This window comes from Marmota monax, unplaced genomic scaffold, assembly GCF_021218885.2.
Source record: "Marmota monax isolate L192 unplaced genomic scaffold, Marmota_monax_Labrador192_F-V1.1 WCK01_AAM20220418_F8-fsc00279, whole genome shotgun sequence".
Taxonomy (NCBI): Eukaryota; Metazoa; Chordata; class Mammalia; order Rodentia; family Sciuridae; genus Marmota; species Marmota monax.
In genome coordinates, this window is record NW_026693587.1 from 1,210,736 (window position 1) to 1,282,824 (window position 72,089).

Consider the following 72,089-nt stretch of genomic DNA (forward strand, 5'->3'; position numbering starts at 1 on the left):
GTGTAATATATGCCAGGCACATAAAGAGAATAATGAGCAATTCAGAACTCAATGTCTAACTAAAGCAGCATTTGAATACTAGAATAAAAAAGACATCCATTATCATGACACAGCCAGGGCATTCTCTCATGGAACATCTTTGAAAAACATCTTACAATATTTTCACAAGAAAAGGAATCAGTCCAAAAAATATGCTAGAAATATGGATAAGTAAATAGCAGAAAAATGCAACTCATTCTGCATCTGGGTCACAGTGGGATTGTGAAAGCTCATTCCTTCCCTTGGCACTCATTCATCCCAGGACTTTACTACTAGCTCTGTCACTGCACTGCCAGGCAGCCATGAAATGGGAGCCAACTCAGGGCAAGGATACTTGAGAAATCTGAGTCATATAAAACTTAATGAAGAATGTCTATTACATGAATTATTCTCAACAAGTGGTATATTTAACACATAAATTTCACCTTATAAATTTTACTCCAAATAAGTAAAATTAATGAAGTATCATTTCTAGTTCAATGATAGACACACAGCAGCTGTTAATAAACATCAGGTTATTTTTCCTACATATTTATCTATGATTTGAGATTCAGCAAACAAGAGGCCTGCATCAAAGAACTGCTAAATCAAAAGAACATCTGTGAACTTCTAAGGGTGTTAATTTTCATCACAAATAGTAGTCAAATTCCTCTTTTGGCTCTAAACTGGACTAGAGCCATGCCCTAATACTAATCTAGGTTTTCTCTTCCTCTAAGATACCACAGAAAAGGTTTAAAAACCCAAAAATTACCAATTCATTTAGCCTTATATTTTAGAGCACATACACTAAAGTCTGAAGAAATATCTGAAAAATTTTTATTTTCCTGATAAAATACTCCCTCTCTTTTCACACTCCAAAATGTGCACATTAAACTACAAATACCTATTTTTCTATATATAGACATATATAAATACATATAGGTATTCCATACTTATAACACATGACAAAAATGTGACATAGATAACCATCTGAATAATTTAGAATCTGATGTTAATTTCATTACAGTTATTATTATGGCATATATCTAGATTCTACTTTTGTTATTCAAGCCTCTTACCTTACTTTAAAAGAAAGAAAAATGTCCTATTGGTCTGGGAAGATTTAGGAGACTTGGTTTGTGTCTTATCACTATCCTTTGCAATTCTTTAGAGATGACCATATGTTCCACATTTTTTAAAGCATATGCATTTTAATTTATAATTTAAAAATACATTTAGATTTTAAAAACAGAATTATGTATTAGCTATTTCCCCAAAAGAATTCACATTCAGAACTTTAGAGTAAAAGAGTTGCAAGAGGATGGAACAAGTTGTCAATTTTCTTGCATTGTTTGAAAAATAATAAAAAAGTTTCAAAGGATATAAAAAATTGAATAGCACTATTAACTGCCCCAGTCTGGCTGGGCACAAAATCACGAGCCACCACACACCTGTAGATTCAAACAGCAACTCTTTATTCCCGAACTCACACCAGCCGTCTACAATCACGTTCTGGGGAAATCCATGTTCTCTGCCCAAATCCACCTCCACTGGGCTTCTGTCTCCCAAAAAAATACTGTCTGAATCCCGTGAGAATTCAAGGGGAACTCAGGCAGCAGGATACGCCCTATTCCCAGCAGGAATAACCTTAAACCTGGAACGCCCTAAACCCGGATTATCCTAAACCGGGAACACCCTAAACCCGGATCCGCCCTGGTCCTTGAGCAAGGTCACCTTAGATGCAATGTCACTACAAAATGTCCTTTTTCCAGGAGTCCTTCCACTAAGCAACATGGGGTACGCTGGCAAGGAAATTGTCATACCTACTTGGCTAATGGCTCCCAGCAATTAACCAACTTTATTTCTTCAATATCAGTAGATCATTCCACCCAAAATATGAAGAACCTACATTCTTTTCAACTGCACATGGAAATTTATTGAAATCAAACATATTTTAGTTCATAAATCTGGCATAAAGTCACTTGATGGGACTGAAATCATACAGAGTATGCCTGATGATGACAAGCATAGTAGAAAATATCTGAATTTAAATTACATGGAGAAAATGAAAAACATAACTTTAACAGGTAATACACAAAGAAATGGAAAAATATGAAGAGTATTATACCTACAAAAGAAATTGAATCTATAGTTAAAAGTCTTCCATAAGAAAAATTCAAGCCTCACACTGATTTACCAGTGAATTCTATCAAACATTTAAGTAATATTTCAGAAATTCTTCCAGACAATAAAAAAGAGGAGACAGTTTGCAGTTCAATTTATGAATTCAGTATAATATTGAAAAATATCTGTCAAGGACAATGACAATAAAATAACAGGTAAACATTTCTCGTGAATATAGATCCAAAAATTCTAAACAAATATAAGCATGATAATTCAGTGATGAACAATAAGAAATGATACATAACAAGCTTATTCACTAAATGCAAATTGGGTTTAGAATTTCAAAAATAAATCAATGTAATTCACCACATTACCTGAATGAAAGTAAAAATGTATATGATAATTTTGAGTCTCAAAAAGATTCATTCTCTAGTTATGACCTTTAAAAAAGTGGCAGCAAATTAACAAGAAAAGTTCTTAAATTTATTAAATGTACCTCCTGAACATCTACAAGTAATATAGTTATTGGTGAAACATTCGATGCCTGTCCATGCATTTAAGAACAAGACAAGCTTTCTGTTGCCATTTTTTAGTCAGCAATGTGTCTGGAGGCCTCACTGGTGCATTAAGTCTAGAAAAGGAAATAGAAGGTAAAGATTGAAAGGAACAACAAAAAATTGACTTTATACATTCGTCTGCATAGGAAATTTTCTTTTAAAAAACATAATATTAGAATCAATAAGGAAATTTAGCAAAGTAGCTGAATTTAAAATCAGTATATGTAAATAATGCATTGAAGTTCCATATACTAGAGACGAAAATAAAAAAATTCTAAATAAAATTTTAAATGAAAATGTTAAATATCATTTAAAAATCCCACTATTATGATATGAATTTATGACTAAATATTGTGAAAGACATCTGCAACCATTGACTTAATGATCACAAATTTACCTGAGAAAAATTTTTAAAAATCCAAATAAATGGGAAGTATAGAGCAAATGAAAAGTCCTACAGATTTCCGGTAAGAGTCTAAATTTGTATAGGAAAACACTTTCACGATAGTGCATTTGCTGGTATATAGATGATGTTCACACTTATATATTTATATATATATATATATATATATATAAATATATATAAATGTTCATTCATAGTAGCACACTTTCAATACCCCCAAACAACAAACAATACAATTACCCACCTAAAGTAGAATAGTTAATAGTTTTATCCAGTGGTATGTATGAAGTATTATGGAGTATAATATACAATGAGTTTAATCCGTAAGTATGATGTTGGTTTATCATTAAAAATAATCCAATTATTGATTTAATATATGTAACTATTTATTATACAGCAACAACCAAGATGATAACCTCTGATACATACAACAACATGGAATAATCTCACAGATACATATTGAGTAAAAGAGTTTAGAAAATTCAATTCAATTTGGAATAGCATATTTACAAGGAAGAGAAATGTGGGAGTCTTTGAGGGCGAGCAGGAAATGTTCTGAATATTTCTCTACTACTGGTTATATAGGTGAATACACATGGAAAATTCATCAAGTTCTACACCTAAAATTTACGTACTTTAATAGGTAAAGATTATTCATCATTTTTTAAAAATCCTGAGGGTGAGGCAGTAGAAGTAAACAATTTATCTATTTGCTCAGTGATGGCATGTCCCAAAGACCATCTCAGTGTGCTTTCACCTGGTATTGATAATAATATTTCAGTTCTAGATTATTCCTTATATGAGAATAGAGCATCCAATCCCAAGACCTGTTTTTCATTATAGCCTCTGTCTCTACTCACTGCTTTCCCTGTGATACACATGCAGCACAAACATAAAAGGCAAACATGAATGATAAGCATTATAACATAACCAGAAAACAGCACATTTTTTAAAAAGATAGTATTTTCTTTCCCTTTCTAACAATACATGCTAATGTTGAGATTAATATGAAGATTTTACATCATATTGTTCCTTTCTTTCCATAGCAAAGTTATGTCTATAATATGTGTTGTAGTATGCTTCCTCGGGGTGCTATGAATTTCTTCTAAAATACAAGTCAAAGAAGATGATAGAACTACATTGACAATGGACAAATAGCAAAAGTTTGAACAGTGTTTAGCTTCCATTAAAGGCGAGTAACACAAATTTGGGAGAAAATATTTGATTTTTCACCTTGTTTCAAAATAAATACGGTTCAAGAAACAATAGCTAAAATACATAATTAAAATATATCTCCCTGGAGTTCAGGAATGGTGCAAGTCAAATTCGTTTATATAATTCAACCGTTTTAAATAAATTGCGAATCAGAGACTGATATTCTAAAGTCAGTACTAATGGTATGTTTCTATTATAATTACTTCTGGGCTATATAGCATAAACAGTGTCTTTTTTGCTTGGATCTGGCGCAAAGAAAGGTTGCATATAAAATAGATAGGCAATTAGCATTAAAAGCAGCTGAACCTGAAGAATAAGAGAGGCCCTTGTATTACCCAATCAGAAAGAAATGGCCTAATTCCAATATGAGTCTTAAATTGTGATTCACAGAGACAGACACAAAATTACTAGCATTGATTCGTGATTAAACTGCTGCTCACATGAGCAACTGCATGAAGTATATTTCTTGGATGAGTAGCAGCAGGAATATATTCATTTTATGATAGGAAATTATTTTCCTCAGCAGTGACTGGAGAGGTCAGCTAACCAAACATAAATTCAAATGGCTGGTGGACAGAGTGGTAATGCCTGTAATCCCAGTGGCTTGGGAGGCTGAGACAGGAGAATTTTGAGTTCAAAGCCAGCCTCAGCCACAGTGAGGCACTAAGCAACTCAGTGAGACTCTGTCTCTAAATAAAATACAAAATAGGGATGGGGATGTGGCTCAGTGGTCAATTGCCCCTGAGAGTTCAATCCCCTGATACCACCCCCCCAAAAAATTCAAATGACTGATAAAGCACTTGAGAAGCTTAAAATTGTGCTAAAGAAGAAGAAAGGGCTATTCCCAAGGGTGACACTATCTACTAGCATGACTCTATGATGATGGATCAATTTTTAAAACTGCAATGACCCACTCTTAAAAATTAATTAAAAAGGAGACTGTGAAAGATATGTGGCAAAAGGATCTTATAACAATCACAATAACATGTCTAAATTACCCACATAATTCCTCTATATCTCTAGTTTACATTGACTAAGTTGTGTATGTGTGTGGGGGTGGGTGGGTGTGTCTTCAAGTGAAAGATAATATGGAGAGGTGCTTCCTCTGTTATGACCCATCTCCATACTTTTTCTCCTATTGAGATCCTTTTAAGATAAATATCATTTATTTTAAAAATAAATCAAGTCTTATTTTACAAATAAATTTAATCCCCAAAAAACAGTCTGGGAAATTGTTGCTGTATCTCAAATGAAGAAAAGGGTAATATACTTCCTCAGGATAACAATAATTGTTCTTAAACTTCTTGAAAAGGAATTTTTACGTTGACAAATACATCTATGGTTCTTCATTTGCAATGATCAAAACATCCTACCTCTACCAGAATTTATGGAGATAGCAAATGCCTTTAGAGTGTTTTCAAAAGGTATAGCCTTTCTAGCCAGCTACAATTCGAAGGCAGAAAGAGTGGGAACCTTCTCAGCAGATGGGATGGCATAATGTGGCTGGGACTAGGGATTTGCATGAATATGAATTACAAATAGCACAGATAACATGGTGTTCAAAAGCTGTTAAGAATCTTGAATGTCAAAGTCATTTAGCTGACATTTAGAGGGACATAATTACCTTAAGAACATGGAAATGGGTTGGTCTAAATTGCATGGGCAGAGAATCACAGGACACACAATGGCATTGCTTTGGCAATAATTGTGACAAGCGGGCAAGGCCAAGTAAGCCAAGAATGGCACACATTAATGCAGTGACATTTTTTCAATGTGTGCTGCCCTTTCAGCAATATGCATATGAGGCCTAAATAACCTCTGACCCATTATAAAAAAAATAACAAGAGAAAGGAAGAAAAAACTACCATAAGCTCTATCACCAGCAGTCTTAAAAAAATAAAATAAAATGAGTGCTTTTACATTATGCAGAATTATATTTTTCAAACATTTAAACTTCACTTAGCAATTTTAGACCCCCCAAATTCATCATGTGTAGAGTGACTTGCAACTTACTGAATGGTACCTAGAGTATTCATTGAGAAGAATAACAGTTCCTGACTTCGAAATATGATACTGTTGACTAAATCTCCTCTATGTGTAACATAAATAATTAACCTAAAAATCATATATGTAATTAGAAAGAAATGTTTTCCATCAATTTCTCATTTATTAAAATGTATGAGCTATATATTTGAAATGTGAGGCTCTGTGAGAGTCTTAGGAAGTATACCAGACATTGTACACAAAGTAAGAGGTCAGACTGTGTCTCCCTCAGGAGATAATTTACCATACATGGGGAGGACATAAAATAAGAGCATATTTTATGCCCTAATTTTTACCATTGATGCTATCTATGCCTTCACTATCAAGGGTGATATAAAAGGACACGGCAAGAAAGTAATGCTCCATTAACATTTCATCAGATAATCACAGATCATTTCGGAAATATTGATTAAAATTCAACACTGGTGATGCAATGAACACTTTAATATCTACCCACTAAAAGGAAATTTTCGAACCCTAATTAATATTTCATTTTCAAAACTGAATGAGATCCTTGATTCCTTTACTAGATCAATATCCCAAGGCTGTAATAACATTTCAAGCCCCAGCAAGTAGACTTCAATTTACACTTCTATTTACCTCCACTCTGATGCCAGTCCTGATGGGCCCAGACTCACTGATCACCATTTCCTCCTATTTTCAATAGCACCTGTGGTCTATTCTGCACCATTTAACACTTATTTACTCTTGTATTGTTTGCTGCTCTCTCATATATATACATCAATAATTTCTCCTTAGTGGAAATACATAAATTATTTATGGGAGGATTAATAACATATTCAGGATATAATAGTTACAGATAGAACTTGTTGATAGCTTATAAAGATACTGATTGCTGTGTGGTAATGAAAACAAGCTTCAATTGCTTCTTATATTTAGGGACTATACTAAAATCTGGACTAAAACAAAACACTAGCAGTTCCTTCTATAAAAGAGATCATGGACTATGCAGTCAGAAGCATAGATAGATGGATACATAGTTAGAAAGTAAAGTAATTGACAGACACAAATGATGAAGACCAGTAAAATGAAGTTTAGCAAGTGAAGTGGAAGATCCAAGAGGCATCACTTCACAATGAAGTCTATTTATTAAGTGTAAAATATTTCAAGGTCAAATCTCAAGAATCTTTCAAGATCATGCAAAATAACATTGATGTAACATTTGAAAGAATGACAAAAATAAAACCATGTTAGCTGATCTCTAATTTTATTTACTGAGTTAACAAAATAGTGAATTCACTATAAAATAATTTTACAGTATTCTGATCAAAAGAATTTGATTCATTTTGAAATACGATGATCCAAATCAAAACAGGTTCATTTGTTTAACGAATAAACTTTGAGCATGTACTTTGAGCCAGACAAGATAAAAGTGTTTGAGGGAAAACAAGCAAGAATTTCAAGTGTGTCCTTGGGACACTTGCACTGTTTTTCTTTGATTGTGCTTATTTTGGCTCAGTATAAATCTAAAATTCAAATTATAAAAGTTGCATTTTCCTTACATTTGTAATAATGTAAACATATAGTAGAAAATTAGAAAACAGATAAAAGTATCAATAACAATAAAACTATCTCTTTAATACTTAATTTTTATTTTTTTCCTAGATATCTTTTTATTTAAATGTAAATAACAATGCCCAGCACTTTCAGGGAATCAATATATATTTGCCCGAAGGAAAAAACATGTCAACATTTTAAAATCTGAGGTCTCCCTGTATATAAATTTATGTCATGTTTTCTATAGCTTGATGTTTAAAATTGTTTCCCATAAATCTTCACAAACATGATTATTAAGGTCTTCATATCTTCCAAATTCATTCAACAAATAATTATTCAGGATTTGCTGTGTTCATGACACTATTTTAAATGCCTATGATACAGCAGGGAACCAGGAAGATGAGATCCCTTACCCTCAGGGAACTTGCAATGGCTCTATGACTTTTTCATAATTAATTCATTTATTTACTCTTTTTGAACACAGATTTATTACATATCACTAGCATAAGGAAGTGTGGTAAAAGTCTTCTATAATTATGTAATTAAACACCTGCATTATTGCCTAATGATAGAGTTCTTGAAATAAGTCATATGTATGTACAGTTTGATGTTTCAGATATATTTTGCAAAAATCACTCTAAAGGTGAATTCAATATCCACATGCCCACCTGCTGTGTAAGAATGATCACAGCATTATACACTGAGGGCTTTATATCTTTTTTAAAAGCCTTTATAAATTTAGTAGACAAAATGTAACATCTCAAATTGTCTTTATTGATTACAAGATTGCATAGATTTTCATAAATTCACTGGTAATTTCTATTTCTTTATTTAAACTCTCTGTAAAAAGCATGTACCTATTACTCCATTGATGAAATCTGTAATGAATTGGTAAGTGAATTTGTGTGCTTTTTGTCTGTAAAGTTTATAAATATTTCTTTTTGATTTATAATGGAAAAGGACTTTCCTATTTATGTCAAATATTCACCTTTGTTCTATAGATTTATTTTACAACTTTATCCACTATTTTTTCTTATTAACATCACATACAACAAACATCTAACTTGATTTTCTCTCATATTGTCACCATTTACAGCAGCAGCAGTGTCATGAACATACTTCTTAATATCCACTAGGGGTGTGTGTGTGTGTGTGTGTGTGTGCCATAACTCACTGCAGTAAGTAGAACTTCTAAAACAATATAATAGTACTAATAACCAGTCAGCTTATCTCACTTTTATTTAAATAAAAATTACTGAATAATTGCAGTTTGAACTATAATATTAGCTACTGGCTTATACATTTTTTACAGAGCTTAAGAAAAGGTTTTCTGTTTTTAGTTCATCAGTATTTCATTTTTTTATCAGAAATGGGTATTATATTTCTTTAAATGTCTTTAAGCATTTATTAAGAACTCCATTAAGTTTTTTTTTAATTTTTAGCTACCTATACAAAATATTAATCATCTTTCTAAAATTAAATTTCTATTTGTATATCTAAACAAATTCTTTACTAAAATTTATTATTCATTATGCAGCTGGAATTTCCTTGTCATTTTACTTTGGACTTTTTGGTACCTGTATATCTACCAAAGATTGATCTATAGTTTTATTTTTATGAAATGTCTTTATGAGGTTTTAGGATTGACATTTCCAGAGCTTTATGAAATAAATTTGAATGAATCAAACTTTTTAATGTTCAACTGTGATTTTAAATGCTAATGGTTTTCAGTGGTCTTAAATCACTGCCTGAACTTAAGAATATCTTGCCAGTAATACAGGGGAAATTTTGTCAAGAATAGTAAAGTATCTGAAAATATCCGGCAGAATAGTAAAATTCTATGTAGCTTGTTTCTTTAAGAAAAAGAAGAGTTGGAACCAGGATAACTTTCCCTTTCTTACAAATTTCTAAGCAACATAAAAATTGTTTATCAGGGTGCCCAAACTTCTCATCAAGTACAGACACTTTTGGACACCCCCACACCAAGAAAATTAAGAGTTGTTGTTTTAAAAAATATTATTATTTTGCATGGCACATCTCAGTCTCAGGAAATCAGTAACCATAAATTCATATATTAATTCACTTTAGGCCACAGGGTTCTCTTTAATGTATAGCCAAACAGACATCAGAAAAGACAGTCCACATAGAACAGATTTCACACCTGCTTTTCCATATCAAAATAATACTTGCTTTATTTTGCATTGTTTTTTGTAACTGTACTCAACAGTATGTCACTTCCAGCCAGGAGTTATATGAAATAAATTTACATTTCAGTGTTAAAAATAATACTTTTACCTTCTTCCTTTTAAATAACTAATGTATATTATACATTTTATACTTGTTCATTAGGATTATTTCAGAAAAAAATTAATTGCTGTGAATATAGAATTGATAAAATAGTGTGAAGGTGAGGTATCATTTAAGTAGTAGGCAATTATGTTTAAAAGTAATAATATTTCTCTAATTCTCTGCATTTATTTCAAGGTACTACTTTCTTCTTAATGCCTTTAAATCTCAGATAACTAACTTCATGTCTCTGACTGGAAGTTTCACTGTGGCATGACAAACTTAATTAAAAAGGAGATATGGTGCTGTTGAACTTTTGCAAACACAACATTTTCAAGTGTAAATGGGTGACTCTCAACCTTGTGAAGAAAAGACAATACTGCTTTGTCTGTCTTGCAGGTCATGGGTTGCTTGTACATATCGTGCGTACATGACTGACGTCACTTGGCTCAATGAACAATGCCAACTTATCAAGCATCCATGAGAACTGCATCTATGAATTCATTCAATTATTTTCTTTTGCACAGATTTCCTTGGAATTTTTCTTCCATTTTTAAAACACAGAGTGACTTTAATTTTCTTACTTTGGAATTTTCCTATTTTACTTTATCAGTGCGATAAAGTAATTCCCTTCATGTCTTTTGATATGCATTTTCCCCATATGTTAATGGTTCAGGGAAATAAGAGATTTTTTGGATCTAGTATTTGTGTAGCTTACTATAATTTGTTGTTGATAGAAGGTATTAGCATTATAGATCACACTAATGACCTGATTTCAGATCTCTTTATTTACCTATCTAAATTTAGGCTAGCTAATCTATTTAAATCTATTGAATATTTTTAAATTAACAGTAACAATAGTAACAGACCCAATATTCATAGGATTGTGGTGAAATTAAAAAAGATTTTATTTGTAAACAGTTTCATATTACCAAGCACATTGTTGGTGCTTATTAAATGTTAACATTATAATAATCATTATTTTTTGGCATCAAGTACCAACATGAGGAAAGGCAGTATGTCCTATTATTTAAAAAAAAAGAAACTACAATAATAATCTAAATCTTTTTGGCAGTTAAATTTTATGCACCTGTCTTAAAATTTCTCATGTGCACAATTTCCAGAAACGTTTCGCAATTCCTTACTTTTATCTCTTCATATTTATAGAAAGAACACTAGAATGCTATAGGCATATTATGCCTGATTTTAAATAAATCATTTTGATGTTCTTACAATTTATCTTCTAAAACCTAAAATAATGAGGACTGAATTAAAGTTAAGTGCTGTTCAGTGGGCTGCCAGAATTTTCAATGAGTTATTTCTAAGCAAGCAATATCCACATAGAAGAAAAACTAAAAAAACTGAATTGTATGTTTAGGTACTAAAGTTGTGTCACATTTTTTAATAAAGTAATAGTAGGTATGCAAATCATATTCATAGGTGACACCAATGAATATAAATAGTAAAAAAAATGGGTTAGAATTATCAAACTATAAAATTGGGAAAATTTGTGCAAGTAAAATCTATCAGAGAAAATCAGATACCGAAAGGAGAAAAGAAATCTGATGGAAGAGGTTTCTCTGTTAACTTGCACATGTGAAGAATACTTTAGCTTTAGATTTACTATAAACTCACTTGTTCATGAGACTGAAAAAAAAATACAATACAATATTAGGTTTTATTTTAACTGAAGAATAGGATATAGAATAATGATCATGGGCCAGAACTTCTGGCACATACCTATAATTCCAGCAACTAGGGAGATGGAGACAGGATGATCTCAAATTTGAGGTCAGGCTATCTATCTCAAAATAAAAGTCTTTTTAAAAAGAACTAGGAGTGTAGCTCAGGGGTAAATACTTCTGGTTGCAATCCCAAGGGTGGAAAAAAAAAAAAACAGAAATGTGCTGGAAATCTCATATTATTCCATGCTGGAGAGAAAAACACCTAAAGAATTAGATATAGTTCTGTAAACCACGATTTAAGTGTAACATTCACCGTGGAAGTATGTTGGATGGATATTAACAAAATGGGCTATGTATGAACATGGAATGATTTAAAAGACTCTAGAACATTGTTGAAAACCTGTAAAATACGCTATTATCTCAGTATGACACCTCTTGAGAGAAATTTCTTTTATTATTATTGATAGGAAAATTTTCCACACCCATCAGTGGAAGTTTTTAACTTGAATGGACAAAGAAATATATTTAACTGGTCGTGTTTCCTCTTTACTTCTATTACTTAGAAACTCGGAATTCACTCATCCATTTATTCAATGAATATTTATTATATTTCAGACGATTTTGCTTTGTAGGTACTGGGGATGCAACAGTGAAAATGACATGAAAAAAAACTTTCTCTTGTGGAACATGCATTCTGATGGGCCTGGGGGACAGAAAGAAAGATATAAAACAAGCAAGTAAACACTTGGGTGAAATAACTTCAGAAGACTGAGATTTACCAAGAGAATTAAACAGGTTGACGTGATTGAGAGAGTCTGGGATTTATAGTAGACATTAAAGTTGAGTCCTGACTAATTCAGGATAACTGCCAGATCTCTGAAGTTGAGCTACTAAGCAAGGGGATCAGCGAGTACAAAAGCCCTAAAAAAGGCAAGAAACTGGACTATTGATGGACAAAAACTAAACAAACAAAACAACTCCAAAAAAAACTAAGGAGAGGCTATAAAAATGCCCAAACTCAGTGAACATACAGGGAAGGGTCCGGAAGAAAGGCCACAAGAGATCCTGCAGGTCCTGGGGTACTATGGAGTAATTAGGATTTTATTCCAGGTGTGAAGAAAACCATGGGACAGCATGATCTGTTTCTTGACTTCAAAGTGATCCATCATTCTATAAACCTGCCAGCTCCTCAGAAGCCTGTGATTTATGTATGTGAGCATATGCATTCCTAGTTCCTCTCACCTTGATCTTCTGTTCTGATTTCTTTACTGTCTAGTATTAATAGTAAATTTATTATTTATTTTTTTAAACTTAGCTTATATGTATATCCTGACAAGTTGATTCAAATCTTACCAAAGAAAAATTAAATGAATTATGATTTCTTCATATTTTTGAGAGAGATTAATTTCAAAGACAGAAATTTGACTTTAAAAGCTTATCAACTCTGGGATTTGAAGGATCTCTTACATCTAACTTCTTAAAGATATTCTGGCTTTTCTCTGGCAAATCGGATAGAATCTCTTCAATTCATTTCAGCTTTCAGAAACACATAGAAAATGATGTAGTTATTCCAACTGTTTGGCAAATATTCCCAAAGCCTGGCTGACTCAAAGGAGAGGAAAGAAACAGAGAAAAGACAAATAAGAATTATTATTTCAAGGATGTATTGTGCTAAAATTTTATAATTTCTGCCTAAAAGTATTATCTTACTCAAAGAATAATCTGATAATTCTGTTAACAAATCACTAGCTAACCACCCACATTTCTTTTGCATTTTCCTTAGCATAGATTAATTTTTATGATCAATGTTATTCCATTTAAAAGAAAATGTATAAAAATATATATTGGCAAATTAATGGAGAAAGTTAAAAAGATACAGATTGCTTTTTATACTAAGAAACAGAAGGAATAAAACTATCCATAGGTCAGAAAATGAATATAAATTCTGAAGTTTATGAGCTTCAGAGGAATTGATCTACATTTTTTTTCCATTTCTACCTTCAGTCTTCTGTTATTACATGAAGAACCAATATCTATAGTTCTTTGAATGTTCTTCTTGGAACCTTTGTGTTACCTTCTATAAACAGGCCAACCACCACTTCCCATTAAGGAATAATTATTTTTTATAACCATTAGATAAAACCACGGGTGATGTTCAAAATGTTTAGTAGCAATAAGATAGATGCACCAATCAGGCAGACACATAAAAAGAGCAGGGTGCTAAAAGTGCTTAACAGCACCAGTCATTAAACCTGTATCTGTTGGATCATGAAACATAGGAAGTGTGCTCAGAAAGTTTTTGACAGGGTAGAGCAATCAAATCATGAGTCAAATATTAGCAAAGTGTTCCAGTCCTTTAGCAACTAATAACAACTCTACCTGCTTGTAGCAGATGATCACTAACCACACGGATACCATTCTGTGATCTAGGAAAGTTGAAGAAGGTAAAATCAAGCATTTCTTCTCCCTATAATAAGAATGGAAAACAATAGCCTGGCACAGTGGCACATGACTGTAATCATACCAAATTGGGAGAATGAGGCAGCCTCCTCAAGTTCAAAGTCAAACTCAGCAATTTAGTAACTAAGACCCTCAGCAACTTAGCAAGATCCTCTCTCAAAATAACAATTAAAGGACTGAAAATGTCACTCAGTGATAAAGGGCTCCTGGGTTCAGCCAGCAGTACCAGAGAGAGAGGGAAAGAGAGAGAGAGGTGGGGGGGGAGGAAATGGAAAAATTAAATTACCATCTAACAAATGATATAATAGTGATGTGATTTTTATATTCAATGTTAAAGCATAGTCTACGTATTCTATCTTATGCAGTATTTTAGCATATTTTACATTAAATGCTCATTCTTCAAAAAGAACCATCTGATCTCATTAATAATAAAGTTAATAAAGTTAGCCTTGTAAGTTAGACATTTTTCAAATGCCTATGTCTGTTTCCTTCAAATCACATATCACAACTTTCAACGTTTAATCTGTTTGTTTGTTTTTGTTTAAATGTCAAGATTGAGGATTTGCATTTTTACTTGGTGTGTGTGTGTGTGTTATCATGGTTCTTCAACTAGAGTGGAAGTTTCTTGAAACTAGGATCCCTTTTGCACTATACATACTTGTGTTCCCTTTGTATTCACAGTAACTAACACATAGGTGATTAAAATTTTGTTAAATAAAATAATCAGTTTGTTTCATTAAGCAAAATTAATGCCATAGTCTTCATTCCCATTTTGATGGTCGTTTACTTCTCTTTTAGCTATGTGCCATTTATTAATGTCTTAAGCTCCTTGAGAATAGGGAGCACTTTTCATTTGGTTTGTGCTCCCTTCTGCTAGACAGTGCCAGGCCCACAGATGGAGGTATTAAATGTTAGCTGAAATGACAATGGTAGACACAGAGAACTGCCACTATTGCTGCTTTACAACAAAGACAGGATTATTTGGCCAGATTTTGAGATGCTTAACCACTCAAAGGCTGCATTTCAATTTCAAAACATTGGGTTTATTCCAGGATCATATGAGTTACAATGAAAAAAAAAAAGAAGACAGGAATGCAAACCATTTCTGCCTGGAAGCATGATCTTATTCTAAAAGTCATATGAAAACTCCAACAGCAAGTCACTGAAAAATCACAGGAATTGCTGTGCAATTATGCATTTCGAACACTTTGCATCAAGAGTCAAAGAAGTAGCAAAATGGTCTGATTCTGGTGTGAATTCCAACTTCATGAAGTTGGATGATTGATTAGAATGTCTAAGGAGCATACAAATTGCTTAAAACCTTCTCCACTTCAGGTAACTAGAAAAGAACCTGAGCTCTTGCTTTTAAGGATTTACATCTGGGACACAGAAGAAAATCCTGTTAATTTTTTAATGATGTTGCACAGCACAGCATCCATAAGAATGCAATGATTTGGTGAGAGCCCTATATGGATATGCATGCCAGCAGGTAAAAGCACCCTATGATTTGCTGACCGCTATTACATGCTGACTAAAACCAAGTCATGCAGTTGGGCCTTTGCCCTTCAGTTGAGGAGCAATAAATATATCAGTTCTATTCATATCAAATTGTCCACATCCTTTGAGAATAATCTGGAATGATAATAACTATATTATCATTATAATGATACCCTTTTTACATTATAATTTAAAAAATTACATTGTTCTTCACAATATATACATGTGATTTATGTGGACATAAACATCGCATTTATGTTGAATACACTGTTATAATTAACAGATTTAGGTCCATGCATTGTGGAGCACATCTGTAATCCCAGAGGCTTGGGAGCTGAGGCAGGAAGATTGGGAGTTCAAAGCCAGCCTCAGCAAAAGCAAGTCTCTAAACAACTCCATGAGACCTTGTCTCTAAAATACAAAATAGGGCTGGGGATGTGGCTCATTGGTCAAGTGCCCTGAGTTCATTCCCCACTACAGAAAAAAAAAAAAAGAATAACAGATTTAGCATATAAAAAATGAAGGACTCCTGGATCAATTTAAGTATTAATAAGCAGTGAAAACTTTAAATTTAAAATTTAATTCCCACATACTATATTTACACTAAAATTATTTGTTGTTTATCTGAAATTCAGAGTCCTGTATTTTACCTGGCAAATCTGTTCTAACTTCGAATTTCAATTAGTTATTTAACCAGCCTTACTTCTCTAAAAAGAGTGAGAGGACAGTGACTTTATATTTCACAGGAAAAATTTTACCATATTTTTTATTGTGATAAAACATACAACATAAATTTTACCATGTTAAACATTTTTAGATGTACATTACAGTGGCATTCAGTACATTCACCAAGAGTGAATTCACCTTTTTGCACAATCACCACTACCCAAAACTCTTTTCCTTACATAATAACATATCAAACAAACAACTATTATCTATTTGCCACCCATCCCCCCCCCTCTGGCACCCACTATTCTCTCGCCTATATGATTTTTATTGTTCTTAGTATAATCATCCCCCCTTATCTGCACATAACACTTTTCAAGACACCCTGGTAGATGTCTGAAATCACAGGTAGTACAGAAGACAATATATAATGTGATTTTTTTCCTATACATGCCTACCTATGATAAAGTATGATTTTATAAATTAGGCACAATAAGAGATTAACCATAACTAATAATAAAATAGAGAAATTATAGCAAATCTATAAAATTATTTAAAATTTAAGAAATTTATTTCTAGAATTTCCATTTAATACTTTTGAACTGTGGCTGACTGAAAGAACCTGAAACCATGGAGAGTGAATTTGTGGATAAGAGGGGACTAACTCCACTTTATCCAAACGGGGTGGTACATTATCTGGGTTTTGTGACTGTCTCATTTCATTTAGCATATCATCCTCAGGGTTCATCCATATTGTAACATATATCCTAACTCTCTTTCTTTTCAAGTGTAAAAAGTATTCCATTGTACATATGTACCAGTTTTTGCTTATCCATTCATCTGTCAGTGGGCACTAGGGTAGCTTCTATATTTTAGCTATCATGAATAACGTCACCATGAAATAGTTGTATAAAATCTGTTTCAAATACTGTTTTCTGGTCTTTTGAATATATATCCAAAAATGGAATTGATGAATTTTATGATAATTCTAATTGAAATTTTTGAGGAAACACCATGCTATTTTCCCATGGCACAAAGTCAATTAGAGTCTCTTTCCCTCCATCTGTTTTCTTTTTTTTGGTTTTCAAATATTAATTTTCATTATTCTCTTTTCAACTTCACTCATTTTTCTGCCTGCACAAACACCTTTGAATTCCTGTAGCACATTTTTCATTTTAGGTTGCTGGAACTTCCAGTTGCAGAATTTCCTTCCATTTTTTAACTGTATCTTTATTAATATTTTCATTTTTTTCAAACATCATTTTCTTGACTTTTCCCCACCTCCCTTTAGTTATTTGAGCATCTTAAAGACAATTGTTTTAAAGGTCTTTAAGAGGTTCACATCAAATCTCTGCATAGAGTTTTTATTTATTTATTTATTTATTTATTTATTTATTTATTTATTTATTTATTTTTCTTTGAAAGGATCATGCTTTCCCATTTCTTTTGTTGTTTTTAAAAACTGGATATTGGAATATATTGATATGGTAACTGTAAAAAACTGAAAACTACACTCCCCCTTTCTCCAGAGTTTGCTAGTTTTTGTTTTTGGTTTATGTTTTTACTTTTTATTGTTATCTGGTTTTTCTGTTCTGAGGATCAACCTAAATTGTAAACTTACACTCTTTCTAGTGCTTTTCTGAACCTTCTCATTCCTTTGGACCCGAGTGACAATTTTATAATTTTTTCAATATATGCAGTGGCTTTTGAATATCCTCATCTTCAATGTAGGGCTTGCAGAATGCAAAATAGGAAAACACGAAGACAGGAAAATGTGCTAGTGATTGACATCCCCTGGTGGTCACTTTAACCAGAGGAAGAGGACTTACAATAATGGATGAAGTTATAATAATAAAGACCACCATATGTTTGCACCTCTTGAATTTTAAGCAGCAATCTGTGATGACAGCACAGATCCTTGATAGCTAAAGGATAGTGTCCATTTTGTTCACTCTGATTTACATAAGCTATGTTCAAGCTGATCCATGAACATTTGAACAGCTACCTGCCACAGGTGTGTAGAGTGGAAGATTGGTAGCTTCTATTTTGTAACAGCTGAAATTGACCAAAAGTTACTACATTTTGCCTTTCAAGCCTTTTCCTGGAAGATGTGAGCCATCAATAAACTCCATAGTCCCAAAATGATGGTACTAGATAGATTTTCTTCAAGTGCAACCATTATCTACATGGGAAGAATGATTCCTGGTGTTTTGTATTTTGGTATCTTCCCTGCAATTTTAAAAAAGATAATTAACTGAAGTATTAGAGGGTTTTCTGGCATAGATGGAAAATCAGAAGTCAACTTAAACATACTTTTTAAGAGTCAAGATTAGGTTAAGTGTTAACAATGCCCAAATCTCCTAATACAAAAGGGCTCATTTTCCACATATGCTGCCTTAGTTGTGATTCCATTCATTGTCTTTGGTAAACCAGACTGTGGGGTATTATAGTTCTACCATGTTAACATGGTGTGTCCTTCATAAAAGAGAAGCACAAAAAAAAGATATGAAATGCGCCATTAAATACTTCAGAATGGAAGTGATGCACTTCATTTTCACAGAGAATCCACAGTAAAACTTATACATAGAGGCGTACAAAAGGACAGAGAAATAATCTTAGGCTGGGGTTGTGGCTCAGTGGTAGAGTGCTCCCCTAGCATGTATGAGGCACTGGGTTCTATCCTTAGCACCACATAAAAATAAAAATAAAGATATTGTGTCTACCGAAAACTAAAAAATAAATATTAAAAAATTCTATAATGGATTCTACAAATCATGTAAGTACTCATTGGTTAAAACTTTTTCCTAATGTGGCAATATCTTCTAGGATGTCACAGGTATATCATCAAAATTTGTTTTTAAAGGCCTCCAGTGACTTGGGGTTCATAGACTCATTATTAAAGGCTTTCTTCTTTGTTAATCTTGTTGAACTAAAATCTGCTTCTTTATAATTCCTAACATTTGATGCATCCTGTGACTATCACTATCAAAGTTTATATTGTATTTAAAAAATTAACAGCAATCACCATAGAAAATAAGGTACAAAATAAGAAGACATGATTATTTTAAGAATTAAGAGCAAATAAATACTCAAAAAATAGTTTACTTTTAATATTTATGAAATATCATGATATACTCTGTCAATTATAGTTTACTTTTAAAGTCTTAATATTTATGAAATATCATGATACATTCTAAGTCAATTATAGTTTTTTCTTTGTTTAGACTATAAATTACTCTTCAGAAGAGGGGTCTAGAAATATCATGAGATTTAATGCCTTTCTTTTCTTTTTTTTTCTGGTTGTTTTGTGTATGCAACACACTTATTTTGGAAAGATAAGCTTTATTCAGGAAATTTCTAACTAGAATAAAGCATAATAACAGGCAAATTTTAGGATAAATATTTAATTTATTAGCCATATTAAAGTAATTTTCGTATCACGTTGTTTTGAAAAATAACCAATGGTGATGATGGAAACACTATTTTAGGACTTATTTTTGTTTTTTCACTGAGAGATTTGAAATAATGATGAGAATGCTTAATATACACCTTGCACAGCTAGAGAACATAAATCATTTTGTAATTGAGTGACTATTCATCTATTCAAAAGAAGAATTGTCTTCGCTTCCCATTTGATCTTTCCTGCTGATTAGTAGCTGGGTTTAATTTTATCTCCCATCAGGTTCCTATTTTGTTTCTTAAACCTTTCATGAATGTTGGAGGAAAAGCATTGAGCACTTCAGAAAGAATACAGGGCTCTATTTTTACTGACCTACTTATAATTCTGCATAAGAAGATAAGCTACTAGGAGAGCTCATTTCAAAACATATAAAAAGATTTAACAATGACCACTGACTAAATGGAGACTCAAATAGTACCACCACAGTATCACCAAAGGATTGGGAAAGGAGTTCAATAATAAAAAATATTTATTTTGTCTATAATTGTTAATACAAGATATTCACACGGCTCATCAATAAAATATGTGTCCTATAAACCAGTTTCTGAGTTTTGTCAACATCAATATGATTGCTTTTTATAGTTCCTTCTCTGCTCCTCCTATCCCATACCCTCCCTTTAGTCAACCTACTTATTTCAAATTGTGTAATAGCACAATCACAGCAGCTTTAATGTATGGAGATAGTGTTGGAAGTGAGACTGAGAAAATACATTCAATCCTAGTTTGCTTATTGGTATATGAACTTCAGCAAATCATTTCAATTTTCTGAACTTCCAAAAACAGGTTAACTGTCTTACAGAGCTGATTTGAAGAAGAAATCTAAGATAGTATCAGTCTAATTTGATGTTCACAGAGATAAAAGGACTACTAATGAATGGTTAAGCAGGTAGGGCTTCACTATCAGCAGACTAGATAAAGAGAATTACAAAACAAGCAAAAGCCAAATGTAAAAACTGAAAAACAGAAATTCATGAATCATTGAAAGTATAAATACAAAATAAGCAGTGCTACTAGGTCATTTCCTAACAAAAATAGAAGGTCTTTCTCCTATATAATTTATATCAGCATGTTCTCACAAATCATACTTAAGAATTTTTATAAACATTAAAGATAAGAAATCACCTTTGGAAAATTGACCAAAGTTTTTTTTGGAAATTCTGAGAATAATAGATGTGAATTAACATGCATGACAACATTTATGATGGGCATCTAGGCTACTCTAACTGCTCTGCTTTCTCAATGTGACCCATAAGAAAACTAACACATTCTTTTTCTGATACTTTTCTCCATGAATATGCATTTCTACCTAAAGAATTCTACTTTCTACCAATCCCCTCATACTGAACACTCCAGGAAAACAATGAAGTGCAGTAATTATGTTATATTACCAACAATTTCTGCACCCCTCTGCTGTGACTCTAACATAGAAGGGCAGGATGATAGAATACTCCCAATGAAACACTAAAACTTGCTCAGTTGAAGAAAAAATTTATGTTAATCTCTGCTTAATTTAAATTTAAATGGTATTTCTCAACTATACAGAACCCACAGGGTAACAATAATTGTGAGTGCCTCTTCTAATCTACCAGTCCATGCCTGAGAACCATCACTGTGTGTGAACCCACATCCTCTTGGCGTAGTCCTTCCTGGTCATCTTACCTGCACTCTCCTTGCCCTTCTCCTTGAAGACCTCTTACCTCTCCCAGGACTTCCTTGTTTCCTTCTTCTTCATTTCCACCCATGGTACATTTTCTAACGTCTATTCTGCAACACAGATTATCAGATTGGAGTAGTGAGAAAGTGGGGGGTTTAGTGAAAACCCTTGGTGAATTTTGGTGTTTTTTTTGTGTGTGTGTGAAGAAGTACAAAAGAAAGGGCAGTCTCTACCCTTGCCTGACTTTTGGGAGCTTACCTAAAAAGTAAACAGACATCCTTAGTATGAAAAGATGTTTTCTTGCTAAATTTGAATTTCATTACCAAAGTTCCCTTAGGTATTACAAGTTTCAGGGTACAAACTAAATAGAATATGTATGAGTGTGTAATGTAGAAGGAGAGAAGGGGAAGGACTAATAACCCTTCTAAATAAATAAATAAATTGATAATAAGGAACAATAGCAATAATCATACATGTGCTGATAATGTTTATTTTATTTCTCTGAATTCATTAATTTTAGCTACTAAAATGTCTCACTTTCCCCCACTACAAACTGGAAAAGTATAACAAGCTAATTCATTTTAAAAAGAAAAATTTATTTGAAGTGTACCTAAACCAGTGTGTTCTTTCTCTATTCATTACTGAATATGAGTTTCATTCCATTTTGTAAATAAAGTTGCCACTGATTGTGATAAATCTACCAAGTCTCATTTCTCCATCTGCATATTCCCAGTTTTAACTTTTTTAATTAAGGACTTTAGACCATTGAAGCTGCAAGTTAGCTCTCAATATGCATGGGGTTACTTTTGTGATCAAAATGATGGTGTTAGGAAAACCCTTAGAGGGCTCTCTTGGTGGATAAGTCAGCCTTCCCTGGAAGTCTATGAACTTCCCTCTCAGAGCTTTTCCTATCACCTGCTCTTGCATCCCTTGCTTCCATTTTTTCAATAAGTTCTCTTGATGCACTCCTTCCCTACTGGAATGCTTTCCTGACATTACCCAAATTTAATTTTGTTTTGTTTTGTTTTTTCCTGGTCTCAGAATTATCTGACGTCTTTTAGTAGTGCAGGCAGCTTCTACAAAATCCCATTAAAAATTAAAAATGAACAACTTTCTCCAGATGCACAACTCCAAATTCCTGGAGTTTCCCTTCAGTTAGCAGTATTTAATTTTGAGTAGCAACCAATTTAAGTGACAATTTAGTGAAGACATTTGTAGAAATTAACAGAAATATCTGTCTGGTGGTCCTAATAAGACAGTCACAACCCTTGTAAATCTTTCACAGCTTACCACTGCATTATTTATGAATAGGGATCAACAGTGTTATAAAGTACGAAATGTGATTTTGCCAGTCCTGAGATGTCTTCTTAGGCTTTGGGCTTGTTGCTCAGTGGAGGGTTACTAAGAGATAATAATTGGTTACTTGCAGGTGGAAAGGTCCCTGGCTTTTCTAGCCAGTTGGGTAGTTCCTCAAAATTGTATAACCTAGGCTTGCATTTCACTTGTGATTTTTAGCCAACTTATATTTGTCTAATGTGTTTCCAAACTCCTTGCCTGCTTTGGTGCTTCATCCTCAGTGTAGACAGTTTTTATAATGTCACTAACGCAAAGACCCCTTGTTCTTAATGACCTTACAAATACATGATGTCTGTTCCAATTATGCATTCAAATAACAAAAGTACAAGCACAGAATATTATCTTGGAATCATAGCACTACTATAATCTCCAACCCTCAATACTACACTTCCCTCACATCCTAGCCCAAACAAGAACACTGTTCATGTATCAACCATTAGGTATAAACATGCATTTAAGAATGCTGTCAGACCCCTTCTAATGAATGGTGTGAGCATAGCAAAAAGGGGAAAAAATCAAGCAAGACAAAAGAATCCCTAATGAAATCTAGATCTCACAAATATGATGAGTCTTTTATCTGTAATTTTAATCCATATATATATATATAGTTGCATAATAATTATGCTGTCTATTTGGGAGCTTTCAAAATAGCCAGTGGTTTCTCTGTGGAGTAGAGATTTGTTGTCAATCACTAAACATATTTTCTCTCTTTTTTTTGGCAAATATATATTATATTTCTTAACCTCCCTTAAAGTAGGATAAGACAAAATGAGTCATTCTAACCAATGGAGCTTTGTAGGAAATGATGTAAGGTACTTGCAAATCTGGCCTGTGAAAAATCTCCCACATAATAGTTCTCCATGCTTCTTTCACTACCTTAATGCAAACATGCATGGTGGTTTTTGAAGGCAAGTGTTATAGATAAAAGGTTCACAATGGCAGGAATATGGTCCTTGCACTTAGTGGAAAAACACTGCTCTTAGAAACATCTATTATAGACTTCATATAAGAAAAAAATAACAATTAATATGATCTACGAATGTTTGAGATGTGTTTGTAACTACAACTAGAGTAAAATGTGTAGATAGATAGACAGATGGACAGTCAGGTATCCTTACATTTTGCACAATATGTCATGTTGAAAGAAGAGAAAGAAGAAATATCACTATCTAGCCTCCAATTTCACTTCAACCATGATGCCAGAAAGGTGTGATACAGATGCTGTAGGGCTCCTTCATGTCTTTAACTAAGGCAATAACTCAGAAATAAGCCTCAATATCCATTTTAAACACACATTAAATTAGATTCAGAGAATTAATTCCAGAGCCTGATTAAGACAACCAATAAAGCAGTGACTTGCAAATATTATAGGTATGCATGTTTACATATAGATACACTATATATATATATATATATATATATATATATGTAAAGAAATTATATATAATATGTATTACTTAGTATGTAACATTGATATAACTAGAATGTATTTATTATATATTATATAACTACTGTAAGTAGTATTATAACATCCCATACTTTAGCCTTTTTAAAGTAGTAAGAGAAGTGTTCATTCAGTATTCATTCAGTATATATTGATATTTTCTTACTGTAGAAAGCTCTGACTTCTCAGTTTTTCTTTTTATGGTAATTTTATTACTATCTCTATACCTTAGATTACAAATATAATAGATGTGAGAGCATAAGTTGTATCAACATTACTGATATAGTTATACAAGCTTGATACGTTTTTGTTTCCCTTATTATTAAAAACTATGGTCTAAAAAGCCAAGAGAGACAACTAGCTCAAAATACATGGTAAAATATGTGCATATCTATAACTACTATTCTATATTTGCATATTTAATTATTTCATAAGCATTTACAACATGATGCATATACTACTCAGCTTTTCCAAAACATCAGTCCCTTGTCCATGCTCTTGCACATAGTACATGGTAAATAAGAGAATGATAACCATAAACATGTGTTGAGAAATGTTGAAATAACTGCAATTTTATTTTCACTAATACCATAGTACAGACAAGCTTTGGAAGAAGCACAACAATTTAAAATGGAGAAAAAAAGGCACTATTAAATTCCATTCCAAACACAAATTATTTTTATTTTGACTTTGATGATTCAAGCACATATACACAGAAATTTCTCGATAGGGAAATCTTACAAGGTCATTTGCTAAGATGAGCAGAATATAAATATTAAATAAAGTAAATATTTTAAGTACTTTAAACTTAATTTAGCAATTGAGAATTTCACTGAGCACAAATCAAATTCTTGCTAACTGGCCCTATGCCAGTGTTTGCAATTTGGTGTTGAGTTTTGAAAGCTAAAAATAATAATAGCAGAGTTTATCAGAGACCATGATCTGAAAAATATTCTGCTCTAAAATAGAATTGTTATGTTTGACTGAATCTCTACTCAGTGACACAAAGACACAGACTATATACTTGTCCCATTTGCTTTCACTGAATTTAAGCTTTTCCATGAGATATAACCACATGACTGGCCCAACAAATGACCTCAGTTGTCTTAATGCCTGTGGAATTCTAGTTATTAATCTAAGCTTAGTGCAACCAAGGATATAATTTAATAACATGTAATCCAATTGAACAATTAACATATTCAGTATCATTTGCTATAAATGATCACAAAAGATTAATATTCATTATCAATGTCCATGGAAAATACAGACACTTCTAAAATGCTTTCTCTTCAAATTAACCTAAATTCTTGCTCTTCATCACTTAGATATTGGACTAATTCTTTCATAAATAATAATCACAAGACTTCAAAAAATGGGAATAAGGGATTAATTCCTTTTCCTGAGATATGATCTAAGCATCAACTATGAATATAAGACATGCACACCAATGATATCGACCTTTTGATCTTATTATGTTGCTAATGTATATATTCTGAACAACACATTTAATTCTCTGTTAATCACTGTTTCTTATACCTAATTCCTGTTATCTTTAAAGCTGCTCCCATGGTTTAAGAGTGAATAAATTCTGAGTTAAAATTTATGCAGTTCATCAGTATCATTTATCTAAGACTCTTTGAGTATTTTCTATTATTAACTTGTAAGAAGTAATTACTCATTTTCAACTTGTAACAAGTAATTATTCATGTTTATGAATGCATTATCTGGTTCACCTTATAGACAGATGATGTAGGCAAATGCTTTAGACTTGGTACATTTTCCTATCATAAGAAAAAAATCACTATAAAATTTTTTCATTAGAAATGATTTCTACAATGGATTATGAACTATATTGTGCATAAATTTTAACATTCATTTCTGTTGTGTGGTGTGAGTAATTATACTAGATTATGGTAAGACAAAAAAGTAGGATTTAGTTCATTTTTCTTCATGTTTTTTCACCAGCCTCCTACATTAAAAAAACACCTGTAAACTGGAGAATGATATTATGGGGTAGGGTTTGCCACTGGTAGTCAAATGCTAGGATTTTCACAATTAATAGAGCATATCATTTCAGAAGTTTCTCTTTCTTTGGTATTTATAATTCTTATTATTTATTACTACTGATGATATTGATTGAATGTTATTACTTTTGATTGGTAATACTGAAAGCATTATGTAAAATGCATCCCTGTAATACTAAGATAGTTTTAAATTGGGTATTAATCTCAGTATCTTATCTCCTTTAAGATAACAACCTTGAATTTGTTTATTTAATCTAGTATTGATTGATGTCTGAATTTTAATAGGTATTTTTATCTAGGCTTACTTATCCCAATGATATACATTTGTTACCTTAATTTTGCAGATGAGGAAATGAGTTTCAGAGAAATAAAGGTACTCGCTTCCTTAGACAAATCTCATCCATTTAATGACTTAACTATGGCACTCTTTGCATTCCCCAGTCTTGTTGTCTTAGAATGTTGTATGTAGGACACAGAGCAGAATGTCCTAAGCTAACTGTAGAAATTAGACAACAAAAAATTGTAATAGGAAAAGCCTCAGTTATTTTTTTCTCAACATAACATAACACTGTGTATTTATATCTGTACAGATGAGTGTACATGAGATTATATAGTTTTAAAGTAACATTTTTAAATAAACATTTTATTTTGGAATCGTTTTAGAATTATAGAAAACTTGCAAAGATAATACAGAGTTTCCATATGTCCTTCATCCACTTTTCTTTAATGTTAACACACATTACTTTGGTATATTTGTCAAAACTAAGAAACCAGCATTGGTACATTGCTACTAACTTTATTCAAGAGATAAAAATGATAATCTGGCAAAAAATCTCACCAAAAAAACTATCTAAAGATTATTTTATACCCATTATTTTTCACAATTAACTTCACATTAAATGAATAAGAAGCCTTGAGACATTGATAGATGAGTATTTGAAGCCACTTGAATTTGCAAAGCACTTTAAAATTAAGCACCCCAAACTTGAAGACAAATGCCCAGTATTTAAATTTATGCAACATTCAATCTAGAACTTTTCAGAATTTTACAAAATTAAAGTTTACAACAATCTTTTGTTATATGATGTAAATTGACGATGACTGATAAGCATCTAGTCAAAATATTGATCCTTGATTAAAAATAAGAAAATTCATTAATAGTAAAAAGAGAAGTGACCTAAACAAAGTAGTTACATTGGAATATCTCACTTATAAAATGTATCTATGAAAAACATCACCATTAATATTAATGTTTCATGATATTTATCCAGTGGAATAGTTCAGGAAGTATACTAGTCTCCTCAGATTTCTCTGAGAGGCTACACTCTAAGACTTCCAGTGGAGATCTGAAACTGCAGATAGTCCTCAACCTTATACTTACTGTGTTTTGCTCTATTCATTTTTATCCTTGATCTTAACAACATCAAAGTACTTTTTCTTTTCCTTTTAAATCAATAATAACTACCTTTCAGTAATAGAAAACACTTTCTGAATGCTTTGCAGCATAACCAAATTAGTATCACCAAATTACTGGTAACCAGTATCACCACTATTCTTGCACTTTGGGGCCATTATTTAGTAAAATAAGGGTTATTTAAACATTCCCCCACATGATTTAACCACCTCTGAAAACATGATGACTACTAAGCAACTAGTGTACTAGTAGCATATACAATGTATATAAAAAGGACAAAGGTATGATTCATACCCCAATGGTTTCATCATTGTACTCATAATGGCACACATCTAAAATTTATGAATTGTTTATTTCTGGAATTTTCCACTTACTGAGAGCATAGATGGTCATAATAATTGAAATCACGGACAGTGAAAGCAAGGATGCAGGAGGACTGTTGTACATAAAATTGCCAATTATGTCTATTAATAAAAGTGTTAGAGAGCTTGTGAACCAATAAGCAATGTTGAACACTGCCAATAGAAATAAAACAAAGGGGTACTTCACTTTGGAAGACACTTTAGAATTACCTTGCAAATATTCACAAGCCCTATGGCAAACAATCCCTCTAGTTATTTGTCATGAAGAAATTCACATGTGTTTACCAGGAAATACTTAGACTTTATACATAAAACTTTATTCATAAAACAAAAGAAATGGTTAAGTATATTGTTGTATATTCTTACAGTGATAAACTAAACTGCCATAATAAAATACTATAAAAAAACTACTACAGTATTTTATGTGCAACAACTTGGGAACACATTAGAGACATAGTATTAGTGAAAAAAATGTAGACTCTGGAGCCAATTTTTATAATGATGCCATCTTTTTGTGATTCCAATGACCCAAATATTCCAGAAGAAAAAAATAAAAGGAAATTTTCCTTATATATTGGATAAGTTATCACAATTGTTCTATCTTTTGAAGAATTTTAAATAAATTCTGTTATGTGTTACTTATTAATACTGTACATACTATATCATGGATTATAGTATTATTTCATTATGTATATACAATAATAGGTTGTTATATACATAACAAACCAAAAATAAATAAAATAATAACAGAAAGAATGACATTTTAGATTCATATTCACATAAAAACCATGAATTGATATGGTTGTAATAAATCATGTTGACTTCATAAACAAGGGATGGTAAGCAGAAGATTTCTCTTATTCTTTCTGGCAGTGATTCATAGACAATAGTGTTAGTTGTCATTTTTGTGGTAACCAGATCCTCAATTGTTTTATATAGTTTTTTGGGGACAATTTTATAGCTTAGAAACAAGTAGGTAGCCAAGATTGATCATGAACTCTGGCAACATTTGCCTAATAATTATGTATTCCAAATGTAAGTTTATATTTGAAGATTGGTTTCACATGCATGAGCTTTCAACTTCAGGAGAAAGTGCCTTTTGAAATATATATATTATCCTCAGGGACATTGCCTTACCACTGCTTGCAGAGAAAGTAGGAAATAAGAAACCATTTAATGGGCATGTTCCAAAAAAAAAAATGAAAGCCTTAGTGACTCCATGGTGCTTTGCCACAGAGATGAACACAGCCTGGAAGGAGGTAATGGAGTCAAAGTACCCACCTCTAAAGTGAACAGGCACCCGGAGAGTCACTGCTGTGTGACTGGGTATAATTGAATCTCATGTCTTTTCCACTACTACAATAATTCTCTCTGGAAATTCTAAGAATGACAACATGTGTTTTCAAGACAGAACACAATCAAAAGGTACCATCGGGTACAATTAGGAACCCAACCTTTGTATCACTAAGAAAAAGTAATTACTCTTGTTTCATCCTCTAAAGATATAGCATTCAAAGAAAAAAATAAAAATTAAAAAATTAAAAAAATCTCTACAATGAAAACAAAAGGTCTGTAGTTTCTCTGACTTATCTTCCAAATTACTGCTTATGACCTTTTCTTAAAACTTTAAGCATCATAAGGAAATCAGTGGGAAGGGAATCATGTGCTGATCAAGTAGTTAAAGGGCAGAAAAATCCAGTGATGTGAAAAGGGATTAGTGAAGGGTGGAGAAGAGGACCAGCCCCTCCCAGCTTGGGAGAGCAGGTCTGGGATTAGTTTTCAGGGCAGAAACCCACATATAATTAACAGCTCTGACATCAGAGGACAAGCAAATAAAACCCACTCAACTCCTAGGGAAGTTTGGCAGAGAAACGTCTCAGGAATTTAAGGTACTGGAGAGATGTTCTATGGAGATTGGGTGCATTCTAATCAAAACTCCACTAGGGTGAGGGACTTTAAACTGTAGAAATTATCTTGCTGGAAATCTCCCAATTCTCCCTTCAGATCACTGGTGAAATGTGGTGATCTGCTAATTGATGCTGTTTATAAGATATATTCAGGATAAGTAATTCTTATGTAAATAGAAATGTAAAATGAAGAAAGTTCAATTACTAGGATAGTGGATATAGTTGTTAAGGCATATAAACTTTTCAAAGGTAACTATCTAATTTTACTATGTGCTTGAAATGCCATTTATCTATAAATGTATATAGGTAGGTAATATTTGCATGTATAAAGGTATGTATAAGGTAGGTTGGAAAGGGTTCACACCCTTTTTAAAAGTACTTACATAATTCCATTTGTTTTGTTTTCTTTCATTCAGTTGGATTTTTATCTACGCGCCTCCATTTCCTCTATGCAAAGGACAGCAAACCATATCTATGTCCTGCACTTTGGCTTCCAGCAGAATGAAAGCTTCTAACCTCCTCTGTCTGGGACTGATCTTCCCCTTGCTGCTTTTTCAACAGGCCTGGGCTCAATTCCCACGAGAATGTGCTACTGCTGAGGCTTTGAGAAGTGGTGTGTGTTGCCCAGACCTGTCCCCTTTATCTGGGCCTGGGACTGACCCCTGTGGCTCCTCATCAGGGAGGGGCAGGTGTGAGGCAGTGACTGCAGACTCCAGACCCCACAGCCGCCAGTACCCCCACGATGGCAGAGATGATCGGGAGGGCTGGCCCCTGAGGTTCTTCAATAGGACATGCCAGTGCAATGGCAATTTCTCAGGACATAATTGTGGGAGTTGCCGTCCTGGGTGGAGAGGAGTGGGCTGCAATCAGAGGACTCTCACAGGTAAGTGGGGATAGGAATTGCGATGCAGTCTTGAGTGAGACTCAAGGTTCTTTCTAGATTCTAAAATTATTGGAGCTGGAGGAATACCTGAAAATCATAACTCCACCTTGCTTTTCCCAATTGAACAAAGTAAGGCTTAGAAAGTAAGAACAAAGTAAGAAGTTTGGAATTGAAGCTCAGACCTTATGACAAATAATATTTTCTTTCCATTTGTTGAGCAACCTCCATCTGCTAGAAACTGTGCTAGAGTCAAGGTACTTGTATTAATTGTTACATATGAGATTCAGAAAGGTCTAACCACATGTCTGTTACTTGGTAAACCTGGAATTCACACTGAGCTTTATCTAGCTCTAATATTTCAGCTTCTTCAACTACCCCTGCTGGCTTACAAAGAAATTTCCCACAGTAATGATAAAATCCATTTTAGATGAGAAGCTGGGCCGGCAACCTAAGGAACATCATATAACAAAGCATTAAATAGGAACAGCCAGAGTACTTCATTGTTTTCAATGTGTCAGACACAGGACCAGAGGTTTAGCAAAATACTTATTGAATCTTTATCATGAGCTAGACTTGGTTTAATTGTTTTTATGCATGTGCTCCTTGATCTGAACAATTCTGTAAAGCAGGTATTATTTATATCCACATTTTACAGAAGAAAAAATGAGCTCACAAAAATATGACCAAAGTCACAGGTTAATTCAGGGGTCTTAACCACTGGACAATACTATATACCTTGTTTTTGCAAGACTTATGATGATAAAAAGTAGAAAATTCCAATAAAAAAGCTAACACTGGGCCAAAATAAATATGTCAGGATAATAGAATCATAGAAACAACAAGGAAAGTTAGAGAAAGCTAATAGAAAACCTAGAATAAATTGGGGAGAAAAAAAGAAAAGAAAGCAGGAAGAGAAGGAAAATAAAAAGAAACAAAAGAGGCTGGAAGGAGTTTTAGTTAAGGTATTTTTTTAAGTACACAGGTTGAACATCCATTTTCCAAAAATCCCAAACCTGAACTGCTCTAAAATCCAAAATTATTTGATCCCTGACATAATGCCACAAGTAGAAAATTACATGCCATGAAAAACTTTGTTTTATGCAATAAAAATATTAAAACTATTGTCAAGTTGGGCATGGTAGCACATGTCTATAATACCAGGGGCTCAGGAGTCTGAAACAGGAGGATTGGGAGTTCAAAGCCAGCCTCAGCAAAAGGGAGGCACTAAGAAACTCAGTGAAATCCTGTCTCTAAATAAAATACAAAATAGGGATGGGAATATGGCTCAGTAGTCGAATGTCACTGAGTTCAATTTCCTGGTAACGCCCCCTTCAAAAAACACTATTGTCAAAAATACCTTCAGCTTATAAGATATACATTAAAGAAATTGATTCTGTCTTTTGGATATATATCCCAAACCCAAATATTTCAAAATCCAAAGTTGAAAACATGTCTGGTTCTAATAATTTCAGATAAGGGATGCTCAATATGTAAAATAACTGAAAACAGATTTTAACATAGATATTGCATATACAACCATCATTGGGTGAGTGGGACACAGTGTGTTACAGCATGATTATGCTGCTTCTCTACCCATTCCCTCAAGGCAGATGCTTTCATATCTCTATCTTTTATCCCTCAAGTCAGGAGAAATCTTCTGGAGTTAAGTGCAGAAGAAAAGAACCACTTTGTCCAGGCCCTGGATATGGCAAAGCGCACAACTCACCCTCAATTCGTCATTGCTACCAGGAGATCAGAAGAAATACTGGGACCAGATGGCAACACACCACAATTTGAGAACATTTCCATTTATAACTACTTTGTTTGGACACACTATTATTCAGTCAAAAAGACTTTCTTGGGGGCAGGGCAGGAGAGCTTTGGTGGGGTGGATTTCTCTCATGAAGGACCAGCTTTTCTTACCTGGCACAGGTACCACCTACTGCAGCTGGAGAGAGACATGCAGGTATGCATACCGCCATTTAATTTTCAGATTCTTTACAGATGAGATGCCCTGTTTAGAAGTCATTTTAATTCAATGATTTTCCAAAACACCATAATACATAATGATAGAGTAATTTTATGTTATTAATCTGCCTGTAACACTGAGTTGTTTCTCCCCTACTGAATTCATATTAACTAAATTTGGTCTTTTGTGAAATAACAAAGCCAATTAAGACATCTTTAGGTGTGGATGAAAGATATGGAGATATTCTACAACTCCATAATTGAAAAAATGTCTCTAGTGAAATATGAAACAAAAAAGTCCCATTTGGCACATCTTCTCTACCAAATGTAAGTAAATGCCTCTCTTGATCTGGATGAAGTGAGTGTATATATACTTGTTCTCCTCACTTCCTGAGTCCTGAATATGTGCTTCATCATACCAATTGCTGACTTTTTCCAATATGATGTAGAGTTTAAATAATGGAAAAAGTTTCCATTTAGATTGTTTTATTTTCACTAATATATATATTTTATTTCATTAATATATATATATATATATTTTCCCAGCTACCACTTTGGGGCTTATACCAGAAGCCTGTCTCAACTATCTCAAAACATCATATCAATGGATATGTTAATTTACTTGAATGTAATAATCATTATACACACACACACACACACACACCTATATGTATGTGTTTGTGTATAAAAATATTTTAAAACATCATGTAGTACACCTTAAATATATACAATTTCTAACCCCCCCAAAAAAAAAACCCACATCAATCAAGCATTATTTTTAATTATAAGACCTCTAGGTTTTTTGGTTTTAGCATAAAATAGACCTCAAGTCAGGCATAGTTATCTCATGCTTATTTTGTTTTAAGCAAATGCACTCAAAACACACTAAAGAATCTGGTAACATAAATGATTTATTATCCGTTCTTTTTCCAACTGCTCTGTTTCTTAAGAAAAGTATTGTAATTTTAAACTAAAAATTTAAATGATTAGATCTCAGCTAGGAAATCCATATGCTACACTTGTTTCCTATATAAAATAATAGTAATGAATTTCTCCCCCAAAGTAAAAATCAACCTAAAATGATATGAAAATAGAAACGTTGTTTTTGCAGGAATGCTTGTGCCAGCATTATTTCAGGTGGGAAAATGGTTAGAAGAGATATAATTAACCCTCTAACTTAAAAAATATATTTGTTTGAAAGTAGTCTATCCTTACACAGTTTGAGAGTGATTAAATGAATTCATCTGGTACTCCAAACATCATATTTTATAGCTCTGATTACAAGTTAGACAGTTAGTAGATTATGAGTAGATAAATCTGTCATTTGTAATTGACTCCGGATTTTCATGCTTTTTTATTCCCATGGGCACACCAAAATGAAAGGGCAGTTAGAAACTATCTAAAAGCTTCAATTTTGCCTAGGAAAACTTCAACCATGTTGATTTACATTTTTAAAACCCAGCAGCATTAGGCATTCAACGAATTACAATTTAAGCGTATTATACAGTTGAAATGCCACAGGAATGTTCTCTGGCTCCCAAATGTCAGTTGCTGAACCACAGTCTGATTCTTAATGATCCCTTAGAAGCTGTCAGTAATTTTGGCGAAATGCAATGATGGCTTCTAAACGAGGACTACAGACCCTTGGAGATCAATAACTTGGAGCCTAGAAAAGCTTTCGGCCTTCTAAAACAACAAAGCATAAGAAAAGTTTTCCTAGAAAGGGATTTAAAATGAAAAGGCATAAAGTACTGAGTGCTTGGGAAGTAAGAGAAAATAATGGCAATGCTGCACTTAAATTTCATCCTCTGTACAGAACTCCTCAAAGGCCAAAAGAGATGAGAAATAAGTAAATGAACTCAGCATTTTTTGGGGGTGGGGTGATACCAGGGATTGAACTCAGAGTCACTTGACCACTGAGCCACATCCCCAGACTATTTTGTATATTACTTAGAGACAGGGTCTCACTGAGTTGCTTAGTGCAACTTTTACTGAGGCTGGCTTTGAACTCAGGATCCTCCTGCCTCATCCTCTGGAGTTTCTGGGATTACAGGTGTGAGCCAGCGCCCCCACGTATTTTTTAAAATGTAAAATAAGCTATAAATGATTATTAGATCTTTGTTCAAAAGAACAATAGGCACAAAGATTTATTCTACTTCTATTTAGCATTCCTTTGTTCATGAGTCTCTCAGGCAGAAGCCTCAGTCTTGGTAGTTTAGATTCTGCAGTGGGGGTCTCTAAACAAAACACCCTTAGGGCCCATGTAGATAATGTAAATGTGAAAAGACCATGACCTGTTACCAAGCCAGAATCTAATTTTCTATAGTCATTCAAATTAAATTAAAAACAGAAACAAAACAAATATAGGGATTCCACAAAACACATTTCAAGGTCAAATCTGGAACTAGACTACAATTTAATGATGTTTAAATTAAAGACAGAAAGATGGAAGAAGATGGAAATGTCAAGTAGTGGATGCTATTATGGATAAATTTTGGAATAAGCAATAGAAATATGATTACCTGTCCAAAAAAAGAGGAAAGAAGTTTTTCTTCCAAATTATTTACAAAAATTTCTGCATGATGATTTGAATTTTATTCTCTTTCATGCCTATGTAGATTCTTTGAGTAAATTGCATGCCTTGTTATCTAAGGTATTTAACTTGTCTGGGACTTTCTGTCACCAATGAGAGACTAACTGGTTCCTTAGTAGCTAAAGAGAGTTAATAGAAATAGACAATCAGAGAGTAAAACAAGCAAAGAGGAAGAGTGCAACTGAGCCAGAGAACACTAACAGAGTTTCTGTGACCTAGGAAATGTTGCAGGAGCCTTCTTTCTCCCTTCCTTACTGGAATTTTGCAACTGGGAAGAACATCTGTGATATCTGCACTGATGACTTGATGGGATCAAGAAGCAACTTCGATTCCACTCTTGTAAGCCCCAACTCTGTCTTTTCTCAATGGCGAGTGGTCTGTGAATCCTTGGAAGATTATGACACCCTGGGGACACTTTGTAACAGTAAGTTCCAAGTGACAACTAGTAGTCAGAACTCCTTGTTAGATAAAGATATTAAATATGCTATAAACATGGTGCATGGAAGATCCTTCATTCCATTAAGGACTTCAGAATAAAAGTTACTATCCCCATAGAGGATCCATGTACAGATCCTCACCTGAGCACCTGGGATGTTCAAGGCCACCTCCAAAGTGATCCCAGGAAACAGATGTGGCCTATTTATCTTCACATCATTTTTCTTGAGTAATTCAGTCAGTATATTGCTAACTTCCTTATTTTTAGCAATGTCCAGTTGTATAAATTAATCCTCTTAGTATATCCAGTTCTGCTTAGTAGTCATGTGTCTTGAGTTGGAATTTCACAGAAATATTTCAGAAGAAAATCTGAAGTATGCAAAAAAGATTTGGAAATGCTCTGAGAGGAGAAAAAAGAAGAAAGGGAGGGAGGGAGAAAACACAAAAACTTTTGTGGTTATTCAATAGAGTTAAAAGCCAAAGGTGATAAAGGGGACATTTTTCAAAAAAGGAAGGTACCATATAGGTGCTGCCCACCAGTGAGCCACATTGCGTCCCTCCTGAGGTTAACCTGAGAGAATTCTTGACCAGTTTCCCTAGCATTCTTTCTCCAGGAAACTGATGTCCCTTTCACAGTATAAGTTTCTGTAATTTGTGAATCTATTCTTGAGCTTCCTTGGATGATATTACTTATCTCTGTACTGTTAACATTAGGTCTTAAATATCTAAGTCTCCTACCCCAACTTATCTTTCTTCTTCAGGCATTTTGGGCTATTTTGATCATTTGCTCTTCCATATAAAAACTAGAAGCATGGGTATATATATTCAGAACAATTTTCTACACAGATTTTCCTTCATTAAGTGTTAAATTATTTTATAAGTTTAAAAAGAGAATATTCTAATAATGTGCAAGGCACTGAAAAAAAAAATCCTCTACAGCAACAGTTTGATTCCCAGCACTGAAAAACAAAACAAAAATACTCCAACAAAGCAAAACAAACAAACAAACAAAAAAAAAAAACGAGGAAGAGACAGAGAAAGTAACCTTAAATAGAACAGAAGGAAATAGGTGTATAATTTTCACCATTGAAAGAGTATTTAGCTGTTTATAGAAATAAAAATATGTGATACTATATAATATAATTATATAATAAAATTATATATAACTATATATAATTATATAATATATTTTTCCTCTATGGAACTTTAAAAATTAGAATAAATTTGTATTTTTTGTCAGGCTGAGTTATTCTACCTGTGGCAGAGAAATTAAGTGGAAGCGCATACCAAAGCTGTTATATTTGGACTTCAGAGTTTTCCATGCATTTTCTAATAATATTTATGATTGGGTGCCCCAAAAAAGGACAATTCAATAAAGTGAAGATGTTTTATTTTCATCACAGTTTTTCTTATAAATAGAACAAGTCTCAAAATTCAAAGACATAGTTTTATGACAAATTAATAATTATTTGCTGTGAAACAAACTTTAAGATTACCCTGGTCTCAGTTCAATATATAAAAACCAAATATTTTATTTATTAGTTAAGCTAAAGAAAAGGGGAAACTAAACTTTTATTGAACACATTATATATCTCATAGTGTGTGAAATGCTTTAGTATCTTTAATCCTCATAGCAATTATTTCTTCTCTCTACTTTTCCTCTTGGAAAATCCTATTTATTCTTGTGGTTTCATTGATCATCTTTGTAGGAAACCCATACATATTATATCAGATCAATACTTCCTCAGCTATCTCATTGTTTATATTCTTCTTGCACTCCACTTGGTTGATTGAAAAAGTGATTTATTGACATGTAACATTCTTCGAGCTACTAAAATATTATCTTTGATTAATCAAATGAAAAATAGTTCTTTTTATGCCATATTGCTCAAATCTATTTTTTTCCTTCAAATACTCAGAATTTTCCATTCATTCTTGGAAATTCCACAGAACTCTGATACGCTGGATGTGAATATTTGTTCATGTTTAAAAAATTTAAAAATAACTGGAGACAGTTAAATAAATAGCCTTAAATATTTTCTTTACTCTCGAAATTCTTTACTATGAAATTCCACAAGGGAAAATTAGGATATAGTACTTAGAAATTCAAGTTTATCCATACGTTTTTGGGGAGGGGGATTTATTGATAACTCCCTAAACAGTAATCCTCAAAATATCAGCTCAGATTGATAATTTAACTAGTGATTTTGGAAAATTTTGGGTGATGATGTAACCCCAATAAATGCGCATATACTTTCCAATCTCAGTATAGGTGTATTTTTTCTTTATATATTATATAAAGTTCATTATGCTAATTCATCAGGTAGTAATAATTATGTTAATTACTATGCAATACAGGAAGTTTTATGAACAAAGTAAGTGGAATGTGAGTTGAAGTTGCAGTACTCTCTCTCCCAGTCCAATTATATTCTTGTCCCTTTAGGGCACATATTTTTCTCTCTGGAGACCAGTGGGACAGACTGATGCAAAATGCTCCTAGTCAATCTCCTCTCCTCCCACCGGTCTACTTTCTTCCTAATGAATTAAATATAACTTTCTGTTCCTGCTACTTGATGTCTTCACAATAAGGCTCTGGTCTAGCTTCCCTTTGTTCCCCACAGTCCACTATACTCCTCTATTGCCACATATTCCTGGAAGGCTCTTCTCCAAACAAGCATTTTTTACATCCATCAAGAGCCTTCCCAATCAACAACACACACCAAACAATTGCTGTAAATGCCAGGCACTGTGAAGGCCAAGGAGCACACTGCTGAGCAAGGACAGAAGAGTTCTTCTGAGAAGGTTTCTGTATAAATAGAAGAGAGCGGCTGGACCCCTCATTATTTCCTCTGCCTAAAATGATTTACTTTGTAAAATTCCTCCTAGTTCTATGGAAATTCTTTTCAACCCATCAGAGTTCTTTATAAATCTCTTGTTTATGAAATCGTTTTGGAGCCATCTGACTGGAAATAATTTCTCTCTCTCTCTCTCTCTCTCTCTCTCTCTCTCTCTCTCTCTCTCCCTCTCTCGTTCTCTTTCTCCCTGCATCATCCTTCCTCTCTTCTTCACTCCCTTAAAGTTCCTATCATATTATCTATCCCTAGTAACACAGCTCTTTGTTTACCTATTTGTTCCTACTCTTCAGAAACTTGAATTATTTATCACATTAATTGATGAAAAAGCTGAAGAATGTGTACTTATTGAAATGCACACTACTTTACAAAGTGATTGGGGATTTTTTTCCCCCCTTAGGCCTCTGAAGACTTGAAACAAATGGCATTTTGGTGTGAAATTGTGTGTGTGTGTGTGTGTGTGTGTGTGTGTGTGTGTGAGAGAGAGAGAGAGAGAGAGAGAGAGAGAGAGAGAGAGAGAAATATAGAATTTATTGCAGAATTTAGGTTTGGGAGATAATTTCAGCAAAATCCAATTTTTTATGGAATTCTCACTTTGTTATATTCTCATGAAAAAAAAATTAAAATTTGTTTCCTACCAAGGAAAACCTATTTTTCAGTGTTCATGTTGTGTATAAAGTTTTAGAGCTGGGGGTGGTGGCACATACCTGCAATCTCAACTACTCCAGAGGCTGAGACAGGAGGAACACAAGTTCAAGGCCAGCTTTATCCTGTCACAAAAAATAAAAGGACCCACAATGTAGCTCAGATACAGATAGTTGAGCTTGATACAATTCCTAGTCCAAACAAACAAGCAAACAATAACAACAGAACATTTAGAGAGTAAGGACAAGACCTCTGGGCATCCTATAAATGTTTGTCCTCTTTTTTCCCCAGGCACGGAGGGTGGGCCAATCAGGAGAAATCCAGCTGGAAATGTGGGCCGACCCATGGTGCAGCGTCTTCCCGCACCACAGGATGTCGCTGAGTGCTTGGAAGTTGGTGTATTTGACACACCTCCTTTTTATTCCAATTCTACAAACAGTTTCCGGAACACAGTGGAAGGCAAGTAAACTAAATCCGTGCTTTGGAGAGGAAGCTGCCAGGTTCAAAATCAGGTCTCTCTGAAAAGGCTTTGAATGGCATATTGGTCCTGTGAGTTCCTATGAAATGAGTACTGGTAGCATTTACTCACAATTTTATGCTCAAAAAAAGAAGCTTCTTGAAGTGTCAGACTATGAAACTCCATGTAATAATTACAGAGGAAGACACTGAAAATTATTTCCCACTCTTAAACACAAAAAAAAAACCCTTAAAGTCAAATTTCTGGCAGCAACCTGGCCATTATGTGCGACTATATCCAAGTCTAGCCCTGGCAAAAAATATTCAAGAATTGACATTTACTTTTTAAAAACAATGTTCTTTAATAAGTCAAAATAACAATTTAAAGTAATTTCAAACGATTAGTTGACATTCTCTAAAACCCGGTTTAGGCTTGTTATATATAGGTTTTATCATCCTGTAACTTTTTAAAAACACTTACTAAAAAATTGACTTATCTTCTTCTGACTTTTAATTTGAGCTTTCTTGCTCACCAACATTTTTCAAGTATCTCAAAGCTGAGAAAACTGAAATCGAAAGAAGTGAAAGGCTTTCCTGAGATATTTAGCTACTTAGTAACAGAACACAGATTCAAATCCAAATTTTCTAAGTCCAATGTCTTGAAATAATAAATTTTGATACTCTAAATCATACTTGATATATATTTAAAATTTTAAAGGACGATAATTACATGTAACTTTAATATAAACTTCTTATTGTTCAAATTTTCCTTAAAGACAGCATTGCACACATTAGAGGATGTGCTCTACTACCCTGCCACCCAGAAAATGAGTACAGGTCTCTCTCCTGTGATCTGAGATACTTGATAGATAAACATGATAATTAATTCTCTCCCCTTTTATTATCAAAAGCATATGTCATTCTTATCTACTTTAAGTGTGTTTTAAATTTAATAACTACATAAATGCAATCATTTGGAGATGATTCCCTAGATAACTACTATATATTGACTAAACTAGAATTTATAAACTAAGTAGACTGATTTCTAAGAGAATATACAGATTGTTTTATTAATGCCTAATAGAAGATAAATTATACTGATTTCCTGGCAGCAGAATGTATGAAAATTCATACATTTCATGTACATTATAAACAATCTTTAAATATTTCCTGTTATCAAAATATAAAGGAATAAATGCATGAAAGATGAATAAATGAATGAATGGCTTTATCTATACAACATTCTTCAAGCCATTCAAACACATATAACTCTTCACTTATATTTGCAATCTTCTTGGCATCTATCTTCATTTTCTCCTTAATATAGTGAAATATTTATCAAAAATCCTATAAATGTTTTGACAGTAGATTTTCCAGATGTTTAAAACTAGTACAGAAATGGTAGGAAAGTGCTGAGACATATTAAATTCCCTACAAAAAAAATAATTTTCTAAAAATAAACATGCTGACAGTCATTGAAAAAGAGTTGAGGTTGGAGACAAAAGTAACATCTGGCATTTTAAGTTTCAGGACAAACAAAGTGGTGTTCTTCCAATTGTGTCAGCAATTTTTAGTGACACTTGGAGATCTCTACTATCTTTATTTTCATGTAGAACAATGTCTGCCTTGTCAAGATAGAATGTTGTATAAATTTTGACTGACATGCTTGGCAGGTCATTATTTTTAACCTAGAGGTTACCTTTAGAATGTCATGCCACTAGTTTAAAACTAACCTAGTTCTGGATATAGCAAGCACATGTCATCAGCCATTGGAACAGAGAAGTCATGCTATTATATTAATGCAAAATTTGGCCTGAAAAACGTTGGATAACTGTTTCTCAACATGATCACTGCTATTGATTTGAAAAGTGAAATATGTGCAGCATTTTCTACTGTTCTCATCCTTACTTTTAAATCTAGGTTACAGTGATCCGACAGGGAAGTATGACCCTGCTGTTCGGAGTCTTCACAATTTGGCCCATCTATTCCTGAATGGGACAGGAGGACAAACCCATTTGTCTCCAAATGACCCCATTTTTGTCCTTCTGCATACTTTCACTGATGCTGTCTTTGATGAATGGCTGAGGAGATATAATGCTGGTGAGACACTTTCATATGCTTTTCTAAGTCTCCACGAAGGGGATTGCTCTATGGCACTGTTATCAGTTTAAGCTAGCACTCGACACACATAAAATACCCTTCAAAATAAGGATAAAATAGCTGCACTCTCTAGCCATTGCCAGATATTCAAAGCCACTCTGAAAGTGCAGGAGCTTCTCAGGATAGTTACTTTAAGATGACATTTATTCATTGGGACTAACCAGATAATGCCTTCTCATTTTTGCTATGAAAAAATGATTATCATGTCTCCCAACTTTTTCTTCCCATATCTTCCAACCAATATTCTCATTGCTTTTTAACATAAATGGGAAAACCTAACAGAGCTCTTTTTTGGTGCCCCCCCAAACTAAATATTCCACACCTGATTTAATCCACAGTTCTGAGTTTTGTTTATTTTATGCCCTTACATAAAATTGAAATTTTGTTAAATTAAAAAGTTAATGTTGATTTTTATACTATACCATAGAAAATCTCTTTTAAAAAGTTCATTTCAGTCAATGCATTGTTTAAATATTATTAGAAAGACCTCTTTTTCTGCATCCCTACTCAGCTGAGAGTCTTGTGTTACTTTTTGAAAGATGAAAATACTTCAAATAGTTAATATTTTGAAAGTGATCTACATTTTGGCTTCTGTGCTTTTAGTTCATCATGCACATAAACATGGTATCTGAGGTTAATTAACCATTGATTTGTCAGTTCTTAATTTTATGTGTGTGCATGTGTTTGTGTGAATAGTAAAAGTCTCTATTCCAACCTGCTCAGTACCACTAATTGATGAGTTGGTAAACAGTCTACTGAATTGGAAAATTTTTAACAAACAAGCAACTTACACATAAATATTGTTCAGTTGTCAGTGAATTATGAATTCATTGATTGGGGTTCTACTTCATATTTCATGTGTATTTATATTAAAAAAACTGTAATCACAACAAAGTGTCTAATTTTTGCAGTATCAGCTTCTAAAAAGTAAAAAAAAAAAAGACAATAAGACTTTTGTGATGCAAACTGAGTACTGGGTTTCCATGATTCCCTCACCCCTTATGATTATCTTGCCCACTCCCTAATCTATTTAGTCATTCATTTTTAACAAAACTTTCCAAAGTGCTCAACTTATTTCTTATAGAAGAAACGTCATTTTTTTCAATCATAATTATCACTTTGTGTATATTTAACTGTATTATTTTGTTATAGTAACAAGTAAACTGGAATTAACAAGGTAAGGAATTAACAAACCCAAGTTTTGTTAAACATATACTTCTAAAAACTAACCAGCAGTGTATAAATTATGCTTATCTAGCCATTCACAATGCCATGTATGTTAATAAACTTTTCAAAGAAAATGGAGAATTTTAGGTAATCTGGCAAGTCTCTTTAAGTGGAGTTTTCTTTCAGTGATGAAAATTGTTCTTTTGCTTTTCATATCTTGATTGAAAAATAATTACTTCACATTCATAGCAATTGGTTAAAGTTCTCTAGATTCAATAGTCATTGATGAACCAGAAAAAAAATAGCTTTATTTTATTTTCCTGACGCTCCTTTTGTTTGAGCTATACCTAGCATAAAGTTTCTCGTTACCTGGTAAGTAGTGGAAAGAAAAGTATTATAAATAAAAAATAGAAAATTAGTCTACAGCATATTCCTGAGAAAATGTGGCCAAAAAATTAAAAGGTAATTTGTAAAGTAATGTCATAAAACAACTATCATATGGATAAAGGAAAATAAAAATATTAGAGGAATTTCTAAAATTTTCCATAAATCAGAGCTCTTCATGAAAATAAATCTAGGAGCAGAGAATGAAATTACTTTTTATATGGATCAAAGATCTCTATAAATATATTGAAGGTTATTTCAAATTCATAGGATTATAGAATTAATTACTAACATCAGAATGGGATAACAATTACATTTTATAGTCAAAGGAAATTACAGTCATTCACTTGTAATATCCATTATGGAATTTTCTTAATAGACATGAGATAGTCTAACACAGACCATCCAACTCTAATTACAATAGCATTAATTTCTATTTACTAAATTGTAGGTCTGTGTAACATATAATTCAATTCTTTCTCTTTTTTCCCAACTGACAATTATGAGTTAATATTTAAACATAGTAGCCCAAAAGTTTAGTGCATTTCTCAGAAGGCAGTTAATACATTTCCCAGAACAATTACTACTTCACCTCTTGAGCCATGAGAGAAATGAAGTAATCACACACATCTATATGAATCCTTCACAAACATTATTTGGGAACACCTACTATTTCCTGGGAAGTATTCTAGGTTCCAGAAGTAGGATACAAAACTCAGACCTGCCTGGTAGTAGAAATGACCATAAGTAAGTGTAAATATACTATGTTATGTTAGATTGTAAAACAGATAGTACATTTGATTGTAAAAGTCTATGTAGACAAAATCAAAACACAGATAGGGAGTACTGTGTAGATACATGGAGGAAGATTGTTCCAAACAAAAAAGGAGAAAGGAGCCCAATGTGGTTGGAGCAGAGGAGGAAGTAGGTAGAGAATGGTAAGAGATACTAAGGTCAGAGGGAAAACAGTGCAGAAACTCAAGATCCTTCAGTTTAAGAGAGATGGGGAGCATTGGAAAGATTTTCACGTAGAGAAGTTACATGGCAATCCAGTTGCTGCTACTGTTATTTTTACTATGATTCTTCCAATGGATTTCACTTCATCACACAGGTGGAACTGAATTGGGTTGAGGTTGGTCAAGTCAGGATTCACAAGAAAGATGAAATGAGAAGTTTGAAAATTTACCTGAATTATTACCAGGTGTGGTGGCACACGCCTGTAATCCCAAAGGTTCAGGAGGCTGAGACAGGAAAATCACAAGTTCAAGGCCAGCCTCAGCAACTTAGAAAGGCCCTAAGCAACTTAGTGAGACCCTGTCTCAAAATTATAAAAATAAGAACAATAAGGGCTAGGGATGGAGCTCAATGCAAAACATCTCTGGGCTCAATCCCCAGTACCAGAAAAAAAAAATTACCTGAATTATTAACCTGAATGTGTAACTTTAACAAATAACTACTAAAAATGTGCTGGATTATGAGCTCCTTGAGGGCAGGAATGTTACCTTTTCATTGCTAAAATGCCAGTGTCTATGCCATTGCCTGTCACCAGTAGGCACTCAGAACGTTTTATCAAATAAATATTCAATTAGCTTTAACACAGTGAATATAAAGTCGCCAAAATGTAAACACCACTTGCCAAGTCTGTGATCATTGTTCTTCAAACAGTGTGATTTATAGGATCACAATAACTGTTGAGGTAATACACATCTTGCAAATAGAAAATATAAAACCCAACTGGCCTTCTCAAACATTCTAGCCCTTAAAAATATATTCTCATTAGTGACCTGCACAAGCCCATTTTGTGACATTCCATTTGGTATTTAATTATAATCCCATATAAATAGAGAAAAACAAAGAACAGCAAAACAAAGAACAACCTTTTGCCACAGAGAACCAATTATTTCCTTTATCCCTAAAGAAAGAAATTCACTAATGAATGATATGTGTTCACTAATGAATGATAATGTTAATGATATAAATTCCTCATATATAAATACCTTATACTTAGAAACAGGAGAGAGGGAATGAAGCAAATTAGATTGCAGGAACTTGATGAAAATTTTTAATTATTTTTTGATAACAATAAAACCTGAAATAATATAGATTTCTCTAAAAGTAAACATAAAGAAATGAAAAATATCAAACAAATTTGTCGTTAAGAACAATCTCCAATAAATACATCATCTCTCAAATTTGAAATACAGATGACACTACAGTAAGTCATAGATGTATCTTTTCTTTGACTTTGAAAAATGTTTTATGCATTTTAAATTATCTGCCATAATTTTAAAAATAAAATAACTATAATCATCATAGATAATATGATACTAAAATTCCTCTGTTCATAAAAATTTTACATGTGTATTAAATGATATTATTATGTGCATTCAAAGCATGTGAACCGTTTTATGTAATTTATGTAATTTTCTGTTCTGCTATAGTGAAATTTTATGTCTTAATTCATTGTGAAATATGAAAAAAAATTTTACATTCTCTGTTAATATTGAACACCTAAAAATATAATAATCACATTAATATTACCTTCGTATTTATTAACCAGTTGTCTTTGGAATATATTAGATATATCCACATTCCCACTGGAAAATGCTCCTATTGGACATAATAGACAGTACAATATGGTGCCATTCTGGCCTCCAGTTACCAATACAGAGATGTTTGTTACTGCTCCAGACAACCTGGGATACGCTTATGAAGTTCAATGGCCAAGTGAGTGTTAAAAATGTATTTTTAATGTGGTATTTTCCAAAAGCAAGCTTGTTGTCTCTAAAGTAAAATAATCACAATATTCTGAAGCAAACCTTTTCATTGGATATGAAACTTTCATTTGGACTTTTGTTTGGGGATAAAGAGATGGAATTTAACATTTATTGAGAACTCACTCTGATGTGCTATTGAGCTGATTATTCAGCACTCTGTCTCATTTAAACTTCACAAGTCTTTGAGGTAAGTATTACAATTCTTGCTTCACAATTAAAGAAGCTGATGTTTAAAGAGGTTTGATTGTCAAAGATCTCATTTCCAATAAGTGGGAAGAATGAGTTGTCAGCTTATATTTATAAATGAAGAGGGATCAAGATATTCTTAAGCTTTTCTTTCTGAGATTTTGAAATTCAAAGCTTTCCTATTCAATTTTAAATCTCAACAAGCATCATTTCTTCAACTTAAAAATGGAAATGAAAATAACTGTAGACTACTAAATGAAAATAACTAAATAAATGAAAATAACTGCAGACTACTAAAGAAGTTAGAAAGTGCCTTCCAGATTACAAATGCTGCATTAAGCAATGTGGTCCATTGAAATTAAATTTGAAGATTTCTGTTAAAGTGATTACAACAATACCTTATTCAAGTTGTCCATGTTTTAGTGACAAATATATTTAGTGACAAATATATAATATATTTTTAACTCTCATTTTCTTTTTCAAATAGGTCGGGATTTCAGTATATCTGAGATTGTAACCATAGCAGTAATTGCTGCTTTATTACTGGTGGCAGTTGTTTTTGTGGGTGCTTCTTGTCTGATTCGTGCCAGAAACAAAATGGATGAAGCTAATCAGCCTCTCCTCACTGATCAGTATCAACACTATGCTGACGAATATGAAAAAATCCAGAATCCTAATCAGTCCAGGGTCTGATAATAAGAAACCTATTCCTGTATGCATTAGTATCAGAGAAAATCCTGTTGGAAAAATAGTAGATTGACTTATCAACTGTATTTTCTTTTACTTTGTTATTTTCTTTGTTATACAGACATATATTAGATTAAAGCATCATTCTTCAGAGCAGAGAAGAATAATTTGGACTCTTTTAAATAGATTATAATTATGAGCTCTATTTAAAATAGTAGGCTGAATCAATTCTATAATATTTGATGGGATAGTGTGATGATCTTTAGCATGCTTCAAAGGTTGACTATATAAGATATTATGCTTTAAATATAAATAAAAATAAAGTTTGACATAAGATCTCTGTTTAAAATACACGAGTGGGCATTTCTACACTTTTAAAATGTAAATGTATTTCCATTTTTGATATTGGTCCACAGATATAAAGGCAACCACATTTATTGGTCAAAACTAATTATGTGGAGTTATAAATAAATTAGATCTTAATTCACTTTTTCAAATTGGTGTTGTCATTTGGTTTCAGCTTATATTATTTAGTCTCAGAGTTTTAGTCAGTTTTGCATTTCTGAGACCCAAAGTCCTGACAAGAACAACTTACTGGAGCAAAAATTTATTCTGGCTCAGCTTTTCAGAGGTTCAGTTCACTGTTGGCCAACTCAGGACATGGCAACCAGAAAGCAAAGAGAGAATTCCCTCACCAGGGCTAGATACAAACTCCAAATATATAGCCTCCAGTGATCTGCTTCCTCCAGCCATCCCTTACCTGCCTACAATTATAACCCAGTAAACCCATAGGATTAATCCACTGATTAGGTTATAATTCTCATAATATTATCATTTTACCTCTGAATCTTCTTGCATTGTGTCACACATGAATGTGGGGGGACACCTCATATCTAAACCATAATAGTCAGGTTCAAGGCCCAAACAAAATCACAGTCTTTGTCACATTTTGGAGAGATAAAGCTTTCCTTTGCTAAGAGAGGACTGCTGTTGTCTGTTTACCACTGTGTTCCCCTACCTCCAATTCACTGAAAGGGAATGGAATTCACTACCCATTCATACATTTCATCTCTTAATTCCACTTCTAGCATCTTAGAAGTCTACAAAGAAAGCATAAAAGTAGAGAACATGCTTCCTAGTATTCACAGATAGTGTTCTATTCTCTGTATTTCATTCAAATAGCATATATTATCATTTGCCAACCTTGTATTTATTTTCAAAATAAAATATTATTTATTTCATTCTCTGCTTCTATCCAGTTTTGCAGTTATGCTATTTTCCCCTGTTTTTCTATGTTTGTTTGTTTGATTTTGTTTTGTTTGTGGTGTTGGGGCTTGAACCCAGAGCCTCATGAATGCTATGCAAGCACTCTACCACTGACTCACATTCCCAGCCCTTCCTTCTGTTCTAACTTGAAGTACTTTTTCTCTTTTTGTGTTCTATAAAATAATATTCCCAAGATGAACTATATACATTGATCTTAAATGAACAAACATTGAAATTAAAATTGGAAAAAAGAAATACTAACTATAATAACCTTAACCTATAGAAAATGGCTAATTTGATATTCCCAACCCAATATACAGAAACAAAATTAAAGTCATATGACTCTAATTTGTTACTAGTTTTCTTTATATTAACCAATCCTAAGGCTATGTACATAAGATAAACAGACAGAATATATTAAAGAGCTTGATATAAAAATAGGATTTTTTAAACTTTCAAATAACATTACTCAATTAATTTTTTTAGAAATACATTTGATTTATCAACATGCTATATATTCATGGATTTTCAGAGAAATTATTGTGAACTGTAAGATTTATTTTTTACATAGAACAGCAATGAAACTGAACACCCCCACTTCATAGTTTTGGATATTTAGTAATTACTTATTCCAGAAACATTTATTAAGCTTATACTAAGTATCAGTGATAGTTCAAGGCACAATGGAATTTTGGAGGAGAAAATCAAGACTGTAAAATTGAGAAGGTCATATTTGACTTGGGCCTCAATGAATGCCAATGGATTTACCAAATATAAAGTAGAGAAGGGCATTCTGTTCAGAAGTGACAAAATGAGTAAAGGCACAGAAGTTTGAAAGAGCATGGAACATTCAAAAATATAAAGTAGGTCAGTGTGGTTAGAACATAGATTTCATGGAGGGGAATAGGAAGATATGTTGGGACTAAAACCAGGATATCCTATATGCAATGCTAAAGAATTTGGAATTCATTCTACAGAAAAGGCAGAACAGGAGAAAGTCATAAATAAGCTGTTTTAGAAAGATAATGGTGGTTGTGATACCCGTACATAATGTTGATGAGGAATGGTTTGAGTAGAGACTAACAGGCTAGTTAATATGTAATAGCTTGTGGGAGAAGAGAAGAGGACCTGTCCCAAAATATAAACATTAATTGCAAATAACTCTAAGAGAAAGCTGCACTTATCATATTATGATTCATGTGAAGTGTGTCACTGTATTTTTCTTACATTCAAAGACTTTCATTTATTGTATTGCTCTATAATACCTTATGAGTTATCTTGATCGGGCAACCATTGCTCTTCCTATAATAAGGTAAATTATTCATAACAAATAATACTCATCTGTTGCCTTGGAATTTTTTTCATTGTTCTTAGTTCTCCAGTTCTCTTATAAAACATAGTATTTGGTATTATTATGCACTCACTGGAAAGCAAATTTCACACCACTTTAAATTTACTCTTTCCAGTTACATAAATACCAATTGCATGCCAATGCACAAACTGAACTCAGCTTTATGGTTTAAATGGAGTGAGAAAAAATGCCGAAATGTATCTTCCTATACAATCAAAAATAAAAAGTGATTATGTTTGTAGCCCTCAGTTATATCCTGTCTTTATTCCCAGAAGCAGATTTCAGAGCTAGTGTAAACATAAATATCCTTGAACTTTAAAAATTAGATACAGGAAAAAAGAGAAGTTTGAGGCGATTAAAGTTCTGAATACAATTCAGAAGAGTCAATAATGCGACATATTTTTTGTTCTTTGCTGAATTCTGGTGAAAAAATTTTGTCCATTGAACAATCAATGTACAATGATGTTGGGCAGAGAGCTAACATGTAATAAGAAGAAAAACTATTTAACAATATTGACAAATTAAATATCATAATACAGATGAAATTTCACAAGAAAAAATGCAGAATATAATAATTCAGAAACATCACTGCAAAATACTTGTAGAGGAAAGTAGGAACTACCATGATTCTTGACTAAATAACCAGAAGATTTTAGTGAATTTCAAGTTTGCTATATAACAAAAAGTGTAAGACAATAAAAAAGAAAATGTGTATGCAACTGATAAAGGAGTGTATTGCTTGTGCATTGGACTTCATTAATACATTAGCAGAAATCTGAGATGCCCAAGTCACATCTAGAATATTTATTCAACTCTAAGACCACTTTCAAGGAAATACCAAAAATTTGGAATGTGCAACTTCATCTTAAGTGATATAATTACTAGAACAAGTGAGAAACTTGGAAGGCACCCTTAAATTCTACTGTTTTTTTTCAATTATCTGGTCAAATTAATTAATATTTTTGTTAATATGGCCAATATCTATTGGTGCTATATGCTAAACACTAAACCTATCATCTAAGGCAATGATTCTCAGTTAGAGGGTAATTTTTCCCAAGGGAACATGTGGCAAGGTTGGGAGAGACATTTGGCTGTCATAGCAGGGGTTGGCAGTTCATTAGCATCTAATGGTTAGAGGCCATGGTTGTTGCTAACTAGCCTATAAAGTATAGGACAGCCCTACATCAAGAAATTATCCAGTCAAAAGATCAAAAGTGCTAAAGTTCAGAAAATCTGATGTAAGGCTACAAAGGTTAATAAGTCAAATAAAACTCTTGGCCCAAAGAGTTTAGTATCTATTTGGAGCAACCAACAAGCATCAATATATCTATTAGGAATCCACTATTTTCATATACAATATGATGTTTAAAGGATATAGAGCTAAAGGTAGGAAAGGCAGTAAAATGGATCCTCAGGGTCTCAGGCTCTTTCTAATTTCTTTTACAACCTTGAGTATGTAGTTTTTTGCTTTTTTATTAATAATGTCAGGGCCATAAAATAGCTTCTATATCTTTAAACACTGTATCCTTTCCATGTGGAAATTTTCCATTTTATTCAGAATGTATATCTTCCCCCAAATATTGATTATATCTCAAGGGAATTTTATCATATGGCAAGAGAATATAGAAAATTGAGAAATTAGTTTATTTCCTTGGGTTGATTGGTCTGTAATGGTTGAGTAGATTGGTTACTGTCCTGAATAAAATCAGAATTACAATAGTAAAAGATAAGGGAAAATGAATGATGTCTCCCAACCTACAAGCTGCCTTTAAATTTACTTGATTGTTTCCTTTGCTGTGCAGAAGCTTTTGGATTTGATAGAGTCTCACTTGTCTATTTTTTGCTTTTGTTGCTTGTGCTTTTTATGTTATAGCTAGGAAATCATTGCCAAACAAAATATCAAGCAGCTGTATCCTATGATTTTATGTGTTTTACAATTACAGGCCTTAAGCATAACTCTTCAATCCATTTGGAGATTTCTTTTGTGTTTTGCCTACTGTTGAGAGTCCTATTTCATTCTTTTGCAGGGTAATATGCAGTTTTCCACCCATTTCTTGTAGAGACTATTATATCCCCATTGTGCATTCTGGCTGTATTGAAGATGAGTGAATTGGATACATATTGGTTTACTTCTGAGCTCCTTGTTCCATTTCCTATTTGTAGGCCAGCACCATACAGTTTTGATTACTGCAGTTTTATTATATATGTATATATAACAGTGTGATGCCTCCACTTTTTGTTTTATCAAGATTGCTTTGGCTATTTGGAGTCTTTTGTGGTTCCAACTAAATATTAAGATTGTTGTTTCTATTTTTTTAAATATATTATTGACATTTTTAATTTACTTGAATCTGTTGATGGCTTTGATTGGTATGTACATTTTAGCAATATTAATTTTCCTAACTCATGAACATAGAAAATTTTTCCATTTATTTGTAGCTTCAATTTCTTTAATTAATGTTTTGCAGTTTTCATTGTGTAGAACTTCCATCTTGGTTAAATTTTTTCCTAAGTAATTAGTTCTTTGGATGTTACTATAAATGCTGTTTTTTGTTTACTTTATTTTTGGATAGTTTACTGATAGTGTAGAGAAATGCCACTTATTTTTGTATGTTGATTTTGTATCCTGAAACTTTACTAAATTGGTTTATTAGTTCTAACAGTTTTTTTGAGGAGTGCTTTCTACATTTACAATTGTGTCTTCTGCAAACTAAGATATTTTTACTATTTCCTTTCCAGTTGGATGACTTTATTTTTTTTTGCCTGCTTAATTGCTCTGGCTCAGCCTTCTGCTACCTCATGTAATAGAAAAGGTGTGAATGGACAACCTTGTTTCATATTAGTATTAGAGAAAAGTGTTCAGTTTTTCCCCTCATTTGTGATGTCATCTATGAGCTTTTCATATGCCTTTATTATGTTGTTTTTTTCTGTATCTGATTTTCTATATCATTTCATTTTCTATATCTGTTGAGAGTTTACTTTACCACTGAGCTACATCCCCAGGCCTTTTAATTTTTTTAATTTTGAGATAGTGCCTCATCTCACTAAGTTGGTGAAGCTGGACTCCAACTTGTGATCCTCCTACTCAACCTCCATATATAGTCACTAGGACTACAGATGGGCACCACCATGCCAGTTTGATCATGTCATTTTTATCTTTCATCCTGCCAACATGTGATACCATACTAGTTGACTGTCCGCGTTGAACCAACAATGGATGATTTATACATCTACTTTTGTGAGGGATACCAGCCTATAGTTTTCTTTGCTTGTGATGTCTTTCTCTATATTTATATCAGGATGGTACTGGCCTCATATACTTAGTTTGGAAATGTTCCTATTTGAGTGAGAATTTAAAGACTGGTTTGAATTCTTTTTTAAGTAGAATTTACCTATTAAACCATCTTGATCTGGGCTTTTCTTTGTGGGCATATTTTTTTATTTCTGCATCAATCTCTATTTGTTGTTGATCTGTTTAGGCTATTTTTTCTTGATTCAGTCTTTGTACATTGTTTGTTTCTAGCAATTTATTTGATCCTTTTTGGATATGCAACCTGTTAGGTTACAATAATTCATAAAATTCCCTTATAATCTTTTATTCTTAATTTCTAAGTTGTTCATCATTATTTTTGCCCCTACTCATTGAGGATTGAGACAACCACAAATTCCCCTTACACTAAAATCAGTGTTCTTAAAGAAATCTTTGTTCCCTGAGAATTTTAAAGACCAAATGTTCTGCAATATTATCATGATATTATACACCAGAAACCATATTTCACTTATTTTCTTTGATTTTTTGGGTCCTAATATACAGCTTTGGAAAGTAATAGTTGTATGGGATTTTTAACAATTTGGAATTTATGTGGGTTTAAATTGAATTCATTTCATTTTCAACATAAAACATTTCTCAAGTTTCTACTGTTGGAACTTTCTTATGAACCTGGAAGAAATCTTAGCATTGTCTAGTCTGGTTCTTTCACTACCTGGATGAGAAAGCTTTCCATGGCAAGTGGACTTGCACAAGGCCACAAAAGTATTAAGAAGGTAATAGGCTAGAATCTAAGTGTCATGAATTGAATCTGGAGTATCCCCCCAAAAGCTCATGTGTTGAAAGCATGTTCCACAATGTCGCAAGATTCAGAGGTAGGGCTTTAAGCAGTGACTGAATCCTGTGTGATCTGACCTCAGCAATGGTTTAAGCTGTTTGATGGATTAAAATGGATTAATCCTTTGATAGCTAAATAGACTACTGGGTGTCTGAGAAATAGGTCAATGGGGTGGGCCCTGGAGGAGTTTATCTTATCTCAGACTCCTTGTCTTTCTGTATCTCTGCTTCCTGGCTTCTGTGAGCAGAGCATCTTTTCTCCAACATTCCCTATTGCTGCATTGTTTCTGCCTTGGAAACAGCTCATAGTCTAAACCTGTGAAACCATGAATAAAAATAAATTTTCTTCCTCAAGTTGTCCTTTTTAAGCATTTTGGTCATGGAAATTAAAAAAAAAACTAAAAAAATTAAAAAATTAAAAAATAAAAAACTGACAAGCACACCAAGCCTACCAAATTCCAGAAAGAGTGCAGTAAGCATCTCAAGCATTCACTTAGAATCCCAAGAAATAGTGTTATTACTCTAAACCTATTAAAGAGAAATACTGTAATCATTTACAGTTATATTTACTTTTGTATTCTTCTAGAACACATTTCCTTTGGTTAGAAGGAATGCAGGGTAACATGTAGACAGTGAGAGAAGGTGAAGATATAAACAAAAGAAACACCACAAAGAAGGGATGGTTGTCCCATGAGCACAAGGATCATAATAATAATAACTAAGCTACGTAAACCTTGTTTCATCAATTTCTAGTGCAGTGAACAGGAAATGTTTACCAAGGATAAGTAGACAAATTTTGCTGGTCAGAGTGCATATGGAATTAAAAAATAATCCTCATTGCTAGTATAATGTTTTTCAATTGAATACATTTTGAAAAAAAATGCTTATAAAAATAATGATAGTTTGAAGATAATGATGTCATAGCCAGTACAAAACGAAAGGTAATAATTATGATTTTAGGGGAGGAAAGGGGATTGAGCAATCAAATTTGTTAAAACTGATTATCCAGAGGGTAATATTTTGGGAATGCAAATGTTTCTATGGCTGGAAAAAATGTTCTCTATAATCAAGAAAAATAGTTCAACAATTCCTATGGCCTGGATAACTACTAGAATTTTATTATGCTCATTTTCTATTATTTCATGCTTAAATAAGCAAATCTAATCAGTTTTTTTTTTTTTTTGCTAAAGCAAGAAAAAACAATATTCCCATATATTCTTCTAATAAATACCCACTGTAACTTAATAAATTGACTTTCTCATACATTTGGGTACATCAATGATGTACACCCTTTAGAACCTGTTTTGTACCCCCTAATGATTTGTACATATAAGTTCTAAATTTAACTTTTGCAGATAAGAGGAATTCAGCCATGGACTAGCCTTAATAATGTGTGCACTCAAAGAAAAAATATTCCTATCAATTGCTTGGCAATGATCAAACATTTTATGTTAAGTCAAAGAGAAGAATAAAAAGGGCATATCTCCAGAGTGAAGGGGGCAGTAAAATAATTTTTTGGATTGGATATATTCAATTCTATCAGGTTAGGGATATTAACTCATGTAAGTACAAAAAATGGATATTATTAATTCTAAGAGTCAGCCATTTGTGTCAGAAGGAAAATGTTAATGCTGTGGACTATGTAGAAAGCTCTAATCAATAAAATTTTCATGCTAATAATCAAAACAACATCTTGACATACCCCCCCAAAATGTGATATAACTAAGTGGGAAAATGAAGGCAAGGTGAGACAAAATATATTGGTGGGTAGGGCTATGATAAAAGCCATGTCTTCATTATCTATAGTAGAATATCAAGCATATTTTTAAATATAAAAGAAATGAGAAATGTAAATTTAAATATACTATTTAGGAACACAGAGACAAAATCAGAAGAAGCAACTTGAAAAGCTAAAAATGATTGTATTGGGAAGTGTGATTTTTATGTGGGGAAGTTTGGGGCAGGGGATTTTTGTAACTCTTCATCAACTTTGACCTTTAAAGGGAAAATTAAAAAGAAAAGTAAACTCCAATAAAGAATGATTTGTTTTAAAATTTATAATACAATGAGGAAGTTTATTCTTCATTTTCCCCTAACAGAAAATTTTAGACATAATTTTGGGAAGAGAGAAAAAAGGACAATGGATAAAATTTGTCATGACTTTCAAATAGAAACTTCACAAAATAAGAATAGTTACTAATTTAATTAAATAACACATGAAAATACACTCTGATTTTCTTTATCATTTAGGTTTCAAAATACTGATTTCTGACATGTCATAAAATGCATTTCTGCATTTTTGTTTCTTTCTAGTCTTCAGAAATTCAGCCAGATGTTGATAATAGATCTGCTACAAAAAGGATAGAATATTACCACAAGATGGCACCTTTGAACATATTTCAAAACGTTGATTATGAACATCAAATGTCTCCAACTGAAAAGAACAGTGAAGACATCTGCTCTTCCTTTTCTGGTTTAAAACGAAACAATGTTCACATGATCCCTGAAAGCAGAAAAAAATACAATTTTCATTTTGGTGCAAAAGGATTTTTACAAATAATAATCTCTAACCACTGAAATTCCCAACTAAGAAATAATGACAAAAATATTTCTTGATTGACTAAAACTTTCTTGAGCAAAATATCTCCCTTCATCATATTCACTGATCATCAGGCCCTTCTGGGCCACAAAATGCAGAGTGAGTGGAACATCACCCAAATGGTTTCACATACAATGGATGATTAGGCCAGTACCAAAGACACTGATAACTTGTGACAAGGGTGAAAGGGCTAGCCAGCTATGGGAATCATTCCATTCAGCCACTGAGAATACAAATACTGAAAGCATTGGTTAGTCTTGTAGACGTACAACTAAAGATTTCAAAAAAATACCTGGATTAATAGAAGACTTAAAATATAATTCACTTTAACTTACTTTGAGAAAATTTCAATTTATGGAATATTTGCAAGAATACAATGAACTCCCATGTACATTATACCTAGATTTACCAGTTGTCAATATTTTGTACACTTGCGTTGTCACTATTTGCACATGCACCAATGCACATATTATTAATTATTTTTCTGAATAAGATTAAAAGAAAATAGCAGATATTGTGACCCTTTATCCCTGTTGCAATGTGGGCCTCCTAGGAACAATGACATTCTCTTAAAAAAAAAAAAAAAAAAAAAAATATATATATATATATATATATATATATATATATATATAAAGGTGTGGAAAATTAACATAGTTACAATACTATCTTCTCATATATAGTCCATGTACAAATTTTCCCAATTATTGTGATAATGAATGTTAGAGTGATTAAAATAAAAAACATTTTGAAGAAGAATTAAAAGTAATATGACAAAGACATCTAAAGACATATAGACCACATATAACTTATTTAACTCAAGCTGATTAAAGTCAAGTAAACCTGAAGAGTGGGACAAAGGTGGAGAGAGAATTTTCTATCAAATTCCCTTTAAAAAACAAAATCAACATCTGTCTGTGCTGGGCAATATTACAGAATCAACCCTGTATCCAACCAGGTCTAGACTGGCTTCCTGTCTCTTCTCATTAATAATGAGTGCTTGCTTGAACAAGTTCATTACTTCTCTAAATTCGCTTGTCTTATCTGTTAATTAAAGGCAGTTATTACAAAAACGAGGATTTTCAGAACATTTAAAGTAATAATGCTCAGTATCTTCCTCGATGTCTAGAATGGAGTAAGTGCAGAATAAATTTTAACTTCCATTTCTAGAATGACGAAAACTTAACTCTCTCCAACCATCTCCTTAAAAAATGATTTGGCAAAAATAAAATTTATGCTTCAAAGTTAACTCTCTTGGTCTGCGATTCCGTGTTGCACACACTGGTTTCCAACTGAAAGCTCTCATCCCGCTGCCATCGAGGGGCATGTCACAGCTAATTATCTGTCATCACGCCCTGTTGCATAGGCAGTACCTTGCCTGCTGCTGCTGGGACCTCAGCGCTGTCTGTTGACTCATTTGCATTGCCTCCCGAGTGTCTCCGCTGTGTGTGGATCACACAGAATGAAGCCCAGGGGCCAACTGGCAGGCCCATCTGAATTGTGGAACATATCTAAGTCCCCTCCTCATTACTTAGTGAGTAATGTGGGGATGTTCGCTGGTTCACACACCCTGGCAATGTAAACGGTCATCTGCTACCTCATCTGCTTCTCCGCGTCTGGGGTGCAGGACCAGATCGGCTGAGGAACTTTGCTAGCACTTATGCAAATAGCGATGGGAGCTCCTGGGTTTGGCAACATTCCTGTCAGAAGCCTCATTTGTGGCTGCACCGTCTGCCTCTTTTGTGCTTCCACAGCTTTGTGAGGCAACCTCAAAATAGATCTCTCCCATAGTCAAGTTGTTTTTATGTTCCTCTCCCATGAAAAGACTAAAACCCTTCCCGATCCATTTAGCGTTCCCTGTCAGTGTCTCAGTGACGGTGATGTTTCAATTTAAACTCTAAAAGAACATTCATTTAACACCAAATCAGATTATGCACATCTTGTTTTCCAAACTAAGGGAAAATGTATTTCCTTAACGGATCCCCCAATTTAGATTTAAAAATACATAAATAAATTCTTACAGCATGTGTACACATAGAACAAGTCCCAAACTGTTCTGGGTATATATAAAATAATGTCATAATTTTGTACAATGAAAATTTTATTCTAACATATACTCTGCGTAACACCTACTTTTAAAAAAAACAAATTTGTTTCTATTTCTTTTAGTACCTTTTAATTACTTACTTCAGCAGGCAAGGATGGAAACCATGAACAGTACTATTGAGTGACAAGGATTCAGTTTAATTTTGGTTTGAATTCTTATCTCAGTAATGGATAAATTTTTAAAATATTTCCTTCTCTTCCCCCTACATCATGCTATAAATTTTCCTAGGAGACACTTCTATAGAAAATAAATTCAAAGTCTGCTTAGAAAATAAGAAATAAAACAGAGCAGCATAAATAAGTCCCAACCATGGGAAATTTATTTACCTAGGCTTTAAAAACTACTGGAAACCAGTGCTGCTTAAAACTGATTTCCTCTAGGTGTCAGTATAGTCCTAGAACTTAAAAACCTTAGCTTTAATGAAAATAAATAAATAAGAGCACAGTAAAATAAATGTTTACTGCCAGATCATACTATTCGTGTGTATGTGTGTTTGAAAGATTTTCTTTTGAAATCTGAACCAATTTGCAACTATGAATGTTCATCTGCAGATGACAGAAAGGATTTGTACTAGAAAAAACAAATTGTGGCTACAATATATTTCTGCAAACACACATTGTTTTCTACATCTATTTTGGCATTATACAACCCTATCATTTACTGTTTGATATCATAACTTAGTCTGTTCTGGATAGAGACATGAACATTTTGAAATCTCAGTAAACTTAATCTTAGATAAATATAGATGCACTTTACAATAATTGGACTCAATTTAATATGCCCATTGGCAAGGAGTGTTGCCTTATAACTTTAACACCAACCATGCAGCTTTGTTGAATAAGATTAAGAATTTTCAAAGTCATACAACAACATGCAAAGATTCTAATGCATGTGCACTTGATATTTATCACAACATATAATGCATTAAAACCCTAGAATCCCCAATTCTTCAGTCATAAAGAATCCTTCTCTGTCTTTTCTCCACATTAAATATCCTCAACAGGCCATTTATCAACTGGATACCTCCCAGTGATCAGATCAGGAAAGCAATTATGACATTTCTACACCTATGGAATTCAGTGCATTTCAGAATTCATTATAGAGTACTTCTTTATTTTCCTCCAAACTTTATATTCAAAATCCAAGAAAATTGAAAAAGCCAATAGATACTTACATGCCTTTTATTTATTTAATTAGTTGTTAACATTTTATGACACTTCATTTTCCAAGTAGATAACTTTTCATGTAATTTTAAGTAAAACATTTCTCTGGCGATAACAGAAACTATTATTTATTAAAAGCCTAGGTAATGCCAGATTTTCATGAAGTCCTCAGTCCAGTTCTTATATGACACCTAACAGGTATGTTATTGGCCAGGAAGTGGTTCACATCTGTAAACCCTTTGGGGAGACTGAGGCAAGAGAACCACAAGTCTGTGGCCAGACTGAGCAATTCAGTGAGACCCTTTCTCAAAACAGAAATGAAAAGGTCCGAAGATGTAGCTCAGTGGTTAAGACCTGGCTTATCATGTAAGAGACTCTAAGTTAAATCCCCAGTACTGAAATTAAAAAAAAAAAAAGATATAGTATGCATATGTACGTATCCCAATGCCTGCTGGTATGACTTGTAGTCTCCAGAGAAGCCTGGGAATCTGGATCAGGAAGATAATCACACAGCAATTGGGCGGTAAAACCAAGATGACAGGATTGTTGAGATCCCCCTCACAGCTCACAGCTCACACTCTGTAGCCAATACAATCTCTATCCTCAAAGCACTCCAGGCAGTTCCTTGTATCAGTCATGTTAATCTGTCATCTGAGGAAGCAAACAAACTATAAAGATAGATGGTCTGGGTAACAAATCTAGAAGGGTCTGCAAGGAATCACTAAGAAATTCAGAAATATGGTTCTAATGACCTCAAAGACAACTCCCTGTACTTCTGGAAAAGTGTAAAGTTGTCCTTCCCTAATCCAAAGAGACAGGATTAAAAAACAAAACACAACAAAGGAAAAAAAAAAAGCCTAACCTAAACTAAACCATGAAAATGCCCCTTCCTACTGAATAAATGCATTTTTATTCATTTCTCAGTTTGGGTGACAAATTATTGGCCTATGATGAGCACTAAGCCTTGTTCTACTCAATGTGAAAACCTTGTTTCCATAGCTGTGTAGAAAATTCAACTGATCATGACACTCTTAGTAGGTGAAGATTAAAGTTCATTCATCAAAATTCTCCATAGAATACGATTAGAACTGTGCCAACTTTATTTAAGACTTTATTTTATACTTTGTCAAAACAGGACAAAACTTTTCTTTGCTCAAATAAAGGTGTTGTAGTTTTTTTTGTTGTTGTCGCTGTTTGTTTTTGGTACTGGGGATTGAATTCAGGGGCACTCAAACACTGAGCCACATCCCAGCTCTATTTTGTGTTTTTTTCTTCCAAGACAGGGTCTCACTGAGTTGCTTAGTGCCTCACCATTGTTGAGGCTGGCTTTGAACTTCAGATCCTCCTGTCTCAGCCTCCCTCCAGAGCCCCTGGGATTACAGGCATGTGCCACTGCACCCAGCCTGTTGTGTGTATTTTTGTTTTAAAGAATGTCTTAGGAGATCTCTAGAACAATTATTTTAAAAGTTTAAAACATTGTTTTAATTTCCTGTAATATACTACTGTAATAAATTGCCACAAACTTGGTAGCTTAAAGCAACACAATATATTTTCCTTATATTCTGAAGAGCACAGTCCCAAAATCTGCTTTTCTTGGCTTAAACTGATATTGGTTCATTGGTCTGTTTTCATTTTATAAGGACTCTTGTGACACAGGAAGATAATCCAGGATCATCTCTTCATCCCCAAACCCTTAACTTAATCATGTCTGTAGAAACCATCCTAACATATGGGGCAGCAATTGCAGTTTGCAGGGGTTCATTGGACCTGGATATCTTTGGGAAGCCTTTTTCAGCCTACCACAAATTGCTTCTTTGTGTGCCCATTTTGTGAAATTGGCTTAGCTATTACCAGTAAAGAAAAGAAAAATTCTTTACTTTATTAAACTCCCATGAATAGTTTATCCTTAGCCTTTCTTCTGGAAATGATAGGAAACAATAGAAGTGACTGAAAAATATTGCTTTATCCTCATAAATCTTCAATGCAATTTCTTATTCTCCTATTACGTTCCCTCTTCTCCACCTGAAATTCTTATTTTCAGCCACGTTTTTATTCAAACTCTATAGTAAACATTTTGGTTTTATCATTTAACAGAGAATTTCAAAGTGTTCTCTCTTAAACATAGTTTTGTTTTTCCTTTCTTTAAGTGTTCATATTACCCAAAGTGACTTAAACATCCAATGCCATGCCAATCAAAACACCATTAGCATTCTTCACAAAACTAGAAGAAAAAAATCCTAAAATTCACTTGGAAGCACAAGAGATCCCAAATTGCTAAAGCAATCTTGAGGAAGAAGAACAAAGCCTAGAGGAATCGCAATACATGAATTCAGTCATACTACAGAACCCTAGTGACCAAGACAGCATGGCACTGGCATAGAAACAAACCCATAGACCAATGGAACAGCATAGAGGTCCCATAAATAAACTCTCACCTCTAGGGATAATTGACTCCCAACAAAGGCACCAAACACAGGCACTGGAGTAAATGGTGCTAGCAAAACTGGATATCTATATGAAGAAAAAACCTGTCCTTTATCTCTCATGCTACATGAAATCAATCTGAAATGGATCAAAGATGTAAAAGTCAGTCCTGAAACTTTGAAACGACTAGAAGAAAACATAAAGGAAACCCTTTAAGACTCCAGAATAGAAAATGATGTTTTGGATAAGACCCTCAAAACGGAGGAAACAAAAGCAAAAAACAAAGAGATGGATTATATCAAATGTAAGAAGCTTCTGCATAATTAAAGAAACAACTGTTGCAGGCACATCTCAACCCTGTGTTTAACTTATTTGTGTTGAAATGAATACTGGTAATAAAAACAAAGACTGTTAACATTAAAAAATGAAACAACTAACAAAATAAAAAGGCAACCTACAAATGGGAGAAATTATTTTCCAACTATTCATCCGAAAAAGGATTAATATCCAGAATATATAAGGAACTCAAAAGAATTTTAGCAACACAAAACCGAGTAATGCAATTATAAATGGACAAGTGATCAATAAAAACACTTTCTGAATTGAAAAAAATGTTTTTTACAAATGTGACATAATTACTCCAGATATTATGTATAATTATAATACACTAATAAAAATTTTTAAAAAGAGAGAGAAAACACAGAAGAAAAAAAAAATAGGATGGATATATCAGACACTAATGGGGTTAAAAAATCTATTGAATGTTGGGTATACTAGTGGGAATCTGTGCTGGTCCTAAAACATTTAATAGCCCAATAAGTCAACTCTGGAGGAATTTAAAAAGCTTGTAGAAGACAAAAATGAGAGAACTCACCCAGAATTACCTGGGAGGGTGATTCATTAAATTCATCAAAATGAAGATTGGCAGAAGGGCCGGAGTTTGTGGCTTTCCCCACTCCCACTCTACGCCTTAGTACATGAGTGGGTAATACGGTTATGGGATATAGAAGAGACATTTCTGAGACTCTTTGGTATCAAAGCTGGGTCTCTCAGCCTAACCAGGGCAACTATATGACTGAAAGAATAAAAAAAATGCAGGGGTTGATGGGATTAAGATGAAGATTGGGCTGACAATCAAATTTTTAAACAGGCTTCATATGAAGTGGCTAGTTTGCTTTACCTAAAATGTTCTATGGAAATGAATACCATATCTAACTAGAAACATGTCCCCCACCTGATATAATAAAACCAAAAATTGCTGGTGAAGTGTTAATGAAGCCTGCTGATTGGAATGTGAAGGTTGGTGGAATTATTCATTTATGAAATTGAAGAATTAAAATATTTCCATAAATAGTATAATTATTCTCTTTTATAAAAAACCCACCCTTCATAACCCACTTGAATCAAAGTGTGAAATATGATATATCAAGAAATTTGTGATGTTTTGAACAACCAACAATAAAAAATTAAAAAAAAAAAACCCACCCTTCTCAAAAGAAAATAATAATGGGGAAAAATGAAAATTCTGATTCCTTGAATGGGAATGTAAATTACAACAACCATTATGGATAACAATATGGAGGTTCTTTATAATACTAAAAATAAATCTATCATGTGGTACAGCTATCCCCTTTCTGGGTCTATAACAAATGAAATGAAATTGAGATATTATACAGATATCTTCACACTCATTTTTATTGCAGCACTAATTACAATGAGTAAGATATGAAATCAACCTAGGCACCCATCCACAGATCAATGGATAAAGAAAATGTAACGTATATACACAATGGAATATTATTCATCCATAAAGAAGACTGAAATTATTGAAACACAGATGAAACTGTAGAATATTGTGTTATGTGAAATAAGCCAGAGAGAGAAAGACAAGAACCAATGATGTTCTGACTCATATATGAATATAAGCTAAAAAAAGTTGACCTAAAAGTAGAGTAGTGATTACTAAGGTTGGGAGGGGTGGGAATTGACAGGAGGATGGATAAAGGGAAGTTGGATTTAATTAGTACACACTATAGGTATGTGTTAAAGTAGCACACTGAACATCAATATTAATACAAAATTAATAATTTATCTGATTAATATAGATTAATAAAAAATAAAATATTTTCAATCTAAAAAAAATAATTCAGAAAAGATGGATCTATGAGTCACAGTTTCACACAAAAGGTTAACACACCTTCTTTGTAAAAACGTCATTCAGAGTTAAGAAACATCTGAAAGCAGCTTCAGTCTATTGTTCTTACTGAGTTACAAACTTTCTTTAGGTGATCTCAATGATGATAGTTTTAATCACCTTCTGTATGACAGCATTTCCTAAATCTTTATTCAATAGACCTCCTTATCCTGAATGATACATTCCAAGACCTCCAGTGGATGCCCGAAACCACTAGTAGACCTGAACCCTCTATGTATCATTTTCTTCTATATTTCCAAACCTATAATAAAGCTTAATTTATAAATTAAGCAAAGTAAACTATTAATATCAATAATAATAAATTAAGCAACGTAAACTATTAATATCATTAATAGAACAATTATAGCAATATACTGTTATTAAATTGCCAGCATCACTAATCTTGTAGACTGGGGCCAATATTAAGTAAAATAAGGGCTACTGGAACACACACACACTGGAGAACCCCACTGGTTAACCTGGCAACTGAGACAAGCTACCAGGAGACTGGTAGGCAGGTAGCATGTGCAGAGTAGATTCACAAAGTTGATGAATGTCCTGAAGAGGAAGGAGTGGGATGGTACTAAGACCTCGCCACACTACTCAGAATGCATGCAGTTTTAAATATATGGATTTCTTATTTCTGGAGCTTTCATTTTAATATTTTCAGATGTAAGTTGATCATAGTTGACTAAAACCAAAGAAAACAAAACTCACAGATAAGAGGGACAACTCTAATTCGTTTGATCTCAGCCACTGCCTGAGCTTCAGTTTCACATATTAAACCATGAGACAGTTTCACATATTAAACCCACTTGACCAATTCACAAGAATTTTAAGTTCTACACAGTGCACACAATGGCCTTATTTATTTTGCACACGTGCATGCACACACACACACACACAATGCTTCATCCTCTACCCCATGCCTCAGTAAACAGCACTACCATTCAGAAGTCACTCCAGCTTTCTATTTTCTCCTTGACTTGTAGTTAGCCTCTTTGCCTTTATAATGAAAATACATGAGTCTGCTCATTTACCCTTCAAAATGTTTTTCAGTTCTCTTCCTTATCTTTTATCACTACCCAACTAGATCTCTCCAGAGCTTACCAAAGGCAAACACATATTCATCTTGTGAACTTTTCAGTATATTAACAAGTGAACAAAATGCCAAATCAATTATAAAAATACATATTAAATACTTAAATAAATTAATGCTTTCAGTAGAGGTATAACTGGGCTAATCATAATTACAAGACTTATAAAAACTTAGGGCTGTGCTACAGGAAATATGGATAGTATTGAAATATAATTTCAGAAATGTTCAAACTTGTCAGTATTTATCTGAGACTGATTTCAGAATTTTATTTAGAGATGATATTAGAAGTTTATAATTGAGACTTTCTGAATATGAATCCATTACCACATGGTCCTTCTGTAACCTCCCCTTGCCCTACCCCTTCTTAATTGATAGAACCTGAAGCCTAATGCACCATAGTCTTCTTCCCCCTTCTCCAATTCTTCTTTCTGTCAACAAACTAAACACTAAATCTTAAAATGTTCAGTAAAATACCACCTCTTGAACACCCACCTTCACCCCATACACAGATTGCAGAATCACATCAGTTACACATCCATTGATTTACATAACCCACTTGAATCAAAGTGTGGAATATGATATGTCAAGAAATTTGTAATGTTTTGAACAACCCACAATAAAAAATTAAAAATTAAAAAAAAAAATACCACCTCTTTAACATCCCTCCTGTAACCAGTCTTGTGTTAGTCTTATAGATTTTTTTTTGTATTTTCCTCTCCCAAAATTTTAAGATTTAGGATTCCAAGCTCCTTGTTTTTCTTAAAATAATAATAATAATAATAATAATAATAATAATAATAAATGTTTTTGCTTCCTTCCACACAACATAATTCAACTGTTCCCTTTGGTTTACCATTTCTCCACCTGACTGATGCTTAGGATTGAACCAGGCAAGAATCATCATCTACTCTAGGTAGCCTCCCCTGAATATCCAGCAACGTTGTGAACCTTCTCAGGGCATGGTCTCCTCTGGGACATGACCTCCTGTGTGCAATGATCCTCCTTTGGGCCATAGTTCTTAGCTACACAGCTGTTTGCCCAAGGCATATCCCTGGCCGCTTCCACACTTGCAGCCTGGCAATATTGTATTCTTAGAAACACAAGTTTTACTTATTTTTGTGAGATTATCTAGAACAGAGTGCAAGAAAGTATTTCTCAAGTAATAAAACCCACAGTAAACTTGTGAAGAGCTGTTTCATACCTTCCAATTTCCACCAGATGGCAGCATGCTATGTTCCACAGAGAACAAATCACATTAATAGGAACCCCTCTGCAAGAAAGGAATTTGGCGTATTTGTACATGTACACACTCATGCCTGTGTATGTACCCTGTTGAGTGAAACTCTTCTTACAGCCACCTATTTATACTAGTTCAAAGCACAGATGGTCAAGTTAGTATTTCCTTTATGATCTTTACAGAAACAAACTAGAAAAACATTAATTACTAGGCAGTTGTGACAGTCAATTTTCCTAAACAAACAAACATAGTGCCCTTTTCATTCATACAGATGCCATCCACATATTTTCTAAAGTGGAGGTTACTCTGAATTTCCATTCTTGAGATAATTCAAGAATATTCCCAACAGAAGAAGTGGGAGATTGGGGAGAGACTTCTGGTCTGTTGAACAAAGAGTTCCTGCCCAGTACAATTTTAATCTTCTGACATTTGCTGTCTCCATTATGAAAATTCGATAGTAATGCTTACCTTAAACTGTCATGTGAGGTATTAAACATTATGCAACTTAAAGAACACGGCACAAAATTCTGGGACTAGTGGTGCATGCCCACAATCCCAGCTATTCAGAAGATTGAGGCAGGAGGATCACAAATTTGAGGCCAGTCTGGGCAGACCCTGTCTCAAAAATTGAAAAAACAGAACTGGAATGTAGCTCAGTAGTAGTGCACTTGCCTAGAATGGGTGAGACCTGGGTTCAAACTCTAGTAATATAAAGTACTAAGCACAGAGAAGAAAATAATTTTGATCATTATTATTAGAGAGAGTAGGATGAATCACAAAACTCAGGAATTCCATTTGGCCTGGAAGTCTAAAGAATTCAAACTTCTTGTCTTATCTCAACAGACTCCTGGGCTGGAATCTGTTTCATCCAATTTTTTCATGTGTAACAAGCCATCTAAGCCTCATTATTCTCAACTATAAAATGAATCTTGTAACAATCCCTGACTTGCTTGGTTTTAGTCTTATTCTCTGCTATATGAGGGGAATTGACTTCAAATAACTTAGGCTAAAAAGTTAAAGCAAAGCAAGAGTAGAAGAACTTTAGAATGCAGCAAATCATTTGCCCAAAGCTCTAACCATCTGTGCCAAACCAGGACTAAAAACTAACATTTCAATTCAGAATGATGATCCCACTAATTTGATCTTTGAAAATGGCATTGAAAACTTGAATGTAATGCATATCTTGTGACATCCCTCCCTGCAAGAAGATGATCTTTCCTTTAAAGAGAGATAAAGCTCTTCACCTAATCTGTAAATTTACATGGCAAGTGAAGCTGCACAAGTGCTGCCTAAATTTCTATGTGGCTATTTCTCTAGTTGAGTGAGCAAGGTCCTTGTTAATGGCAAAATTCTATTTCGGAGTTCTGCTCGCTCTTAGTAGAGATTAGGTACTTCTTCCTTAAATATCTGTTGTCATAGAAGAAATAAAAGAATCCTGGTGTGTGTGTGTGTGTGTGTGTGTGTGTGTGTGTGTGTGTGTTTAAAATGAAAACAAGACTGCCAAGAAAATTATCCTTATTTAAAAAACCCTTATTAGTCACCAGTGCCCACTTATATGTTTGCTAGTCTAACCAGCAGACTGCCTAACACTTCTACTTTTGGAACACAAAAGCTTCAGGGAAATGAATATCTGAGCAAATTAATATGTCCCTGAAGGAGTAGTTAATTCCTAAAATTCCACAGTTAAAGATTCCTTCTTTTGACTTAAAACCTTTGACCCCTGGTAAACACATGCCAGGGCAGGTGACTCTTGAAGTCTTATCAGTTATTTGCATCTAAATATGAGAGATCTTATCAGAATACCTCCCTTTTATGCAGGTCTAGGAAAGGAGATATGGAGGAAAACTCAAGTCTCTAAAGCCTTCCTGGGAGGGGAGGAGGCTGCTCTTGGTGCACTAACTCCATTATTTTATGCCCTTTCCCTCACCATGCTGGAGGCATATTTTCCACATATTTATTCTGATTTATAAATGTAATGAAACTCAGAGATGCCAAGTAACATTCAGTAGCAGAACATTTATTCACATGAAAACCTGTATCTCCAAATTATAGATACATCTAAATTTCAGATTATGAAACCAAGATAAGATTGACTTTACTAATGCCACATTTCTGTGTTTGATGCTGTGCCTCTCCATATTGTCACAAGGCTGCCAGGTTGTGGACAGTTAGAGAAAAATAACTCTTTAAATAAGAAATCCTTATTAAAATGGCAACCTCAACCTCACAGCTCTTATCCATACATCTAGTTCTTTCTCTCTTGTCATTCCACACATATTAATAACTTTAATTTAATGTATGTAAAAAATTTGAAGAATGTGTTTTGAATCCATTGGCTGCCAGCAGCCATGAGTGTTCATTGAAGATACTATAAACAGCACTTTATGAACTTTTCTCCATGACCAAAATATTATTTCCTATTCCAGTTATTTTCTTTCCCCACTTAAAATTTTAAGACACGTTATACAGAATCTTAAAATGATATCATACTGCCTTTCTGCACAAAATTAAATATAGAAGTTGAAATGACCTCTGCTAATATTCATCCCAAAATTTCACATCACAGCTTGATACAACTAATAGAATTTTGCAGAATTGATGGCTCTATCGTGAGTTTTTCAGCATTTCTGTCACTGTCTTGTTTGACAGATGGTAAAACACATTTCCACCAATAAAAGGACAAAAGCAAATACATCAAAATTCTTTGTAAGCAAATAGTGTTTGTGCAATGCCAGGCTAGATTTCACATACCACCTTTAAAATCAGAAGCTTTGTTGAAATTCAGCAATGATAAAGGGCCAGGTCAGTAATCATGATCCATGGTAGAGTTTTCTTCTATGTCTCTAAATATGGTGTGCTAAACTGCTTTCTTCACTTGACTAATCAAAGCAACTGCTAAAAAAAATCATTTTTCAAGCAAAGAATTTGAAGGATGTGGCAAGGGTTTCATTTATTCAACAAAAATATATCATAAGCCTACTGTGCATAAGGAATTCTAAGTTTGCAAACATCTAAATATCTTGGGCTCCAGAGATTTATGATATAGGAAAACTGTCTGTGAAAACAACCCTGCAAACAAGTGATTGATAAGCAAGTATCCAAACTTTGCTGTAGTTAGAGTTCTAGCAAACTATGATAGAAGTCCAATGTCTATAATGGCCAGCAGGCATCATAAATAAATGAAATGAACCAGGAAATATATGATATATCTTTCTAAAAGGGCAGCTGTTGCCCAACTTAAGCTGACTGCTATCATGCAAGTGAGTATAGGGAAGGAAAAATATTTTCCTTCTACCTATCTTTGGTTTATTAGCGAAGGTGTTTATAAGAAAAGACAGACTCACAACATAAAAGCAAAAAACAACAAAAGTATGACAAGAGAAAAGTCATAAAATGTTATTGAATATTAGTTTCACCATAGGAGCAGTCTTTTAAAAAAATGGACATCTGAAGAAATAGTTCCATTTGAGTGTTTTTTAAAATATATATATGTATATATATATATATATATATATATATATATATATATATATATACACACACATATATATATATTTCTAGTTGTTAGTGGACAAAATACCTTTATTTCATTTTTATGTGGTGCTGAAGACCAAACCCTGTGCCTCATGCATGCTAGGTCAGCGCTATACTACTGAGCCACACCCCAGACCATATGAGTGTTTTTATGCTGGGTTTGAGGAAGAATGGATAGTCATGGAAAAATACAATTAACAAGCAGTGTGGGCTAAGTTAGGAAACTGAAGGAAACAGCAAGGTCTGCTTTTTGAATTTTTCTCAGTGTCCCTCCATCCCATTTTCTTTAGCTATGCGAAGGGTACAACTTATATGAAAGTCATAGGATTTGGTTTAGGAAATAAAGGTGAGGGGAACATTATAGAGACCTTCCTGTTTCTCCTATTTTTGAAAACTCCTTCAGCCTAAGATAATCAAGCCAAGGTGACATATTTTGAGGTAGCATCCTGAATCCCATCACATACAAATTCAAGATTATCAGGTTTTATAATTTTTTCCAAAGAAAATTAATTTTTTACTCTGTAAATCTCCCAAAATTTAATTAGTATGACTATAGATTTTTTAACGCTTTGTAAGTTCTTTTTATTTAAAAAAAATTTTTTTAAATGTCAGCTAGCAAACTGTACATACTTCAGAACAAAAAGAAACCACATGTGCGCAGCATAACCTAAAAAAGGCTTGATCCAAAGAGCACTATTTCAGTTGTGTCTTAAAAAGGAGAAAAAATTTTCAAAAGGCAAAAGTAAGCATTTTTAAAGGAGGCAAAACTTAGAAGGAAGAAAAGTAACTGGAAAATGTGTTTAGAACTCAGAGGGTTTTTGTTTGTTTTTAATACATATTCAGAATTCTTTATGTGAAAATAAACTGAGTATTCATTGAAGGATGAGTAGATATTAAAATGATATCAATAGAACATTATTACATCATAAAAAGAAAGAAATCCTTTGTTTAAAACCACATGAGGGGGCTGGGAGGAGCTGCTGCACTATCGGGCGACTGAGGGGTTGGAGCAGAGAACTTTCTAGAGACGCCGGCTGCGGAGCCCGTTCAGGCTCTTGTTGGACAGAAGAGGCTGGACACCCAAGGAATTTTCAGGAAGCAAGTTCATTGGATGCAGCGTTCAGAGGGGCTATTGCCTAAAAGATTCTCTGGACCTAGAGTCTGGAAATTCTTGAGACTTTATACCCAAGGGCATCGGCGGAGCCAATTTCCCTTCGTGCCTTGCCCCCGGACATGGTCCCGCACTTACTGGATCACTAGGCAATGCTGAGCTGACGTGGATCTGGGGCGAACAGCCTGGGCCCCGCAGAACACACACACCGAGCCCGGATCGGCTGCATTCAAGCTCCGGTTCGCCTGCTTCTTGTGACTCAGCGCTAGCCATCCCGCTGAAATAACTGGTCGGCCCTTCTGAACTTACAGAGGTAAAAGCAAAACGAGCCTTCATAGGCAGTGGCCACAGGATTGACACAGGGCTTGGGAGAGACAGTCAGGACCCACCCGTTGCATTGGTCACCCGGAAAAGGGAACGAATGGTCACCATTTGCATGGGATACCACCATGGCAGAGAACTGACATCAGGGGTGGAGGAGATAACTTCATTGAAGCCAGCGCGACAGGTGTGTAATCCCCTAGCCATCTCTCTCCACACAGCGGGGAAACCTTAAGGGCCTCTCCCAGCTCTCCTGTGAGCGCGATAGCCAGACCGAGGGAATCAGGAGTGGTGC

The 72,089-nt window shown here is 33.5% G+C and overlaps 1 protein-coding gene across 1 annotated transcript; it reads left to right on the top strand.

Annotated features, from left to right (window-relative positions):
• Positions 1-30,060: 30,060 nt before the first annotated feature.
• Positions 30,061-47,694, top strand: Tyrp1 (tyrosinase related protein 1). The gene is made up of 8 exons (XM_046459356.2): positions 30,061-30,075; positions 30,510-30,976; positions 32,620-32,942; positions 35,757-35,961; positions 39,761-39,928; positions 41,846-42,025; positions 46,217-46,363; positions 47,087-47,694. Exons 2-8 carry the CDS (start codon positions 30,568-30,570, stop codon positions 47,290-47,292), a joined length of 1,638 nt encoding a protein of 545 aa, XP_046315312.2. The 5' UTR covers positions 30,061-30,075; positions 30,510-30,567; the 3' UTR covers positions 47,293-47,694.
• The last annotated feature ends 24,395 nt before the right edge of the window (positions 47,695-72,089 follow it).

Excerpts from the sequence above, each read along its gene's own strand:
- Tyrp1 (XM_046459356.2), top strand. The coding sequence starts at position 30,568 with ATGTCCTGCACTTTGGCTTCCAGCAGAATGAAAGCTTCTAACCTCCTC. Across the intron at positions 39,929-41,845 it reads TTTCCGGAACACAGTGGAAG|GTTACAGTGATCCGACAGGG; the intron begins GCAAGTAAACTA and ends TTTTAAATCTAG. Across the intron at positions 46,364-47,086 it reads TTATGAAGTTCAATGGCCAA|GTCGGGATTTCAGTATATCT; the intron begins GTGAGTGTTAAA and ends TTTTTCAAATAG.